This window comes from Hibiscus syriacus, unplaced genomic scaffold (genome assembly GCF_006381635.1).
Source record: "Hibiscus syriacus cultivar Baekdansim isolate YM2019G1 unplaced genomic scaffold, ASM638163v2 tig00110647_pilon, whole genome shotgun sequence".
Taxonomy (NCBI): Eukaryota; Viridiplantae; Streptophyta; class Magnoliopsida; order Malvales; family Malvaceae; genus Hibiscus; species Hibiscus syriacus.
Window position 1 is genome coordinate 292,363 of NW_024062811.1, and position 72,089 is coordinate 364,451.

The 72,089-nt window shown below is 34.8% G+C and overlaps 1 protein-coding gene, 1 long non-coding RNA gene and 3 pseudogenes across 2 annotated transcripts; 2 read left to right on the forward strand and 3 right to left on the reverse strand.

The window, feature by feature from the left end:
- Positions 1 to 3,537: 3,537 nt before the first annotated feature.
- On the reverse strand, positions 3,538 to 25,554 carry LOC120137038. The gene is made up of 3 exons (XR_005517404.1): positions 25,489 to 25,554; positions 21,686 to 21,695; positions 3,538 to 3,551 (listed from the first exon to the last, which is right to left on the reverse strand). It is a non-coding gene; the product is annotated as an uncharacterized LOC120137038 (long non-coding RNA).
- Positions 5,820 to 11,595, forward strand: LOC120137035 (annotated as a pseudogene).
- Positions 14,186 to 17,573, reverse strand: LOC120137037 (annotated as a pseudogene).
- On the forward strand, positions 23,642 to 25,486 carry LOC120137036 (annotated as a pseudogene).
- A 949-nt stretch (positions 25,555 to 26,503) lies between the features above and the next one.
- Positions 26,504 to 31,315, reverse strand: LOC120137041 (fumarylacetoacetase-like). Its single transcript, XM_039152910.1, has 15 exons — positions 31,241 to 31,315; positions 30,833 to 31,037; positions 30,490 to 30,568; positions 30,226 to 30,284; positions 30,010 to 30,134; positions 29,821 to 29,895; positions 29,590 to 29,665; positions 29,406 to 29,505; positions 29,257 to 29,316; positions 28,850 to 28,920; positions 28,675 to 28,737; positions 28,413 to 28,477; positions 28,066 to 28,162; positions 27,247 to 27,372; positions 26,504 to 26,834 (listed from the first exon to the last, which is right to left on the reverse strand). The coding sequence occupies exons 2-15, from the start codon at positions 31,034 to 31,036 to the stop codon at positions 26,772 to 26,774; spliced, it is 1,263 nt and encodes a 420-aa protein (XP_039008841.1). The 5' UTR covers position 31,037; positions 31,241 to 31,315; the 3' UTR covers positions 26,504 to 26,771.
- Positions 31,316 to 72,089: the final 40,774 nt, after the last annotated feature.

Consider the following 72,089-nt stretch of genomic DNA (forward strand, 5'->3'; position numbering starts at 1 on the left):
TTTTTTTCCAATCGATCCACCACAGCGGTTATTAGTTTTCACTACAAACTTCAGTCTCTCAAGAAAGGAAGTGATAGCATGCATGTGTATCACCCGCATCAAAGAAGTGTGTGATGCATTGGATTCGTGTGATAGTGCAATTCCTCAGGCTGAGCACGTTGCAAGCATATTGAAAGGTCTTCCCCAAGAGTACCAACCGTATATTGCATTCATAATTACCATGAAAGATGCTTTGTCGCTTGATAAGATATGCTCGATGCTTATCGATGTAAAAACTCAACTGGCTGGGTTTGACTCTCAAGAAGATTCCCTTCCAATGACTGCTCATATAGTTTAGTCAAATTCTGCTTTGAAACCTGTGGTTCATGGAGTTCATGATCGATCGTATGGACGATCAGGGTCTAGTGTTGGGGGTAGATTTGGAGGTCGTAGACGTGTTTGACCTCGTGTTCAGTGTCAATTGTGTGGGAGGAATGGACATTTGGTTGTTGACTACTGGTACAGGTTCGATCAAACATTCACTGGAAGATCCACTGATCGTGTTGTATCACGTGGTGACTCAGGATCTGTTAACTATTCTAGCTTGGAGTTTTCTTCGAGTGGTGTGGATGAATGTGCATGTTGTACAAAGGCTCTTATGCTATTCCTCACAACCACAGAACCATGTTGCCACCAGCACAAGGGATCACTGGGTGGTTGACTATGGGGCTATATATCATGTAACCTCTGATTCGACCAAGGTTCTTAATCAAAAGGACTTCTCAGGACCAAATAAACCTGTTGTTGGTAATGGAGGCTCACTTCCTATTCGAGCCATTGGTAACACTGTTTTTAGTTCTTCTTCTCAAGCATTGATATTGAATGATCTACTTCATGTCCCTAAGATAACTAAAAATCTTCTCTCGATCTTGAAGCTTGCTAGGGACAATAGGGTATATTTCGAGTTTCATGCCTCGTCTTGCTGTGTTCGTGATGAAGATACTGGTGAGGTGTTGCTGCAAGGACAAGAGAATGATGAGCTTCACTTGTTTCGAGTTGATTGTATTAATAATACAAGAGCTTGTTTTGAAGCTAATAATGGTGTTGCTTCACATAAGTTGTATGATCTGTGGCATAGACGCCTTGGGCATCCTGTACATGGAACCCTTGAGCAAATATGCAAGTTGATTGATGTAAATGTTGAACAAGAAGTTAATGGAATTTGTGTTGCTTGTCATATGGGAAAGAGTCATAAACTCCCCTTTTCTGACTCAGCTACAGTGTATGAATCACTTTTCCAGCTTATATTTACTGACTTATGGGGACCAGCTCCTGTTGCTTCAAATGGCTATAGGTATTATGTTAGCTTTTTAGATGCGTGTACTCGACATACATGGTTGTATCTCCTTAAAGATAAGTCTCAAGCTGCTCATGCATTTCAACTCTTCCAGCAGCTTGTGCTAACACAATTTGGGTTGAAAATTTTGGATGTTCAAAGCAATTGGGGAGGTGAGTATCGAAGGTTGTCTCGTTCACTTACTGAAGCTGGCATTGTGCATCGGGTTACATGTCCACACACGTCAAAACAAAACGGTGTTGTAGAGCGTAAACACCGACATGTAGTTGAACTTGTACTAGTTATTCTCGCGCAGGCCTCCATGCCTATTAGCTACTGGTCATACGCAATGGTTATGGCTGTACATTTGATTAATTGACTTCCCTCGAAAGTTTTAACTGACATGTCTCCTTTTGAGTGTATGTTCAGTAAAACACCTGATTATAGCTCACTCAAGGTGTTTGGTTGTCGGTGTTTTCCTCACTTGTGTCCTTTCAACAATCATAAGTTGAATTTTCAATTGCAGCCATGCACGTTCTTGGGTGTTAGTCCTCAGCACAAAGGGTTTCTTTGTTTAACACCTGATAAGCGGGTCATTGTCTCTCGCCATGTGAGGTTTGATGAGTGACATTTTCTTTTTGCTAGTGATAGACATGTTAGTCAGACAACAACTAGTTCGTAATTTAGTAGATCAATTAACATAGTTATGGATGTTTCCAAGCTGCGTACTGAGGATGTTCATGTGCCAAATGTTGTTGAGCTGCCGATTGGTTCTATTTTTTTTCTTGTTTCTCTTGCTCTTTGGGCTTTGTTGTCTTTTTTGGGTTATTTTTTAACTACATTGGTATTTATGTTTTAGCATATTTTCTATGTTTGGTGCTCGATGAAGTTCCCACAAAGATGAATTCCAAGCTTAGACGATTGATTTGAGCTTCAATATCTAATACCGCATGGATCAATTAATTGAAATTTTAATCTCGTGGCATTTTATTATTATGTTTATAATAATAATACAAACTGGAATCTATAAGATAATATGAAAGAATTATAGAGTGACATTAGAAACCAATCCATATTTATATAAATTAATTTTATATATAGTTTCTATAAATATTTGAATATATTTATAATAAAATTTTATAAAACATATTTTAAAATGAATTTATTTATTCATATATTTAATAAAAATGTTTAAACTAATTAAAAATAATTTTAATATTTTAATAAATTATTTTATTATTTAGTCTATATTTATTTTTATAATATATAAATTAAAGTACTTTTTTAAATATAATATAACAATGTGTGATAAATTTCTATAAATTAAAATGTATATTCCTATTTGGTTATTTCAGACAATATTTATTATCTATTTATTTTTAAATTTAATATAAAATAATTATAAAATATTATCTTGTTAAATATGGTTAATGAATATTATTAAGATATTAATTAAAGAAAATAGTGCCAAATTTAGGCGAAATTGGCCAAATAATCCAGGTGGATTATTTAGCCCAATAGGCCACCTAAACTTTTAATTTGGGATATACGGCAAATGTAACATTGCCCATGGAACTCGTCACGTCGGGGTGACGAGTTCCATGGGATATAATTTTTTAAAGGATCGTGTCAAATGGGTCCCGCAACCCGAATAATTTTAATATATCCTCCGAGATTCGTCATTTTCGCGTGACGAGTTCCAATAAAAAATATTTTTTAAATTTTTAAAAGAAAAGTAAAAAAAAAGTATATTTTAATGCGCATGGAAATCGTCATGCCGGTGTGACGAGTTCCAACGGGTATAAATTTGAATTTTTTGGTTGTTGTTCAATAATCAATTTTTTTTAAATTTCTATGGAACTCGTCACGCCGATGTGATGAGTTCCAACGGAAAAAAAATTGTCTTCTCTTTAAGTTGTGCACATAATCTTCAATCTCTTACATAACACACTCCTTTCATATCTTACACAACAAACTCTTTTCATCTAACCAAAAATATTTCAAACAATGAGCAACAAATTCTTCATAGTTGTTCATTATAATGGCGTAATTTTACAAACTGGTGTTGGTGTTGTGTTTAAGTCACACATGCCCATCAATATGATTTTCCCTGTAGATGTATCTCATCGCCAAATGAAGTAAAAAATTGAGATAAAACTTGGAGCTTATGTTTCATGTTTAAGTTATCGGCACCTGATCTCCTCAAATTCAATGACATATGAAAAAGTTCAGCTTGCTGATGATGATGATGTTGCTGTTATGGTTGGACTTCATCAATCATCAAATAATAATATGGTGGAGATTACGTCGAAACCAGTAATGCAATTGATATTCCAACGTCATCAGTACCAGATCGAAGAATAGAAGAAGCAGTACCCTCTGAACCACATGCAAGTTATGGAGATGATAACCTTGTTGGACAGTTCAGTGAAAGCCTTGTTGAATTTAGCGAGGATGATGAAGATATTGTTCAGTTGACAGACGATGACGACACACCATTAGTTGATGAGTCCGATTTTTTTGAGGCTACTTCAAAGGGACAAGGTTTGGGTGTTGAGGGTGATGTATAGGAGGCATCTTTTTCACGATGTCAAAGATTGCAGAATGCTCAAATGTTTGGGCAAGGACAAACCTCAACATGAAATATCTCACCATGATTTGCCTCGGTCATGCAGTTGCAATGCATGACATTAACTACGATACTATATGGAATCCTGAAATGTTTGATATGCCAGAGTTATGTGCTGCCCACTGGGGTTCTTCAGTCGAGCGATTATCTGAGTTGACTATTGGGTCTCAATTTGAAACAAAAAAAAAGAGGCACAACTAGTAATCAATGAGAACTACGTCAAAGCTCATCTTCAATTCTATGTCGCGGAGTCGGATCAAAAGACTTATTTCGTAAGGTGTATATACCATGACGTTGGCTGTAAATGGAGGATACGAGCATCATACTTACAACGGAAGATGTTGTGGGAAGTCACAAGGTTCAATGCAGAGCACGCATGTACAATGACCTCCTTGACACAAGACCACAAGCATTTAGATTCGGATGTCATATGCTCTTATGTGAAACTGTTGGTGGAAAAAAAATCCAAGAGTGCCCGCTTCTGTGTTAGTGGCATCTATTCGAAGTACATTTGGTTATATTCCAACTTATTACAAGGCATGGATGGCTAAACAGAAATCAATGACCTTGTTGTATGGTGATTGGGATCAGTCATATAATGAGCTACCACGTCTGCTGCAAGCAATGAAATTTTTCATCCTTGGAACCATTGTTACGTACTATACTTATCATGTAGTCACGCTTGAGGGAGACATTATCCCCGGGAAGAGAATTTTTGATGGCTTGTTCTGGGCGTTTAAGCAGCTATAGATTTTGCAAATTCAAGTCGGTGACACTTTTCTGTATGGGCTCTACAGACACGTCTTGATGATAGCCGTTGCACAAGATGGAGACAAAAATATTTTCCCCATTACCTTCATCGTTGTTAAAAATGAATCGGAGGACACTTGGAATTTCTTTCTCTCTAACTTGTGTTCCCATGTTGTCACTCGAGATTTGGTTTACATGATCTCAGATTGGTCACTTGGGTTGTTAAGCACAAATTTTTGACCCGAAAATAGATGGACGCCTCCACATGCATATCATGCATATTGTATACGTCATATCGCATCGAATGCAATGAAGAGGTTTAAGCAGAAAAATATCAAAAAAGAGATTATCAACATGGGTAAGTACCTTAGCATTTGTCATTAATTATTTTTTCTTCATTAATGTTTTTTTCAATAACATTTAATTTACTGCTTTTTAGGGTATGCTTTACTCCAACCAAACTTCCGTGCACGGCTTGAAATTTTGAGAAGATACGGAGATGATTTGTATGAGTTCGCAGTTGAAATCCCTAGGGATAGATGGTCACAAACATATGATGTTGAAGCTCGACGTTACGACCATATGACTACCAACCTTGCTGAATGTATCAACTCAGTGTTGAAAGGGACTCGACATCTCCTTATAGCAAGTATTGTTAAGGAGACTTACTTTACGTTGGGTAAAGTATGGACAGAAAAATGTACACAAATTGATGCCACGATCAGCGATGGGAGAAATATGAAAAAAATCAAACATATGTGACGTCAATGTTTGTCCACAATTTTGCCATACTTGATTATGATTTCGTCGTCACACTAGCGTGACAAGTTTCATTGAAATTTTTAAAAATGTTCGATCGTTGAATAATGGTCAATCTAATGATCAAAAAATTCAAATTTATATCCGTTAAAACTCGTCAATCACACCAGCGTGACGAGTTTCATGAGTCCCAAAGGGTATATTAAAATTATTCGAGATGCGAGATCCACCTGATACCGCTCATAAAAAAATTATAACCCATGAAACTCGTCATCACGGATTGACTGTATTTATCCCGCCTCAAATTTACAGTCATTGTTGCGCCTGGATTATTTGGCTCGCGCGAGTAGACAAATTGGATCTTTGCCCACAATTTCTTCTGTATTTTCTTAGGGGGTTTCATCTCTTTTCCTTTGAATGGGTTTTCCAAATTCAAGCGTTTGTTTTAATGTTTGTTGCAGCTTCTTGACCCTCTACTTCTCCCAACCCCACCGTCGCAGGCTGAGCTTACCACCCTTCAATGTCTCTCTTCCCGTCCCCCGCTGTTGATCAATTCCCCAACGGCTACGATCATTGCCTTTCCTCCAAGCATGCTCTTGCACTCGGCGACGAGCAAGACGACGAGGCTCCCTTAGTTCTCTTCAGAATGCGAAAAGACGATCCCCGCCATCATATCCACCACCCAATAACGGCTGTTCATCCCTCGTCCAAGGCGCCGGTTTTCTCCTTCCCCGCTTCCCAGGTTGATTCCCACCCTTCTTCTTCTGCCAGCTATTCATCCACTCGCCTCCAATTCTTCATCTGAATGTTCTCTGAGGGCAACACCATGGTGGTCACGGCTAGTCCGGAGGACACGGTTAAATCCCTTCACGAACGGATTTATGTGATTATGGGTGTCCCGGTCAAGGAACAACGGTTAATCTATCGCGGGAAACAGCTACAACTGGAGCAATCCTTAGCGGATTATGCCATCCAAAATGATGCCAGCCTCCAACTCGTAGGTCGTATGCGATCCACTGACTACCCTCAAACCTAGCAGGTCATGGACGACATGGTTTCTCTTATTTTTCGCCTTTGCCGAGGAGAAATGGTACATTCCCCATCCAAGAGGATCAAAGATTGCTTGAACAAATTCTTCACAATTACTCCAAAAGACAACAACGACGCCGCTCATTCTCACTTGCTGATTTTTATGGCATCTTCAGCTCATGCCGCTTTGGGAATGCTTTATATGTCTCCTGTTAGCGGTAATAAGTAGTGTACTGATAGTTCAATAAGACATTTCTGAACTTCATGTAGGAGTGCCTTATCAAAAGAGCTGCCTTGTTATTGTACACCATTAGTGTTAGAGTTTTGCAGTTTACTTCGAAATGTTGTTAATGAGGATAGTTTGTATGCTTCTTGCCGGAGTACAGTGGGCACGTTGCTTGAAAGTTTTAGCAGTTCTCTGGCTTTACTGCTGCCGAAGATTGAAGGATTGATTACCATGAAGGATGTTTTCCCCTTTATTAGTGAGTTGGCTGGTCATTTAATTGCGGAGTTGGATTCTAGTTTAGATTCTACCACTAGTGGTGGACCATTATCAAGTGATGTCCGGGATTTCTCAACATTCTTGAGCCCTTTGAGGTCCATTTTTGAACAATTGGGTTCCCAAATTCCAGTATCAGTTGATTGGAAAAAGAAGGATTACTGCCATCCTCAGGAGATAGAGTTTCTTCATGCTATATTTAATGATTTGTTGTTTAAAATGGAAAAATGCCTTATCAGAGTGGAGGAAAGATTTGCAGCAAGAGAAAGCGGTGAAGATGATTTTTTTTCATTTAGGGTGGTCTCAATATCTTGCCATTTTGAAGGAACTGAATGGCATCTCCAAACTTTATCAGGGTGCTGAAGAACAATTTGGATGGTTTTGAGGAACCGTAAGTCCTCATTGTGTGCCTTGATAATTAGATCCACCAGGCGAAATGATGATCATCAAAGGCTACTTGAGCACAAAGATGTCACTGATTTTTGAATCCAGGAGGCATTTAGCTATGATGATGTTTCCTGAGGTAAAAGAAGACTACGAGGACTTGCATGAGATGCTGATTGACAGGTCTCACTTATTGGCAGAATCATTTGAATAAATTTCTCATGTGGACCCTGAATCACTTCATGCTGGTCTATTCATGGAATTCAAAAATGATGAAGCCACTGGCCCTGGTGTACTGAGGGGGTGGTTTTTCTTGGTATGCCAGGCTATATTCAATCCAGAGAATGCCCTTTTTGTGCCGTGCACAAATGATCGTAGAAGATTTTTTCCTAATCCTGGTAAGCTTCCTCTAAAATTCTGAACCTACTTTCTGTTAGTGAAGACTTCTTGCTGCTCTCTTTTTTCTTTCATTTCTCTTTGTTGGTGTTCTCTTGTTTGTTTGTAAACATGGATTGAGGCAGTAAAAAGGTAGAATTCTTGATGCCTGCCTTTACAACTTGTACTGGTTATACTGTGTTATGTGCAACTCAGTCTATGTCAAATTTAAAGCAAAAGAACTGGCTCATGTCAATTGTCAAATAACATGTTTGAAAGAAAGAAATAGTGCATCAGGATTTGCTTAACAGAATGTGAAAACAAGTGTTTTATAGTTAATAGATTTATAGTGTACTTTGTCGATATCCTTGATGACATAAAGAGATATTCTCATAGTCCTATTAAGTGTTGAGTTCAAAGCATGCCTGATTTGTTCACCTATCCCCCCCCCCAAGAAAAAGAAAAGAAAAGAAATCTTCCTTTACTAACTTTTAGCAAGTGAGACCCATGATTTATTTCCGAACTTCATTGTTTCTCGTGTAGAGCTGGTTCTTCTGCTCTGACCCTCAAGTATAAAATTCCTTTGATCAGCCATTCAAGGGTTCTAGATCTATAGTTTTCATTGGTTTTGGGCTGCATTACAACTAGTTGTTTCATTTCCAACCCAAGGATGATATTCTATGTAAACAAAATGAGGTTTTTTATTTGACTTCACTGTTGTAAGTTTTTTGTTGTGCTGTTCCTCTAATATTGGTCTATCTCTGCGATTTTACCCCAAATGTTTAGTACGTGGTTATACAAGATGTGTGTGCCATATTGGATATGGTACCTCACATTTTACACCTTCTCATCCCACCCGAAGGCTATATTTCATTATATACTATGAAACAACGACAATAGCTAGTTAGTAGCTTGAGTATTGAGTTGAGAAAGAGGTAAAGGGCCAGTGAGAATAAGGGAGTCCAAAATGAAGAAAGAAGTAAGGTTTCGAATTCGGTGGTAAACAAGAATTGTAAGAGCACTAAAATTGAGAGAAAAATAATATTGGATTCTTTTTTTTTATAGGAAGAATATTGGTTTCTTATTGAGATTTATGTGGTTTTTGGCTAACCTCACATGATGAAACATGTTTGCTTCTTTGTTGGATGATTCTAGTGAGTAAGACTTGTTATGTATAGTCAATCGAAAGTCAGAAAGGAAAATGAAGAAATTGAATAAGAGACAGGGAGCAGCTCTAACCAAATAAGAAAAGAAAGTAAAACAGTAAATGATTCAGAAGGTGATCATATTTGAAGAGAATAGGGAAACATGGAAATTGGGGAAGCTGTTAGGGTGCCCCACTAATTACAATGATGAAACAATTATTAACATACTAATATTGACCGTCAAACGAAAATCATGAATTGATTGTGGTGATAATGTTTAGTGGTAGAAGTGTTGGTGTTTGTGGGATTGAGCTTCTTGTATTTGAGTGCTGTGTGACTGAGATTGTTGCTGTTGGGTTTAAGTGAGACTATGGCTCATAACGAGGAATTTACATTGTGTAGGCGCATCTTTGTTGTTATTGAGGTGGGTTGATTGTTTAGGTTGTTTTTATTGTATTGAAGCTTTAATTGTAACATATTCATTGTAGTAAAGGATGATGATCATGAGTTTTTATATTGTTTAGTGCTGACTAAATGACAATTGTTTGTTGAGATAATTGCTGTGGAATGGTAGTTTTGAAGGATCTTTCATAAAGCTGAATAGCAAGCCAGAGCTGAGCATAGTGGATTTTAAAATTTTGGTTTTATGAGCTCTACTTGAAGAAAGAAAGGATATTCTTTCATTAGCTGGATGTGTCGTGACCTTTTGTTTTTTGTTTTGAGGCGAGTTTGTTGATTAAATTGATGATGTCAAAATGGTGAACAATCTTATGCTGATTCCGTGGTTGCTCTTAGGAGGTGCAGCTTATTGATCAATCAACAAAAGTTATTGATTTCAAGGTATATTTCTGTTAAAGTGTGAGGAGGGATAACCAGTTAAAATCTGTTGAGAAGTGAATGGATGCTTGATGCACTTGCAAATACGAGATTTGATCAAAAGAAGCATTGTACTGCCTGCTGGTGTTTGTTCATGTAAGGGGTCTCTTTTTGTGTTTTTGTGGGCCTTGATGTTGAATGCTCTTTCCTGTTTATATTTTCTTGCTGGAACACTTTTGGTGTTGGAGATCACTCTTTTTTAACAACTTTTTATTAATAAAATGATTGAATTAGCAAAAAAATTAAACCATATTTTGCGAAAACCTAAATAAAATACTTCACAAGTTACATGGAGCTCCCATTACACTGGCTCAAGTATATGCTTACTTATGTATTTCTTTCTATATGCAGCATCTAGGGTGGATCCTTTGCACCTCAAGTATTTTAGTTTTGCTGGTTGTGTGATTGCATTAGTATTGATGCATAAAGTGCAAGTGGGTATTGTCTTTGATCGTGTATTTTTCTTACAATTGGCTGGAATGGATATGTCATTGAAAGATAATACAAGAGGCAGATCCGTGCTTGTATAGCAGCTGCAAGAAGATTTTGGAGATGGATGCTGAATTTATTGATTCTGATGCTTTGGGACTGACATTTGTTAGAGAAGTTGAGGAGTTAGGATCGAGGAGAGTTGTGGAACTATGCCCTGATGGAAAAAACATTGCTGTAAATAGCAGTAATAAGCAGGAATATGTTAACCTTCTTATTCGTGATCGTTTATAACATCTATTTCTGAACAGGTAGATTATTTTTCCCAGGGTTTCGGCCATATTCTTTCTAACTCAATGCTCCAGAAGTTCTTTTTCAAAGGTTTAGAGCTTGATTGGATGCTGTATGGAACTGAAAGTGCCATTTGTGTTGAAGACTGGAAAGCACATACGGAGTACAATGGCTACTGAGAAAGTGATCCTCAAATAACCTGGTTCTGGGAGGTATGGACTAACAGGAATGTGTTTTACTAATACCATGGTCTATGTATCTGTGTTTTCTTTAAATCGAATTCTATATTATTAATTTTCATGCTACATGTCACACATATTCAGTTTTATTTTGAAAACATGGACCTATGGAACATGGGATGGATATTATTAAATTGGTTAGCATTATGCTACAACTAATTAGAGAATTGGAACCATAGGCTTTACTTCTGTCCTGCCTCTTTTTGATGGCTTGATTTTGTTGCAAATCACTAATTGAGATAAAAGGAAAGTGATAACGTGGGACATCTGCAATAGCTATAATTGTCTTTGTTTTCTTGGATATTTATTAATAGGCTGTAGTTGTATATTACTTGCTGTGATGAAACCTATAAGTTTGTGCTATTTTTGCCCAATAATTTACTTGCTCAAATTAAAAAAATGGCAGATTGTTAAGGAAATGTCAGCAGAGCAAAGGAAGGAACTTTTCTTCTGGACCTCAGTGAAGTATCTTCCGGTAGAATGTATCCGTGGTTTAGCCTCGCGGCTTTGTATTTGTAAGTCGACAGAGCCGTGTGAGCATCTTCCTTCTTCTCATACCTGCTTTTACCGGATATGTTTCCCACCATATCCCTCCATGGGCGAAATGCGAAAACGTCTTAACTTTATTACTCAGGAACACGATGGGTGCAGCTTTGGTGCCTGGTAAAAAACACCAAGTTATTATTGCATTTTGGGGGCGGGTGTTAACAGAACACGGAAAAAAATTGTTCAGGAGATGGGATCAATATGATGTAGTTAATTGTATTTTCCTTTTCCCTTATAGAGATGTCATTGTTTTCCTTTTTGTCCCCTAATCAACTATTTATATGATGTATATAAGCAAAGGGTTTGGGCATTGGGCAAGACAGGCGAATTGATGTAATTACACAGTGGTGCAATGACATCTAGACTTACAGAAATCCTTTAAATTTATGTCTGTAGCTTAGTTCTTTTAGTGAGGTAATCTGTAGCTTTGTTTTCTTTCTCTTCATTTCTTTTTTCTTCAAATTGAGATAAAAATAATAATTTTTCAAAGAAAACAAGCAATATTCAATTTCCTCGTTTTATCTTATCCAAATATATATTTAAATAAAGAGAGAAGGACGTTTTCTCTTACTTTTATATCGCTTTCTCACATCCATGGATTTGAACCTAGGACGTCAATGAATAATAACAAGTTACCACTAAAATAGTTAAAATTGCTAGAATCAAGCCCTGAATATTACAACACATATATGATACTGTATAAAATATATATGCCGTAATACAAACTTAGTAGAGATCACATCACACCATATCAAACTCTTCAGGGAACCCAAACAATTCAAACCATACATCAATCACCATGGTATGTAACGTGCACGTGTTGATCCTTGACTCAATATATATATATCGAACCCCAAATAGAGCGAAAAGAAAGAAGAAAAACACCTCGTCACACATCCGTCTTCCATAGTTAAAGTAAACAAATAACACTCGCAATAGAAGAAACACAAGACTCTTTATCCCCTTCTCTACTCCGCAGCCTTTTCAACTGGAACTTTCTCAGAAATTCCCTCCTCTGCCGCAGCTTCCGTCTCTTCCTTCACTTCTTCTTCTGCAACTGTTTCGGCCTTCGCCTCTGTTGTATCTTCTTTCTCATCATCAGCGGCGGCTGCCTTCCCTTCCTCTTCAACTTTGGCTTCTTTGGTATCATCTTCCTCTTCAACAGGGGCTTCTGTTTTGCCTCCTCCTTTGGTGCACTCTCATCAACCAGGATTACCTCCGCTGTCTCCTTCTCCGGCAATGCCGTTGATGTTTGTTGAACCTGCAAGGGAAGGCCTGCATATCATTGAAAATAAATGACGGGTTAAGATATGCTGTTATAAATTAAACTTATATAATTCCAAGCAAATTTCATTACCTCAACACTGGCCATTTGGAATGATTAGGCAAAGCAAAGCAGAAGAAAATATTAAAGAAATGGAGAAGAGGAAGGTCTTAAAAGTGCTCTGAGGGAAGCGAATGGATGGAGAGGTATTTATAGGATGTAAATGGCTGATTTTAGTAATATAAAATAATTGGAGGATTACAAGTTGACACACTCTGGACATTACCATTGTTCATGTTCCTACTCTTCCCATCAATAAAGTATTCATTTGATAAGGTTTCTGATATAATTATATTCATGGAGGCCATTAATTACGTCTTTATCTATATATATGTATATATATTATGATATGAAATGAAGCATGCTGGGTAGGCTTTTGCAGAACCTAGAAGACATGACATGCAACATGCAAATAATCTCTCATAAATATGTCGATTATTTGTATTTATAAGTATATCAATTTGGCATTTTGAATGGCATCAAAAGCCAATCTCCTTCTATTTTTTTGTTCTGTTCCTCCAAGAAATAATTATTGTTAGTACATGTTTTAAACCAAATAATTTTAAAAAATAATAATTAGTTAAGCAATGAATGAATGGACCTTCCAAGAATTAATAAAATGAAATGTAGACAACAATGAACAAAGAGGGTAGGAGTGAAGGTCTCAAATTAATGTTGAGTTTGAGCTTGATTAAAATTAAGGTTACTTGATTGGTTTTGATTAGATGTATCCGTGATGTCTGTAAATAAGGAAATGGATCAATGGGCAAACAAAAGAAGGAAAGGGCAGGCAAGAGTATAGGACGGTGGCAAAGCAACCAAAAAGGTCCCACTCTCCCAACTCATATTGAAAATTTGCTGGTTTTTTCCATATGGTTTCCACTTTGGGAAGATGGGTCATGTGAATGATGCCTCTCTGCTTTTATCCCAGCCCTCCGATTTGCCACGCACCATCCCCACGTGATCCTGTCCTCATTAAAAGCCATTTCCACCCTTCCTTTTATTCCAAAACATCATTTCTTCAAATCTCCACAAACGTTTACTTTTAAGTTTACAGTGAATTCGTGTTCCTTTTACTACATCATGTTACATGTTTTTCTGTCCAACTTGTTCTAGGCACTAGGAACCTTTGAGTAACTCACTTGCTGAAAGTGGTTTCAAAATCTAGACCATATTGTGAAAATTATTTACAGCACAAATTAGTCTGAAATTCGAAAAAAGACGATTCGGTTACATCTTATTGATTTAATTATTGCCAAGACCAACGCTACTGACGTTCATGAAAACGTTCGGTGTTTGTGTGCCTCATGTGACACGGGGTAAGGAAACGAGTTATTCAGCTTTGACGAATAGTTGATGATGATATATCAACCGGTTTGATTTTATGGGTCGCGACCAGGCTCGTGAGTACCTTTTGAGCTTCTTTTTACGATTCAACAAGTTGTTCCTCTAAACATGCACATCCAGCTAGCATAGCAAGACCCTGTGGACCGATGCTCAGTGAAGGAATGAATAGTACAATCTATCTTAAAAAATTATCAATAATAATTTTAAAACCAATCTGCAGCTTTTGCTTGCTGCAAAGATATTATAAAGTTATGGGCCAACAAGATATTATAAAGTTTCGGATCACCATTATAAAGTCAGCCGAATGCAATACTAATGATTTGGGTCTTCAAATAATTCAGACAACATGATGACGGTTAGTAGAAACTGAGGGTACAAACATTAAGTCATCCCCCATGGTTGACAAAGAAGCTTCCCTATATCTATATATATTATCAAGACAAAAAAAAGTTATGAAGCAAGTCTTCTTGCTTCTAAAGCCTAAAGACATGGTTCCTCAGGTATTTCATCTATCAGGCAAACTTCACCTCAACCACCCTCTTCTGAGAGCTGGTTATATGTTCCAGTGGTGTTCACCTGATGAGCTTTTTCAACACTGCTTCAGCCCGAAGCTCAAATTTAGGGAGTGCCCCCTCATGTTGTACAATGTCAAGATCATCTTTCTCAGCACCCAGGCTCTAATAACAATGACAATCAACGGATTAAGGAATCAAGCAAAATCCTTTTTATTCTAAATTTCTTTACAGAATGCTTTATAAATTTAAACTATTCAACCAAATAAAAAAGGCAATGCCTTCCAGAATACATCTATTATCACAAAAAAGGGATATCGATTTCCTAAATTTAAACCAGATATCAACCACAAAAACAGTTTGGTTCATTGCACGTAGTTGTAATCATTTTCCTTGTTGATTTGATTACTTAGCAGAGTAAAAGGGTACAGGAACACAACCTGGGGATGCTGAGGAAGCACTGGCTGAAATTCCTACCACAAGGATTCTCAACAGGTAAATATCAAACCCCCAAAGCATGGGCGGTTCTAAATTTGGATCTTTACTAAAAAGTTGATCATTCATGATAATGCCTCAAAAAGACAGAGACAAACATTTTTTTATGAAGAGCCTGTCCCACATTTACATCAGGGCAAACCTATTTGAATCTGGCAGTCCAAGCTGCACAGAGATTAGAGGCACAAAAGATTGTGGTAGCACACTGATGGGGCAGTGTTGGTTCATCATCATGGGAATGGAATTCCAAATTCCCCGTCTAAACAATCTCCTAATTGAATTGCAAGTATTGCGGACAAGATCAATCATTAACAAACTGCCCAGCCCACAGCAACAGCAATCATTTTTCCCTTGGCTAAAAGGCTAACAGCCATGTGTAACCAACATTTAAGATCACACTAGTCATTCTCCTAAGAGATATAATAAAGAATACTTAGTCAATTAAAAAAAAAGATGGATACAATATCAAAAAACTTTGTGCCTCCACAAAAAAAGCTTGGGGATGAGTGCATAACTGTATGTATATAAGGAGGCAACCAGTGTTCCCTGTATGACCAATTAAATTATAAGCTCAAGGACTCTTTGGAAGAAAAATTGTACAAACTCTGAGGCTGAAACCCGTAATTTTTATTATTCTATGTTCCCTACTAAATACCATTTAAGGTGTCGTCCTAAGCTTATCTACGGAAACAACCCTGAGAAACTTGAGTATTTCAAAAGTATTTCAACTAACCTATGATCAAAGTGTTAATATCTTTGATAAAAATTCTATTTTGCTTCACATGCTACTTGTGGAAAATAATCTCCATTAGAAGACAAAAAATAACAGGGATTTGACTAATATAATACCTTTGATGGATCAAAACCAAATCCACTCATCTGCATCATTCGTTGTGTATCATACATTGCTGTTAAAAAAGAAAAAAAAATTACAACTTTCATTATAAAACTAAAATCCAAGAACTGAAGAAAGTGCTGATTGCTATCTAATATAAAATATAATAGAAAGTTTATGATCCAACACTAACCATTTTCCTCTCCTAGAATCAGACTAAATAAACCCCTCAAGCCAAACAAATTGAGGAAATACCTGGATATGAAAAAATTTGTCAATAATTGGTGTAATACTTAGTCAAGAAAGTATCTCAGAAAAGAAGAGATCATAGAGGGAAAAACACAATTAAAAGAAAATTTATAAAAAGCTTCTTGCATACAAAATAAGACCAGTACCATGAATGGCTACTAACATAGCTCACATCAACTGTGCTAAGGTCAATTCCATTCTGCAACATTGATCTAAACCTCTGAGTCAATGGGAAGGGTATTTTGGCTGCAAGAGAGAACAAATAGAAGAGGTAACCACATTATCATTAATAACAGCACAATAGTACCAATAAATAAAAATCATAATAACACTAACATGATCACTTAAGTTAGACTTTGATTGTCACACAACAAAAGATTGTGTCCATCACCATGCAGAAAGAATGAAAATGGAACAGATCCAATCAAATAGGGAAGGGGTTAACTTTGGAAAATTCAGTATATCAGATACATGAAATCAATTTTGTACACAGATCTGCAAATTCAATCTCAAATGTAGCATGAAAAAGGAAAATACTAGGAAATTTGGAACTAAAACAATAGTAAAGAGCCAGACCTGCAACAAATCCAGAGAAGAAGAAGTTGACCCATGCAAAAGTGAGAGTCTGACAACAGCAACAGGTTTATAAAAAACAGTAAGTTCTATAACATGAGCAATTACACCAAAGCATACGAACACCAAACGTGAAAGCACCACAAAAATACCTGAGGTATAATCATAGAGAGATTTTTCTTCGTCATATCCGTAGCCATGTTAGGGTCAGAGAACATTTGAGCTTGAGCATTTTGAGCCTACTCCTTGGGGACAAACAGTAATCCATTTTCCTACAAAGTGCCTTAAAATTAGCTTTAGTTTATTCCTCTCTGAGAAGGAAACGAACTTACAATTGGTGGATTCTTTTCATCAATTTGAACTGATTTTAACAAAGCTATCCATAGCCTATTGATTAGTAGCAATCCCAACAAAATAATAATTCATCTACGGCTAATGAGCAATCGGCTAACATCACAATAAGCTCTAAACAAAAGAAGAAGAAAAATAACAAAGTTAAAAAAAGGCAATTACTAGTAATAATTGTGGTCACAAGTGTTATAAAAGAAGAAGAAGAAGAAGGCAATCCTCATTGCTGAAATAAACCCTAAGTGAGCGGAAGAACTAGGGAGGGATAAAATTAGCAGCAGCTCCCAAATTCCGAGCCCGAACAATTACTTGCCTGGAAATATAAATTCGGGAATTGATGAACCTGAGACCTATTTATCTTTTCCGAATTTTCGTTATAAAAAAGAAAAAAAGAAGAAGAAGAGGTGGGAGAGAAATACCCCTCTTTGACGATCTTAGGATCAGGAAGTTGAGAGGAGCGCATAAGCTTAGAAACGAAATAGCGGAGGATGCCAATGAGAACCATCACCTCACCACCGATAGGGGTATCAGCACCCAATCTCTGATAGCCGTATCCAGCACCAGATCTTCCGCCATCACGACTACTTCCTCCTACGACGAGAACAAGAGTTCCACTTATTTTTGTCCCTGTGCTTCTTTACATGTATCCAATTGTTTGAACCTTCTATTAAAATAATATTTTTGTTTACAAGGGTAACATTATACAAAAGGTTACTAAAGTATTAGTAACTTTGAAAAACCGATATAGACTCGAGAGGTTTTTCTTTGAAAAGCGTTTCGAAATGTGAGGAGTCGCTACCAATCATTTAAGGTGTGATTGGAACACCATAAAAACTGGGTAATTTTCATAAAATATTTTATTTTTATCAAAATATCAAGTTTAAGGTCTAAGAAAATCCATAAATCATGTTCGGCAGTCAGTTACGCTTTGAGAATGATTAACACCCCTACAAGCACCTAAAAATTGGTACCTAGTTGATTACCCTATATTTAAAATTAAAAATTTTGAGTTCAATCTTTATTTAATTTAAAAAGCATTACAGATGCAAAAGTTGAAAAGGGTATTCATTTATTGAGACCGATAACATTCGCCCCCTAGCATAAACGCGGGAGATCAACTATTGTGTCTAATAACTGAATATTGTCTCGTTTTTAGAAAATCATGATACAATCTTGAAAAGGTATCGACTTATTTAGGGAATTACCTGTACTCACCCCCTGAGCATACTTACGGAAGATGTACAATTAATTCCCTAATAAGTGAACATTGTCTTAAGTTTAAAAATAATGCAATTAAACAAATTTTTATTTAATCCTAATTAAGCTAAGGTAAATTAAGGTTTTTTCTAACTTAAGATGTCAAATTATAAAATTAAAGGAACCTAGAAACTCAAACCTAAAAATATAGGCTCTAATATTAATCCTATTTGATTTTAATAAATTATCGAATCGAATAATCAAGATGGTCCCTCGAGCATTTAGGCGAGAGTTAACTCGAATTATTTCCTAAATTTAAAGGACTAGATTGAAATCTAACCTAAAGTAGAGGTTCTATTTAACCTATTTAATTATGTCAAAATTAAAGCACTAATCGAAGTTTGGGGACTAAAAAGTTAAAATCTAAAAATATCGATCTCTAAAAGATCTAAAAGCTTAGGCCCTAAATTAATAATTTCTAAAGTTGAAGACTAATTAAAAATCTAATTTTTATCTAAATTATTAAACCTAAAGTATTTTTAGAAAATATTAATTTTTAATAAATTTTAAAAGTCGAGCAATCGATTCGAGTAATCGGGTATCTTATGCAAAAACTCGACTCGAATTACTCCCTAATTAATAACTACAGTGTTGTCCTAATTTCTAAGCTTGATTCGAATATTAGTCTAATTTAAAACTAAGTTTAAGAATTAAATTATGAAATTAAATTAATAATAAAACTTAATTGAAATTAAAAAATAGCATAGAAATAAAAAACTGTATAAAAATAAAAACATAAAATAAACATAAATTAAAGGACCTAATTGCATAAATATAAAATAACAACGACTAAAATGCAAGAAAATAAAAGTTAATAACTAAATATGAAATAAATAGTGATTACAATGCAAAAAATAAAATAACAGTAGCTAAATCAGAATTAAAAGTGACTAACATGAATAAATTGAAAATATCACATCTAAATCATAATAAAATAAGAAGCAGAGTCCAAACTGTGGCTAAAATGACATAAAACAATAGTGACTAAATTATAATAAATCAGAATAATAATAGTGATTAAATTATAATAAATCAGAATAATAATAGTGATTAAATTAAAATAAAATAAAACATAATGACAAAAGTGCAATAAATTAGAAATAAAAGGTCCAGCGACTAAAATGCAACAAATAATAAAACAGAAGCTAAATTATAACGAAAATAATGATCAAATCGAAAGTTAATAAAATTAATATGCATATTCGAAATAAATAACAAAGTAAATGACCATAGTGCAAAAGAAGATAAACGACGGGGGGCTTAAAGATGATTTTACCCTGAAAGTGAGCAAAATGCAAGACTCGCTAAACTCGGGAGGACCTGAAATAAAATTTGACCCTAAAATTAGGTGGACAAAGCAAAAATTAGAATCTGGGGATCTGGTGCGTGATTTACCCTTTTTATAAAACAGAAAATTTTTCCCTCCCTTTTACGTAAACAGCCGATGAGCATCCTAAGCTTCCATAACTCACCTCGGCCACCGTTCACCGGCCCCCACACGCCGGCCACCGGGCCGGTGATCAACCTACACCCACCGGCGACCTTTACCACGACGGAGGAGGACCGGCCAAGCCCCTTGAACTGCCGGCAAACCTCCTCGTCATCTTCCTCTCTCACCCCATTCGGCGGCCTCAAAGTCGAGCCTCGACGACTGTCACCACCCCATGCTCCGACCGGCGACCGAGCCAGCCGAGGGAGGCTAAACGAAGGTCGAAATGGCCAAACTCTTCTCGCTCTCATTGCTCTCTTGACTAAAGCCCCCACCAAGGACTCCCACGAGCTCACTTCCGGCCACCTCAGCCGGCCAGCTAGGCCACGAACCGGCGTCTCTCACACGCCGGCCACCGCTCAATGGTGGCCACACCACCTGCAACCCATGAACCCACGAAAACCAAAAGCAAAAAGAATGAAAAAGGAAAGAAAAGAAAGCTAAAAATGCAGAGAAAAACAAAGTTCAAGAAATCTGTTTTCATTCCCAAATTTTTGGGGAAGAGGGGAAAAGGGGGTATTTTAGCTCGGTTGGTTTTGGGTCCGGGTTTCTATTGTTGGGACTGAGTTATTTGGGCATTTTGGGTCTGGTTTAAAAATGCTTACAGTATCATTTAGACATATCCATGTCATTAACTTTTCATTCTTAATCCAATTTGTATTAATGAGTAAGACGAGTATGTCACGTTCTACGATCACACCTGAACATTATTAACGATAATCACCGTTAAACATCATTAATTTAATTTATAAAAATTTAAAATGCTAAATGACTCGATGTATAATTTTAAATTAGTTAAAAATTTAAAGATAAATTATTTAAAATAAGATATTAATTATATTAGTTTTCATAATCATTTACTAACAATAAAAAAATTATAATTTACCTTTTAAAAATTATTTAAAAAGATTTAAAAATAATTAATATTTTTATTTTAAATTTTTATAAATTAAATTAATGATGTTTAACGGTGCTCGTAGAGTATTGTAAAAATTTTCTATAAAATATTTCTAATAATGTCTTTGAAATTAAAAAATAATTTTAAGGTTAAAATAAAATACAAATGCTAAAAGAAAGCAATATCAGTTATTCAAATATATGAGCAATTGGTTTATTGGGCAGTTATTAAAATTTCTTTGTTTCATGGTGGTGGTGACCACCACCCTGTCATTTTTTATCGTATTTTAATAATAATTTCCCTTGACTCTTGTTATAGTAAAGGATATTATGATTATTGGTGTTTTAACTCTTGGTGTAGATTTTTTATTGGTCATCTTCTCTGTTAAGGGGAGATCGTTTTTCCGTTGGTCATTTTGGTTTTTCTTTAAATTTCTCTCTTCCATGTTTTGATGCTCGAAGTTGTTAGTGTGTTCAATTTATGTACGACGTTGCTCCACTTGCTAATTATTTTGTTTATTATGCTATCACTAAGCAATCATTATTTTTGCTCCATTTGTTAATGATTTTGTTTATCAGACTATCACTAAGCGGTCATTGTTGTATTTTATTTTCGATAGTCTTGATTGTATTTGTTAAATCTATAATTGGCAAGACATTTGTTGATACAACTTTCGATAAATGAAATATCTTAGTTATTTTAATATATATATATATATATATATGATCAATTATTTAATGGACAACACCCTATAAAGTTCCTCCTAAAATAATCCAAAATTGATTTAACAATATTTTCAGGTGAAACAGCAAATAAATATAATGTTAAGAAAATATTATAAAAATTGATTCGACCTATTTAATAAATACTTGCACTCAACTCAAATAGCAGATGAGGACAGTGAATCCCAAAATTATGGCGCAATTTCTAAACCCAAACCATCACGGGTCATCGTTCTCGAGCCGAACCCATCACCTAACGGCCTCCCGCGATGAAATTGTTGATCTTATTGGAGCTCTCTGCCTCAGAATCTCGAATGCGATGCCAGATATTCTCATATGAACATGGAGAGGTAGCATCAGAATTCCACACTGTCATCAATCTATATCTTTCCCCCCCCCCCTTATTTTATTCCGGCCATTTCATGTTTGATTGCAAAGAATGGACTAAATCTTTTGGATAGGTTGGTTACAACTCACAAGTTTATGATTTTATAGCCGATTGTTTGTTATTAGAATTGGCATTGACAGCCCTAGATATTGAAAACAATCAACTAGTATGATTCAAAGAATTTGTCCATTTACTCTAATTCTTATTCACTGTTCAAGTACTTTGTACATATATTTTTACTGGTTCAAGATTTGGTCGGTCCAATATTTTCGAATTCTTCTTAACCTGTCAATAATATATACATTCTTTCTGTACATAATTGCTCAAATCATAAATCTTTAAAGAAATATTCCAAATCCATTCGATAAATTCTCTTATAATATATTAATATGTTAAAAAGGAAGAAGCATTTTGAGAAAAAAAGGGTGACAACGGCAGGTTTAAAAATTTAAAAATAGGGTCCAAATTTTTAATGATTTTTTTAAAAACAAAAATGGATATGCAAATCTTTTTATTTTTCTCTTTAATGATAATTGGGTTTCAGTAGTAGTACCCAGAAACACCTTTCTAATTTTGTGTAAATTAATGAATGAGTTAAAAGTTGATAGGTTATTAAGAAGTTTTGTTTCTTTTCTTTGTCACGGACTACTGGTAGATGAGGTATATTAATGTCTTCACCTGCTAAAGTTTCATCTTTAGGGAAGCAGGGAGTCAGCTGGAGAGCTCAAAAATCTGTTACTCATCGGGAAAATTGTCGTATCACATCTAAGTAAGTTAGTTGTTGATTATATGTATTATGAGGACAGAAAGAGATGGAAGCAACGTGCAGGAAGCATTTGTTTTGCTCACGTCCGGTTCCAGAGGTAGGCTTCTCAATCAATACAAACCAGCTAATCACTAATCAATTATAAAATTGAGTATTTTCTGTAACTATGCATAATTGATTCAACTGATGATGGTTTATCCACGAATCAGGCTATCATTATTATTAATATTATTTGCATAATAATCAGGCTATATTAAAATCACGACATGCAGGGATTTCTATTTTCGTGTAATCCTTCTGCGTGTCCTTCCAGTCAATATTGGAATTATTACATTTATCCACAAGTTGAAATGGAGATATGAGATTAAGACTTGACGATTGGAAGTACTAAAGTTTGAAAAAGAAGGATAAACTACATGGAGACCAATGCCTCCTTCCACAAAGGGTTCATAGCAGTCAGCATAGGCTATATGATAGACGTAAAACCCTGTCATTGCCAATTCTAATCGCATCTTTTCTAATCATTTACATGTCTCTGAGAAAAGGTCAAAAGCCATATATTATTAAACAAAGGGTCGACGCAATCTAGGCTGTAATGCTGTTATCTCTGCCATCTACTAACTTTGTCCGGTTAAATAATAAATTTTTAGAATCCAAAAACCCGTCCTCTAATCGTGGTCTTCGTGGAAGCTAACTGCAGGAGTGGCCTTCACGATCTGTCCACTTCTTTCTCTTTCTTTCTTTCATTTCATGAGTATGCATATTTTCGGATGGCTACACGACTCTTCCTCGAGTGTTTTGAACTTTCCCTCGACGAACCCCCCATATCTCTTCTCTTTTTCTTTTTTCTTGGCGTCTTTTCTTGTTTGAAGGGTTATCCCATTCTTTCCTTGGTATTTGGTTTTTGTTTACCTTTCTGGGATTCTTTGACCCATATTTTAATACTATAATTATAATTTTGTTTTGTTTTGAATTGGGGTTCCCTCATCTTTTGTTGTTTTCTTCTGAGATTCTTCCTAGACCCTAGTGTTTTTTTGGCTTTTCTGTTCTGTTCTTTTGCGCTTTGGGCAAACTCTGTTAGTTTTTGTACTAGTAGTGTTATATATATATATTCTTGGTGAGGGATTTTTTTTTGCACTCTTTTCTCTTTGTACCTGTTTGATGGGCAGTTGATGTCTTAGGCAGTTGGTGAGGATCCGAGTTCCAAGAGCATGGGGTTTGACAAAGACGGAGCTGTTGTTGACAGTGAAGCTTCAGAGACAAAAACAACATCAAAGATGCCTGCAAACGGTGAAGGACAACACCATGGATTCAGTATAAAAGCTAGCGAGACTTGCCTTTGTCCAACTGAAGGCGATGATGATGATGATGATGATGATGAAGATGAAGAGAGGGAGATTGAGTTGGGCCCTAAGTGCACCCTTAAAGAACAACTCGAAAAGGATAAGGTTGGCTTCCTTCATATTTCAGTTCCAATTCTTTTTCCCATCGTCTTTTAGTGCTTATTATCTTTCTTTTCTTTAAATTTGAGGGTTCAGGATGACGAGAGCTTAAGAAGGTGGAAGGAACAACTTCTTGGGCTGTTGATTTCGAGTCCGTTGGAGGTTTGATTTCTCTTACTACATCTCTCTCAGTAGTTTCCGTTTTCTGCTGTTTCTTTCTTGTTTCACCTCCCAAGCAATGTGTATGCATTTCTCCACCTGCAAACCCGTAGAAGTCTAGGAAAAAGAAAAGAAGGTTGCCCTTTCTTTGCGTCCTGACATTTGCTTCAATTGTTTATGATTGTACAGAAAAGCTGGAACCTGATGTTAAGATCCTGAGCCTTGCAATCAAATCGCCCGGTAGGCCTGATATGGTACTTACAATTCCGGAGAACGGTAAGCCTAAAGGTTCGTGGTTTACCTTAAAAGAAGGAAGCAAATACTGCCTGAAATTCACTTTCCAAGTGAGCAACAACATTGTATCTAGACTCAAGTACACTAACATGGTTTGGAAAACTAGTGTCAAGGGTAATTCCTTTTTTTTCTTTCTCGGTTATTCATATGAAAGAATTATATTATTTTCTATGAACTTTAGATTGATGTTCTTCTCCATGAATTATTGTACCAGTCGATAGCACGAAAGAGATGATAGGGACCTTCAGCCCCCAGACAGAGCCTTACACACATGAAATATCTGAAGAAACAACTCCATCTGGGATGTTTGCTAGAGGATCTTATTCAGCTAGAAGTAAGGTAAAATAAACAAAAATTCTTTTCTTTGTTATCTGTTATACACCATGATTGCACAAAATGGTTTAAGCTGCTGCTAGCATGAATCTTGTTTGCTGTTTTTTATTTTATTATCACAAGCTTGTGACTTTCTTGTCAGATGGGTGTCAAAATTGTGTAGGTCATGCACTCATCTGTTTGAAAACCAAAAATACCAAATCACTATTTTGAATTAAATTTTCACCAACAGGCAAGAACCCATATTGATAGTGTCACCATCCAGAGTAATGGACCTTAACAATGGTTTCAGTTCTTGAGCAATGCTATGTACAAGAATTAATACACTAATAAAGATCTCATTAATGAGTTGTCAGGATCCATGTGAAACAGGCTTTTAGGATTCAAATTTGTGGGTCATCTCATGTAGTAGACAATAGACATCAAACCACAGTTGAAATTTTGTACAATCTTGAGGCCTTACTGATTTTTGTTTTCATTACTCTTTTTTCTCTGCTTGCAGTTTGTTGACGACGACAACAAGTGCTACTTGAAGATCAACTACAGTTTCGACGTCCATAAAGAATGGCAATCGTAGACGACATACGAATGAATCATTTACAGTTAAATCGGTTTGCTCGTGTCCTTTGTTTGTCAAGTCTCCTTTAGATGTAACTATTTGCCACCCATATCATGTGTGAGTGAGAATAGGAATCATCACAATGAAAAAGAGTTAATCAAAAAGCTTCCTGTTTTACCTGAATCCGAGTTGTAGTTAGACAGTAATTTCTTTAGGAATGGATTAATAAAACCTTCCTTCATGTGATCCGCGATGCAAATCTTGCATTGTGATAAGCTTCATATATCTTCCATTTGGATATTTCAAACTTGAAAATAATGACGAAAAATTTCAGATATCTTTCAAATAAAGGGTCTTTCTTCTATCGTTGAGCAACAAACAAATAATGGCCTACTTCCAAAAAGGTTTGTCATTTGTACTGCTCTTCTTTGATGGAAAGAGTCTCCCAAATCAATTCTCTTTCCGATCATGGACACTTGCAGCAAACAAAAAAGATTCTTAGCACCCAATGTAATTGGTTCGGAATTTTTTAATGCTGAAAGCATAACAGAAACTAGAATTCTAAGGGCACGTATTAGAGGTAATCTTAGTAACTTGGATTTCACCTCCTTCCCACACCTTGCCTGTCTAAATCTATGTTCCAACATTCTCTCTGGTCCTATCCCACCCGTGCTGGACTCGCTTTCAAAGCTCACCCATCTCAATCTCTCCATTAACTATCTTTCTGGTTCTCTTCCTCTTTCATTAGCCAACCTCACTCGGATTTCACTGCTTTATGTGGACAATAACTTGATCAGGCTCAAATTACTTGAGCTCCATAACAACAATTTCACCTGTATGATTCCCCTCAGAGATTATCAACCTTGTTAATCTCGTGGAGCTAGTAATCATTTCCATGATTTGGTTCCATCAGATATAGGAACCATCAAAAACTTGGAAACTATCTGTCAGGTTCTACCCCTTCATCTCTTGGCAACCTGATCAAACTAACAATGTTTTATTTACACCAAAATGAATTTTCAGGAACCTTCCCGGTTCCCTCATGGTTAACTGTAGCTCGATTGCTTCTGCCGAAGAATCGGCGTTCGATGTCTTGTAACTCAAGGATTAGAAAACCTCACTTCTTTGAGAGAAGTGCATCAGAGTGAAAACAACTTATTACGCAATCCGGTGGTGGCAGAGTTAGCTTACACAGTGTAAGTGCAGTATCAGACCCTAGAGTAAGTGTAGTTCTCCTTCAAAAAGAATAAATAAAAGCTAATCTGCTAGCTGGATAAGTTAATTACTTATTAGGCAATCCTGGTTCCAGCAAACTATCAAGTGCTACAACTAAATTAACATTACGTATCCAGGAAAAAACTAAAATAACATTGTAGAAGCAAATCATAAATACATATAAACACAGAACTCGGACACCATTGCATCAGCTCTGTGAACTTCCAGCAAGATATCTTTTAAATTGACGACTGCCGAGTGGAACGTGCTCTTCTTTTATCTCCAAGCATAACAGTTTCCTCAATAGCGTGGTGGGACAACCTTACCAGCACAGGTTCCAAAACCAACATTGTAACCATCTCCCTGTATGCGATTTAAACAAAAATCAATTTTTCTGTTCCTGAGGTAAAAGATTATGGTAAACAATAAATGACCACGACATTATAAACTAGTGACGCCACATTCTATAAAGTAACTTTCCTTTTCCACATGGAATTGGAAAGAAATGATTTTAAATTGTCCTCATGGCTGGAACCTTGGATTCAAAGCCTGGCTCTACCATGCATCTGAATTCCCTAACTTTAAACCACATCACTGCTCAAACTTAAACAATAACACAGGACCACTAAAATATTATATGGTTCCATTCACCTGTTTAAGTTTCCTTTCAGGCCATCTTAAGCATATAAATTAATTGCACAATGAGGAGATAAATGAGTTACACAAATATGTTTGTAACTTTGGTCTTAAACCTCATGTCGAACGGATGCAGTACCTTGCAACAACCAGTGATGATTACTTCATCCCCATCTTCTAAGAATTTTCGAGTTGTCCCATTTAATTGCAATGGCTTTTGCCCATTCCATGTATGTTCCAGCATGCATCCAAAAGATTCAGGTTCCTGCTCAAAATACAAGAGGCTACGCTTTGAACAAACAATATCACTCATTGATAATTATCGCTTGAAGAACGAAAGAGTAAAATTTGATGCAGCATGACCAAATAATCAACCTATTGCAACTTGCATACCAGCAAAGATGATCAACACTATACCAGAAACCAGTCTCGATTATTTTTCACTTCATCCATGGCAATTCATAAATAAAAAAACTACTTGAATATTCAAGGAAAGATTCTATGTAGCACTCGAAATGACATGTTAACAGCATAATCATTCTATTCAGTGAAAACCCATTTCTTACTTCTCCGAAAACAAATCAATGTGATTCTTCCACCTCTGACTTCGCTTTAAAAGTAGTTGTAATATATAATTAAGACGATCGATTTAAATGAAGTTGTTGGCGATTGGCTAAAAAGAAAAGGTTCTCAGGGAAAGCACAAATGCAATATCCAAAGACCCACTTGGCTGTCTTCTTCAGTACATCAAACAGACACCAGAGGCTAGGGGTAGTAGACTAAGTTTGACAGATTTCTAATGCCTAAACTCAAACATGATTAGGGGTAGTAGACTAAGTTTGACAGATTTCTAATGCCTAAACTCAAACATGATTACTAGCACGTTATCGTGGGTGGATTGGTAGATAAATGCAAAGGGATAATGATATAAAAGTGAAAGGTAACGTGCTAAACATACAGGCCCACTAATGGTCCCAGTTCCAAGGAGATCGCCTGGCCTCAGGTTGCAACCGTTGATTGTATGGTGTGCTATTTGTTGACTTAATGTCCAATATCTGTTGAAAGAGTAAACAAAGCTCAGCAAATATTTGAAAAAGAAGCAAATTAGCATATTAAAGAAGTACAACAAGAGATTCAACATTTTCAAATTGCAGCAAAAATCAGTTTTTTCTATTGACATCAAACAAATATTGAATAGATGGGGGCAATTTGAATCTTAGATTCATATAGTTATATAGGAAAAACAGCAAGCATCTGAAAGGACTTTCAAAAGAAAAAGAGCACCAGTGAAGTGGAACTCCTTACAGGTTCTTGAAATTACTTCTTGTAACCACGCAAGAGTCCTTTTGTCCGGAAGGTTTAATTTGAACCTAGAAGCAAAAAACAAGTTCACCTTGGAAATTTTATAAAATTTAAGCATTTGTATTTCAATATCAGGAAAATAACTTTAAAGATGCATGGTACTGAAAACGCATTATATCAAACTTGGGAACATCCAAAAAAAATAACATAGAAGAAGAAAATCACTATTGAAGCATCAAAAATCCAGTGGTAAGATGGATGCTACCTCCAATTCAATATCATAGTTTTTGGATATCTTCTCAGCCAAATATGGCAATGGATGGGGATCCTGCAATGCAGAACATGCATTTTTAGTTGAACCACAACAGAAAGATAATTAGGGAAAAAAGATAGAAACGCAAATCGCTTTAAAATCTAAGACACCAAAGACAGAAACGTACCTGCTTAGGAGCATTACAAGCAAAAGGCTCAAGAGCATCTAATGTCACAATCCAAGGGGATATTGTAGTACCTAAAAGATGACAGTAATAGAGAAAATTCACGATTTAACAACCCGTGAAGAATCACTCAAGATAATATATGCCACATGCCCCATCATCATTAGCATACCTATTTTTTTAGCCCAGTGGAGCCCATGACTTCCCTGATCTATCTAATCAATTCTCACCAAAATTAAGATGGTTAAGAGATATCATTCCCTTACATTGGATTCTATTAGTTCCTAATTATCTTGTTCATTAATTTTGGCTATCCCTTTCAAAATAAGCTGTGGTTTTGTCACATGTGAGTTATCAGACATACTGGCTGAGCTTGAACTCAGAAGAAAAGCATGAATAAGATGTCTTACCAAAACTCTTTCCAAGAAAGGGTCCAAGAGGGACATATTCCCATGCTTGAATATCTCGAGCTTCCAAAACCAAAGGTATATTAAATAGGGAATTCAGAAAAAGAAGAAAATTGAGGATGATGACGCGAAGCAGCAATAGGCAATCATACCACTCCAGTCATTCATCAAGAGAAGTCCGAAGATATGATCTGCAGCCTCATTAACATCTATGGCTTTCCCTAATTCATTTCCCGGACCAACTACAGCAGCCTGAAGCATGGTAAGAACCTATGTCAGAGTATAATTTATGGCAAGGTAAAATGAGACAGAATGACAATAAACCAAAAGGCTGACCATTTCAAGTTCAAAATCTAGCTTCAATGAAGGTCCAAAATATGGTGGAGATTGACCAGTAGGAGGGCCTTGACCCCTATAAGAAAATAGAATTGAGCCAGTTAGCATCTACAGCCAAGTGGGCAGTTCTTTAAGTATCCCAGTGACTGATTTGCAAGCAACAACTAAACATTTTGACAGACCAAACACTTGAAGGTTAAAACATCTGGAACAAGTTATAGAACTTCTAACCTTGGTCTATTAATGTCCGTTCCAGAGATGACAATAGATGATGCTCGCCCATGATAGGCAATAGGAAGATGGAACCTGAATAGAGGCACAATAATCATGCTTCCAAGTAAAAGAAGGTATGATATACATTGCATTTCATTCAAACAAATTATCACTCTCCATTTGTTAAAACTTTCAAAACCAGCATACCAGTTTTGCGGAATAGCATTTTGAGGTCCGCGGAATATGGTCCCACAATTCTTTGCATGATGCATGGATGAAAAGAAGTCTGTATAGTCTCCAATTTCAATAGGAATGGTCAATTCTACCTGGCTCTAAAGATGCACAAATAAACTGAAACATTAAAAAATCTGAAAACAAACATCTTCCTTCAGATACCCTATAGAAATTCATGTTTATTCTTACCATCCGGACAAGTGACTTCTGCCTCAAGTTTGCATTATCACGCAAGGTTGGCTCTGTAGCTGCAAGTTCGGATAATTGTCAATTGTTCATTTCAGTTGAAAATTAATCGTGTTTTTGGACAACCAGAATACTGGAACTTAAATAGTATTTAGTATTGCTCATGCTATAGTTATAATCATCACCACTCCATCCTTGATTATGTACATGTTTAAACCCAAAAAAGAAAAAAAGGGAGAGGATAAAATCAACAAGTCATTAACATACATGACAACAGCTTTTGAAGAGTAGCACGAGCTTCCTTCCATGCAGGCCGTCCCAGCGCCAAAAACTTGTTCAGAGTAGGCTGGCACCACAATAACCAACCAAATTGAAACAAACTGATTTAGCTTAAAGTCCTTAAAATAAAACGAAACTTAATACAGAGATGAATTGTCTAGTAAACATTATCAACGATTCATAATCTTATTTCGCAACTAAATTAAGTGATTATAACGTAAATTAGGTTACAATGAAATTTTCAATTACCAAATTAATATAAGATACGTGTCTTCATAGAAAAAAAGTGAGATACGTGTCAAGGTGAAAGAAGTAGAAGCAATAAAAGAACCTGAAGGAAGCAGTCGGAAGCGGAGAGTACAGGGCCTTTGAAAAGACCGGATCTGGCGATCTCGGATAGATCCAACACATAGTCACCAATAGCGGTGGCAAGACGGGCTGGTGCAGTTGGTTGGGGCTTGAATGCTCCATACGGAAGATTTTGGATGGAGAAGTGGGAGTCTGGAAGGACTTGGATGAATGATTCCAGAGCCATGGATATGAAAAGAAACGGCGTGGGTCACCAATAGCGGTGGCAAGACGGGCTGGTGCAGTTGGTTGGGCTTGAATGCTCCATACGGAAGATTTTGGATGGAGAAGTGGGAGTCTGGAACTTGAATGCTCCATACGGAAGATTTTGGATGGAGAAGTGGGAGTCTGGAAGGACTTGGATGAATGATTCCAGAGCCATGGATATGAAAATGAAACGGCGTGGCAGAGAGGTGAGGCAAAGTGAAGCAGAAGCTGACTGGCAGAGACTGAGAGGAAAGGAGGACGAAGAGTATAAACAGGCTGAGCAGAAAATACCTTTCAAATCTCAGCGTTCGGTCCGGATAAATATAGCAAATAATTGCCACGTTCGATGATGTCAATGTATTTTAATTTTATTTAATTGATATATTTATTGATAATAAATTTAATATGAATAAAAAATTAATATAATATTATTTTAATTTTATTAAATTTTATGTTTAAATATTTAAATGGATAATTTTTTTTGGTACAGTATAAATGGATCATTTTAATATGATAAACAATTATTTTTTTAAAATTATTTTTGATACTATCATTAATAGTTAATAATATATTATAGATAATATTTTTAATATTATATTATTTTTATATTAATAGTTAATATGATAAACAATTATTTTTTTAATATTATTTTTGATACTATCATTAATAGTTAATAATATATCATAGACAATATTTTTAATATTGATTTAATAATATAATGAATAATAAAGGATATCTTTTACTACTCAATTTTTTTTGTTAGTTTCATAATTTAATCAATCTAAATTTCAAGATTTTGATAACCTAGATATGGACATTTCATATGCATGTTAACACACAATTAAATCCAATATAATTATCTTTTTAAAAATATTTTTTATAGAAATTTTTATTCAAGATTTTAATTTTAATCTTATTTTAAAATGAAAGTGTCCAATTACATAACAATAAATATTTAATATTTTTCATATCGATTAGGTTGTTAAGGATATACAAATCAAGTGACCTCTATGATGTTGTTATTCATTGAGGATCCAGGTTCGAGTACCATATATATTAGATATAACGGGTATGAGCGTTCAATATTAATAATTTACCATTATCTTTAAACAAATAATACTTTGTACGTATCCTAAATTAATAAAAAAATTTAAAGATTAAATATCTTTAACTAGGACATACATTTATCTATAATATAATTTTGAAAAGAATATCATCATATTCAGTTAATTCATTTTGAATTTAAGCGGAATTGTTCTTTCTCCTTTTTTTTTTGGTTTTTCCTTTTATTTTTTTAAATTGTTTGAGAAAATCTTTTAATGAAACTGTCAATTTATACTTTTTTGTAACTTTAAATCATTTTAAATTATAATAAAAAATTATTGTTAGTTTTTAAAATCACAAATTTAAAAATAAAAAATATTATGATTGTGAATATTTAATAATAAATGATTAAAAGTTTTTTTAATAAATTAATAAAAAATATTGTGTGTGGTTTATCTTAAACCACGCTTCCACGCTCTTATCATTTGGTCATCAGAAATGGAGTCGTTTTCTCAACCAAAACTAAAGACACAAGTATTCGACATACTGTATATAATAAAGGGTATAATTTATTATATTTGTAAAAAGATAACTTTACATCGTCAGCTATATGGTTTAATTGTTTTTAGCATGGTTATCAAAATTGGATTGGATCGGCCGGTTTAACTGTGAATTGGTGGCCTGTTCGGTCCGGTTACGTCACAAAATCGATCTGGCAATGAACCGACTGAAAATCGGGGTGAATCAACTGAAAACCGGCAAAATCGGTTTGAACCGCCGGTTCACTTTTTTTCTTTAAAAAAAATTAAACCAAACGACATCGTTTGTTCAACGAGTCAAGTCAAATTCGAGTATTGCTGAGCTCGACTCGAACTCGAAAACTTTAAAAGTAAGCTCAACTCGACTCAAAAACTCACGAGTTAAAAATTATCAAGTTCAACTCGAACTCGAAATATAATATTAAAATTTGAACTCGAAATGGCTCGAACTCAAAAAAAAATTAGCAGTTTGATTGAAGCCTAAAATTTAAGCTCAATTGAAGCGAAAGAATAGTTCACTCTATGCTCACCAAAAGGCTCCATGATTTTGAATGTCAAATTACCTCTATTATTTATAGAAGTAAGTTGAGATGCTCTTCTATGTTTCTTAGCCATGTGAGATTATTTTTTTTTAAAAATATTAAACCAAATGACATCATTTGTTATGAATTTTTTAAGCCCAAATTTTATTTTTTGATTATAGTTATATAATTATATTTATTATTTAATATGTTTTACCTTAAATATTATGTTGTAGTTGATTTGAACCATTTTGTTTTACTTGATTTTATGGTTTTTAATTTATATTTATGACTTATGATTTTTTATACCTTTTAATATTGTAAACTTAAAAAAATGTTACATATATATTAATATTACTTTGAATATTATGTAAAATTAAAAAAAATATTATTTTATATAAAATCCGGTTCAACCGCGGTTGAACTCGGTTGAACCAATGAACCAGTGAACCAGTACCTTTACCGTTTCAATGTTCGATCCGATTTTAAAAACATTAGTTTTTAGTACTTGTTTTTAGAGGTTTAATTTTTTAATATTTATTATTAGAAATTTATTCTTATAATTTATTTATTCTAATATTTTTATTAGTGTCCAAAATTTTGTCAATATTTTTTCTAATATTAGTTATTAAAAGTTTAATTTTTCAATACTTGTTATTATGGGTTGCATTTTTCAATATTTATTATTATGGATATATTGTTATGAGTTCATTTTTTCCTAATATTTATTTATTGCTACGAGTCCAATTTTTTTGTATTTTTTATTAGAGATCTAATTTTTTTAATATTTGTTATTATGAGAATACTCTTAAAATTTATTTATTTAATATTTGTTATTAGGGATTATTTTTTTCAACTTTTTATTATGGAGTTACCATTAAAATTATTTTTTTTAACATTTTCTATTACGTACAATTACTTAAATAATAATTTGTAACTGCAACAATGATTGTTATGCAATGGTAACGACATCGTCCAAAATTGTTATATCCACAATCGTTATATCCACAATAGTATATGTTATTAAAAAACCACAATCACAATATTTGCAATGATTGCAATATCATCTATTATGTTCATAATAGTGACAAACGTAACGAGATTGAACACAAAATGCAAATTATAATTTAAATATCTAATTAGGGCTTAATTTTTTTATGGTTCGCTCAGGGCCACCAAAATCTCATAAACGGACCTATATATGTTTATAGGAATATTAGTACCTGTTGTAACCGGTTTTCGCCCGGGCGTAAGTCAAATACCTAAAAACAATATTTTAAAATAGTTTTTTTTAAAAAAAAACATAATTTAAAAGATAAAATTGATTTGCGTATAACCAAAAGTTTTAGTAAAATAGGATTCGTGGTCGATTACGTTTAGGGAAGGATTAGCACCCATATAACGCCCAAAATTTGGTACTCATTAATTATAAATTGTCTCTATTATTAGAATTTTAATTATTCAAAAATATATTTAATTTATAATTTTGTCATTTCAAATTTATTATTTTATAAAAATATGTTAATTTAAATATAAATAAGATATTTATTTATTTAGAAATATCAGAAAAAGGCTTCTAAGTGCTTTAAGAAAACTCTTTTCTTCTATATTAAAAAATAAATAAATATTAATAAAATATTTCTTTAAAAATTAATATATTTTATAGGATAAAAAAATCAGAAAATGAACTTCTAGGTGTTTTAAGACAATCATTTTCACTAATATTATTAAAATAGGATTATTATTATTTTTTATAAAAATAATTTATAAAATATAAATAAATATATTTACTATATACATATATTAATAATAAATATATGCAAATAAAATTAAATCAAATACTAAAATAAATGAAATTATATATTTAAAACATAAAAGCAATAAAACTTGTAATAAATGAAAAATAATTAATGACTAAATTATAACATACTAAAATTAAATACCTAATTCATAATTAATTATTTAAAATTAAAGTGACTAAACATGCTATTTTCCTTATTTATTAAATTTAGTGACTAAATTAAAATTATATCAAATTAAAAGAAATCAAAACATGTTATTCGGGGTTTAAAATATTAATTAATAAAATTATGAGGGCTAAATCGATTATTTGCCTAAAATATATATATTATGCTAATTACTAAATTATGATTTAAATAAAATTAATAGAAAAAATTAAAAAGATCATAAATTTGATTCCAGTGACTATAATATAAAATTACAAAATTACTGGACTGCGTACGGGGTTTAACTTTTAATAAATTACAAATAGACCCCTCCCCAAAACGACGTCGTTCGGGGAGGGGTATTTAAGCCCCAAATCATACGACTTTAAGGTCAAAAATTCATTTCTCTTCTCTTTCCTTCTCTATCTTTCTGAGAGAGTTTTAAGCTCTCTCGCCTCTCTCTAGCTTCCATCACCGGAGGGAAGCTGGTCACCGGCCGGCAACCGTCTGCCACTGCCTTCCTCGGTGCCGGCCACCGATAACGGTGGTCAAAAAATTCTAAAATCTCTCAAAACATAGATCGGGATGATCTAAAATCGAATCCGACCCCCCTTTCCCACAAAACATCTCCTATTTACATAGATCTAAAAAAAATACCTTCGGCATTTTGCTTCTACGGCGGCCTATGAACTCCAGTGGCATTGCAGCTTCTTCGGTAAGGCTTCTCTCAATTTTTGTTTTGATTTTTTGATGGTTTGGTTGCTGTGTTCTCTGGCTTTTTTTTCTGTGCTCTCTGTTCTTTCTCTTGTTTGCAGGTGGTCGGCTTTTATAAGCCTCGCCGGTATCTTCTTCGGACTGGGTAAAAGATTGAAGCTTGGTGAGTCACCGAACTTCTAGTGGTGACTCACTGTTGAGGGCGACGTGCGCGGCTATGGCTAGGCCTTCTGGATCCTTCGGTTGGCGTCGTGGCAGAGTGGTAGCAGAGGTTGACGAACGACAGCCGCGTGGTCCCTAGGGTATCATCACCCTAGGGTTTGTTCTGGATGCGTGTGGGCCGTTGGATCTCTCAGATCCAACGGCTGTGATGTTGAGGCGGCTAGGGTATTGAAATGGAAACCTTAATTTGGTTTTAGGGTTAGCTGGGCCATCTGGATCTGGGTTACTGTTGGGCATGATGTATCTGGGTGGGGCTCGTAATGTATTTGGGCCTGTAATAATATTTATTAATAATAAAAATAATAATAATAATAATAATAATAATAATAATAATAATATAAATAATATTCAAATAAAAAAAATGAGTATCTTCAGCTGCCCCTCTTTGCTTATTCTTGTGTTAACAAGAATAGAGCAAAGACAAAAAGATAATAAGTTTTTTTTTTCATTTGACTTCACTTGATTATGATGGAAATGTTGAACTAATTCTTCTTTGGGATTAGTTCTTCTCATTATGAACTTTTCCACTGGGGATGACAAATCATCTCCTTTTGTGATGTAATCTAGAAAAGGTTGAACAAGCTCTTCTCATTGTGAACTTCTTCTTCTTCAGATGAATTCTTCTCATTATGAACTCCTTCTGGAAATGATGATGATGATATATCTCCTTCTGTGATAGAGTCATGCAAAAGGTCGAACAAACTCTTCTCATTATGAACTTCTTCTTCCTTCTTCAGATGAGTTCTTCTCATTATGAACTTTCTCTGGAAAAGTTGATCCATCAAGTGATGAATTTAAGCAAAAGGTTGAACAAATTCTTCTCATTATGAATTTCTTCTTTCTTCTTCAGATGAGTTCTTCTCATTATGAACTCTAACTGGCACTGCTGATCCACCGAGTGATGAATTCGAGCAAAAGGTTGAACAAGTTCTTCTTATTATGAACTTCTTCTTCCTTCTTCAGATGAGTTCTTCTCATTATGAACCCTTCTGGAAATGTTTTAAGAAAAAAACATTCTGTACTGTAGGGCTTACAGCTGACCCGAAGGTTTTGAAAACATCAAAAAACTCCCAAAGGCTTTTTGGAAACATCATGCACTGTAGGACTTACAGATGTGAGAAATAGTTTACTAAGTAAGAAACTATGAAAATTGTTTTCTTACTATTCAACAATTTCATTTTTAGAAAAGATTGAATGAGAAATTATGAAAATCGTCTTGTCATTATTTTTCAAAATAACATGTTGATTGTGTAACATGCCCCAATCTCAAGATAATGCTCATTCTTGTGGGTTGCGTCCATCTCTCCTTCAGATGTTTGCATGATTCCTGCATTTGAGGTTTTGAATTCTATCTTCTTCTTGTAAGGTATTTTCCATCATGAATCTTATTTTTCATACGAAAATCTGAAAAAACCTTATGTTTGAATGCAATCAAATGTATCAATGTAATGCATTGTCTATTGTGCAAATGATGTTCTTATGAATGGATGAATGTTGATGGAATCTTCATTTGACTTTTAAAGTGGTAAACTCAGTCTTCCTTCACCTCATCATTTATTTCCAGGGTTACCTCTGGAGTGTAGCAACTTATGCTATCAAGCTTTCATTTTTGAAGAATCATCTGATCAATCTGTATATTTGTATCTTCGTGTCTTCTTTGCTTCATGAAAGTCTCAGAAGAAATGTTTCATTTATGGAACTCTTGCCGTAGTAAGAATTATGACTTTGATGCCCCATTTTGTCTTGGATAAAACCAATTCTTTGCTTGGACTTGTGCAAAATCCGATAAAGCTTTCATATTTAAAAAGAGAATCTATCATCTTTAAAAAGAGAATCTATCATCTTTGAAGAGAGAATCTATCATCTTTGAAAAGAGAATCTATCATCTTTAAAAAGAGAATCTATCATCTTTGAAGAATGTAGATGTAGATATGTCTGACTCACAGAGATTAATTAGGATAGTAGAGTCTGTTCTGATTTGACTCTTGAAATAGATCATAAGGAAGATTTATCCTAATTCCTTTCATGTCTCCACATCTAATTGGATCTCGAACAAAGCAACCAAACCATATCATGTAGAGATGTTTAACAACAACCTATTGTTTGATCTTAGTTGGCTCCAATAGTTTCTTGTTGTTAAAATTTCAGCTCTCCTTCTGTGGAAAGAAATCTTCATCATATCTCACTTCTAATCTTAGGGTTGAAGAAGACATACTTCATCTTAGATCAATAAATGGAAACCGTATGATCGCAACATTGGTTCAGCACCATAATCGTGGTTCATAAAACATTTGATAACACATTCATCCTTTCCTGTGGCTTCTGCCCGAATTTCTGGTCAATGAAGCTCTTTGCATAGTGTTCAAATTTTTTTTGTATGACGTTACAAGACCACTTGAGAACAAAACTCAATGGGAATACAAGTGAGATGCTGGTGTGTTTCCTAACCAAAAAATTGGTCAAATTCACAAAATATGCTAGTGCCGAATTGAATAGGAGATACCAACTGATCTTGATATCATTTTGAGTAAGGGCAAGTGTGATACCGATCACGTTTTCTTTTATAACTGAGCGTTGTAGGAAGTAAAAACTCATCAACTATAGGAGCCATGTACGGAAGGGAGTTCATGGAATTCTTGCTGTTGGGGATGAATTGCACGTGATAAAACCAAAATAGATGAAAACTTCAGTTCAACCTGGCTGGCAATGATAACCCCAGTAACATCGGGAAAGAGCAATATACATAAGTCGAGCCTCTTTATTCAATGTCATCAAGTAAACAAAAACTGATGTAAAAAAAACAGCTTCATAACCTCAATAGTATGGTTGAAACTAACTTCCAGGAATCTCAAAGAAATATTTTCAATCATCATTGATACAGAGAATACAAAATTCAAAGCCGAGATTTTGAAGAACTGAACCTTGGATCGAACGGTCTACATGGGGACCATCTTTATACATGCAACCATGGTGTAGCTTAATAAAGAACACACTGTCATGTGACACATGGTTAAGAAGATTGGGTATTTGAAACCATACTTGCTGAGTAGATATTTGTTCAATAACAGGACCCTAATGCAACTGCCTGATGAACAAAACAATTATGTATAGTCAGCTCGAATGTTACTGTTTCACTATTTTCATTCTTCATATCTTTATGTCTCATTGGAAATATTCGTTCAAGTCAATGATCTTGACACAGGATGATATGGGCCTTCAGCATGCCCCAACAATTGCTGATACGAACGTTCAAAATACATCAACATTCTTGATTCTGATTGAAATATGCTTTCAGCATGCCCCATCAATTGCTGATACGAAAGTTCAAAATACATCAACATTCTTCATTCTAATTAAAAGGGGCTTTCAGCATGCCCTAACATTTTGCTGATATAAACATTCATGATACATCAACATTCCTCATTCTGATTGAAATGGGTTTTCAGCATGTCCCAGCATTTTACTGATATAAACATTCATGATACATCAACATTCCTGATTCTGATTGAAAAGGGTTTTCAGCATGCCCCAATATTTGCTTCTTGTTAATCTGAGCCTTCAAAATGCTCCACATGGATCTGTCTGAAGGAACCTTTAAAATGCCCCAACATTTGCTGATACAGATGTTAAAAGTGTGCTCAACATTACTTCTTGTTGAGATGAGCCTTCAAAAATGCCCAAATATTCATACTGACGCGAGCCTTCAAAATGCCCCAATATTCTATTTCTGGTTGAAATGGGCTTTCAAGATGCCTCAATATTCTGCTTCTGATTCACTCTCAATGTCGGTTTGACTGGAATATCATGATCCGAACGAGGTCCAATTTTGACAATGCACTATTGTATGTACTTGTAGCTTTATTCATGCCCCGAATCTGTTTATCTTGAATACTCTCATTTTGGTGTCACTAAACAACTGTGTTGTCAAGTAACTGGAGGAATTCTCTCTTCATGTTGTCACAAACTTATGAAGTGCTCAATCATTCTGAATGAGGTGCCCATTTTCTGGATTTGGAGGGATATTCGTCGGACAAAGTGGTATAAATCACTTGGTAATTCATTTCAGGCTAACATAGTGAACCTTGTTTTCAGTAAAGGCTAGTTCTGTAATATACTTTTCTCTGATTATGAAGCGATCTTTCAGGACGATTTCACATGTATTAATAGTTCTTCTGATACCGAGGAAATCCTGAATTCTGATTCTAATGAGGAGAATAAACTGTTGGTACTCGATGAAAATGGGGTACTCAGAAGCTGAGGCTTCAATAGCCATGAAGAGATGTGGTCTGAATTCATCAATTGCAGAGTTGACAGATTTTATATGTGCTGCTCAAATATCAAAGGTTGCTGACGCACTTCTTCTGGTAGAAGATATGAATCCATATGCAATGATCCTAATTACAAGAAAAAAACTAAACTTGAGCTATGATTTTTGGGAAGGAAGCAGAAGAAGCTTGAAGAAGCTTCTTAATGAAGACGACCATGTAGTTCATCTTTTAATTCCAATGATTGGTTCTGGGGTTCCTACCGAACCAGATCAGATAACTCAAAGAACCCTCCCAGAAAATGCTATTGGGCCTCCTTATTTCTACTACGAGAACATAAAACTTGCTCCAATTGGTGTTTGGACCGAAATGTCACGGTACTTATACGATGTAGAGCCAGAATTTATAGATTCAAAGTATTTTCATGCTGTTACACAGAAAAGGGGCTATGTTCATAATCTGCCAATTGAGAATAAATTTCCTTTTATTCTGCTTCCTCCTTGCGCCATACATGATGCTTTTTCATTGACACAAAATAGTGGCCTTTATGGGCTCCCAGAACAAAGTTGAACTGTTTACAAATATATACAGGAAGTGCCAAATTTACAGAAAGATCTGTAAGGCTCTTGAAGCTTATGACGATGAGTCACCTTCGAGTGTCCAAAAGTATGTTCTTGATGAGTGTCAAAAATGGAATCTGGTATGGGTTAGAAGGAATAAAGTTGTTCCACTTAAAACTGATGAAGTGGAAATGCTTCTAAGTTTCATTGTCCTGTCTCTTTTCTCTGGGATCAATGATACAGAGGTTGCCTTCTACTGGCTTGGAATACCTTTGAAAAAAGATGCGCAGGAAATGAATATTGATTAGTTGGAGCAATTGATGAATAGATTTCACGAATTCGACCTTGTTGTCAGTGACATCCAATGTAACAACCTTACTAGGACAAACAAATATCATCGGGATGACTAGAAGACTTTTATTGGTGCCTTTTCTTGCAATGACTATTATAGTGACTCCCTCTTCTGTTGCTTCAAGATACCATTGCCATATTCTACTTTTCTCGAATCATGAAAAGGTTTAGTAGACGGTAAGACTGGTTATCTCCACGTTTGGAATCCTGTAACCAATGTTACCCCGTATGAAATGCTTATAAGTGTAGAATCTGTTTCAATGTCCTATTATGTGCCATATGTTCTCAATTTCAAGTTCAACAATCTTCTGAAAGACATAATAGATATAATCTTGTCAAGGAAATTGATCAGCATGGAAGAGGCAACAATGATGTATCAAGACTTGAGCTCGTATCACGGTATAACCAGAGTGCAAGTAGTGACTTGTTCATTCTCATAATACACCTTAATGGGACTTATATCTCTGTGATGTAATCTGCCAGAAACATGGATTGATGGCTGAGGAAAATAATTTGTCTGGTGATGCTTATCACCCTCAGCATGAAATAAGCGATAATCTTTCCTGATGGATTGCTAGTGATGTCACCGGAGAGCGCCACAAGTTCAATTCTCCAGACTTTCTGGCTTCTTGGACCACTTGCCTTCAAAAATATGAAGTGCTTCATTATTCTGGCCTCATTCATTCTTTTCTACAACAGAGGTAATAAGCAACAATTGCTTCAGGACCTTCCTCATTGAGACTGCCCTGTTTGAAAATGTTTTTCTCATTTCTTTATCGAAGAATGAAAGAATTTTGCAAAGTAATGCACTTTCAAGTTCACAATAGAATCAAATAATAAACAATGAGTTTAATGAATATCAAATAAAACTACACTTTTAAATCATTCAAAATCATAGTCCTATAGCAAGTGTAAAAATATTGACTGATTTAAGGTGTAGGTTAGTTCTAGTAAAGTAAGGTCTCTCAGGTTAATTCAGCATATATGTCTCTTTGGGCTTCCATTAACTTGAAGAAATGGTTGTTATGCTCATCTCGTAGAGATACTTCTTGATTACAGAATATCAGGAACGTCTTTGGGATGTGCGGTGCTCATTAAGAGCTTAAGATCGTCTCTTATGTCGTTGTTGCACCATTCAATATTCGAGCCGCCTTTTCAGGTTTTCAACTCGAATCCTCCTTTGGTTCTAAGATGTTATTTAAAAATTTAAATCTTGAACCCCCCTTTTATTATATTTCATATCATGCATTAAATATTTTAAAAACCAATTTTTGCAAATAAAAATCAATCTTGAGAGGCGGAATGAATTCTAAAGATATCTCTTTTACTTAGAAATCCATTATGATTAAAATGGACTTTTCAGGTACGTAACGTAGGCCAGGCTTATGGTTACGAAAGAAAGGATAAAAAGGCCCCAAAAAGTGTTAAGGGTAATCAAACTAAGGATCATTCATTCTGATGCCATCAATCTTGCCTGATTAACTTGGATCTGCTTTGTTGGGGATTTTCCATCATCTGGATCCCTCTAGACTGCCAAATTTTGGATTCATTTCCATTCATATCTTCAGTATTTCTTGTTCTTGTTGTACTTGATCAACCTTGTAACTGAGGCTCAATAAGTCACCCATCTTGATTCAATTTCCTTTTCCTTTTTTTCCTTTTTTTTACATAATGAGTATAGGACTTCAATTGCTTCGAGCACCTCCTTTCCTCTGCATTTTGGAAATTTTCCATTATTCTTGATTGGGAAATCTTTATTCTTGTGAGCCAATATCCTTTACCTTGCCCCCCCAATGTGGAGGGTGATCCTTGGTTAGGGTTGAATCAGAAGAAAAATTATTCAGGCTCAAGTGGGGAAAACAAAGGATATATATATATATATTTAAAAGGATAAATGAAACAATGTCGTTCGTCATCTCATACACAGAAACCTTTGTAAAAAGAGGTATCTCCAAGGGGGATGAATATTCAAGATTAACTTTATTTACATGAAAACAATGTAATTAATGCATGATATATTTATTTCAATCAATCACCTCTTCTTTGAGTATGTCCCAATCACTTGAAATCATCTTCATAAGTTGGTCCATGATGCTCATCTCATCTCTTCTTGCAGGAAAATTCACAGATAACTGAAAGTTTGGTTCTTTTGAGGTTTTTTTTTGATGGCATTGTATTTGGAAGGTCAAATGTGTGACTTTTGAGGTCATATATATGGTGGAAGGGTAATATCATAAACCAACCAACTCTATCCGAGAAGGTAAACATCTAGAGTTGGTGTCTCAAAAATAGGTAGAGATATTTCTTCAGAGTCTCAGATAAATGTACGGTCAAAATTTGGTTTTAGTAAGGATCAAGTAATTGGCATTGGATGAAAGGTATAATTTTATCACTTGCCAAAGATATATAATTCTTGAAAATTAAAAGAATATTTAATCTACTTGATACTCAATAATCTCAAGATTAAAAATTGATTCCTTGCTCATAACCATAAAAACAACACACATTTATTTATTGCACAAAAGCGGAGAAAAGAAACAAAAAACAAGTTCAAACAAGATGCTGAAAATAGAAAGTACTACAGTGGTAGATAACACTTCCACTTGTTATGCATCATTACTCCTCTAATGTTGGGTGTGTACTTGGCCCAGGATTTTTATCCTTATTTGCCCCCCATTTCTTGATCATTTCTTGTGTCAAGACTCCCTTGTCGACGAGCGTCTCTATTTCCTTTAACAGTGACCAACAATTCCCTGTTGAATGTCCAGATACCCCCAAGTGAAAATTACAGAAGCTATTTTGATCATAGCAATGGGCATAAGCCTTTGGTGACACCTTCACCAATCTTGGTGTAATATATTGACCTTTAACCAAATGAGGGTACAGGTCTGAGATAGATTCTTGAAACACCTTCAAAGTTTTTCTCGCTCGCGAGGCTATCACCTTCTTTGATCGTTCTGAACGACTGAATGCTCTCATGTTATCGAGGGGTTATGGGTGCTCATTTCAGCTATAATTGGGGTAGTGTTCACCAGACTCCTTAGATTGCCCCTTGGGACAAAATCTCGAATTTGTCTTGAATTACCATGCTCTCTAATAGGTTCTTGATCATCATACACTATCACATCGAATTCATCATTATCATTCAGAACCTTATTCACAGCTTTCATAGCAAGATCCTTTAAGGGTTTCTCTCCATAGAGTACAACATTTATCAGGTCCATCAGTTTTTTCATTTGCTCTTTTGAATCATTATGGGATTTTTTTACTTGATCAATCATCTCTTGTTGAGTCTTGATAAGTTGCTCTTGTAGTTTCTCAATTCTACTAACCCTTGCTAAAATCTCATTCATGGTTCTTATCCTTGTTTAGGAAGACCAAGTTAGCTCCACTTTGATTTCAGAAATTCTGTCATGGAATCTTCCACGAATTACTCTCATTTTTCATGTTTAAATGTATATAAAATAGTTTAAAACCAAATGTAATTATGTAAAAATGAAAATGTAAATACAAACGTAAAAAATGTAAATGTAAATGCAAATGTAAATATGTGAATGTAACAATAAAAATGCAAATTGTATAGTACAAAACCAAATATAAAAGTATAAATGCACAATGAAAAATGCAAATATGCAAAATGAAAATGCATGTATGAAAAGGTGTTTACTCAAGAGTGATCATCTTAGAACAGATTTCATTGAACACAAAAGTTTCGGTACATCAAACAAAACTTTACATATAAGGATATCTTTCACTCCTAACTTCTCCAAAGCCCAGTTAGTTTCCATTATGCTCAAAAGTTGAGTCTTCAGTCTGCTTCATCTCCTTGTAAAATCAGTAAATCTACCTCAAGAACCATATTATTTGTCTGACTGCAACTTCTTCCATGACATTCTCTTTCATCTTCTGTGTCATTTCTCGGAGTTGCTCATTTTCCCTTGTAAGAGAACTTTCTGTCCAAGAAGTTCTTGAACAAGATCTTCATATATGTTGCAGTTCTTTTTCAGCTTGGTGACCCCTGTGATCCACTCTTCTGGGGTGTTTCCTATGCCAACATTTCGAAAGGCTTGACTGATCTTCTGGAAATCTTCATGCATGGCTTCCATTTTGTGCTCAATTTCTTGTTTTGATCCTTTAAACAACATGCTTGAGCTTCATAAAAACCTCCTCTATTCTGCGTGTCCCGACTGATACTCTTACTGTAGACTGCTTTTGGTATCAATCTGGCAGGATCTTTGTGGAGTACTTTTGGTATTAATATAACAGGATCTCTATGTGCATTGCTTGCTTCTATCCTCAGAGTTTCCTCAGGATGTCTTTCCTTGGCCGCATCATATTTTGTTTGATCATAAAACTTTTTGTCCATTTATATTTCTTTCCAATTTGATGATCAGTCTTTCAAGTAAACACCTTTTGGTTATGTCATGATCATGCAATTCGAACAAAACAAATTAATGCAAACAGGTTAGAGTAATGTAAAATAAAAATGAGAAAGGAAAAAAATAAACTGGTTAGTACCAATTAATAAAAAGAGGAAAAATCCTATCTATCATGTTATATAAATCCTAACCTCATGTTTTCTAGTTCCATGCTTTGTTTAGAAAAATTAACCTATCCACATGATTACCAATTCACATGCATTTATTCAGAAAAAAAAAATCAATAAAAAACAAAAGTTAAACTTATTTCTCCTTTGTGTATACCTATTTTGGACAAAATTTCGGCATGGTTTCTGATCGGGAGAGTTTCTAGGGTTTATTATATGCAAAGTTTCAGTTCTAGGAGTAAAGGTACTCGAACTGTCCTTTTTGATGCCCACTTGGGCTGCCAACCCTCAATCCTAGTCCACTACAGACTTTAAATGGATCGAGTTCAATTCGAGGGGACACATTTCTCTATGCCTAACATGGAGAATAAATTCTCACGAAGACATAGAGCATATGAACCCCGAAAGCTACTTGCTAGGTCTGACACGGAGAATAAATTCTCACGAATACGTCGCTTTCACTCCCACTGAAAAGGGGACAAGCTTGATTAGAAAGCTTATGTTACAATGCAAGTGTGTGTGAGGAGAAATGTTCAAACCTCTGACAAACAAATAAATAAAATTTAATACTTGAAAATAAAATAATATACATATAAATATTATGAAAATAATAAGTATATATAAAAATTTTGAAAAGAAAGAATTATAAATTAAATATATGAATTTTTTTTCTAATTAATAGAGATAATTTATAATTAATTTCAAAGCATGACCAGTCCCCAGCCGAGTCGCCAAGCTGTCGTAACCAGTTTTCGCCCGGGCACGAAATTTTTTTTACTTGGCGAAAAAAAAATAATGTGGATAAAAATGATTTTGATTTAAAAAATATTTTGGGAGTCGCCATTGACCTTTTTGGGTTAGGTAGGTCAAATACCTAAAAACGATCTTTTAAAATAGTTAAAAAAATAATTTAAAAGATAAAATTGATCTGCGTATAACCAAAAATTTTAGTAAAATAGGATTCGTGGTCGATTACGTTTAGGGAAGGATTAACACCCCTATAACACCTAAAATTTGGTACTCATTAATTATAAATTGTCTCTATTATTAGAATTTTAATTATACAAAAATATATTTAATCTATAATTTTCATTTCAAATTTATTATTTTATAAAAATATGTTAATTTAAATATAAATAAGATATTTATTTATTTAGAAATATCAGAAAATGGCTTCTAGGTGCTTTAAGACATCTATTTTCTTCTATATTAAAAAATAAATAAATATTAATAAAATATTTTTTAAAAAATTAATATATTTTATAGGATAAAAAAATCAGAAAACGAACTTCTGGGTGTTTTAAGACAGTCATTTTCACTAATATTATTATAATAATAATATTATTATTTTTTATAAAAATAATTTATAAAATATAAATAAATATTATTTACTATATACATATATTAATAATATATATTGCAAATAAAATTAAATCAACTACTAAAATAAATGAAATTATATATTTAAAACATAAAATCAATAAAACTTGTAATAAATGAAAAATAATTAATGACTAATTATAACATACTGAAATTAAATACCTAATTCATAATCAACTATTTAAAATTAAAGTGACTAAACATGCTATTTTCCTTATTTATTAAATTTAGTGACAAAATTAAAATTATATCAAATTCTTATATCAAATTAAAAGAAATCAAAACATGTTATTCGGGGTTTAAAATATTTTAAAATTATGAGGGCTAAATCGTTATTTGCCTAAAATATATATATTATGCTAATGACTAAATTATGATTTAAATAAAATTAATAGAACAAATTAAAAAGATCATAAATTTGATTCAGTGACTATAATATAAAATTACAAAATTACTGGATTGCGTACGGGGTTTAACTTTTAATAAATTACAAACAGACTCCTCCCCAAAACGGCGTCGCTCGGGGAGAGGTATTTAAGCCCTAAATCAGACGGCCTTAAGGCCAAAAATTCATTTCTTTCTCTTTCTTTCTCTCTCTTTCTGAGAGAGTTTTAAACTCTCTCGCCTCTCTCTAGCTTCCCTCACCGGAGGGAAGCCGGTCACCGGTCGGCAGCTGTCTGTCGCCGCCTTCCTCGGCGCCAGCCACCAATAACGGTGGTCAGAAAATTCTAAAATCTCTCAAAACATAATCGGGATGATCTAAAATCGAATCCGACCCCCCTTTCCCACAAAACATCTCCTATTTTACATAGATCTACAAAAAATACCTTCAGTATTTTGCTTCTATGGCGGCCTATGAACTTCGGTGGCGTCGCAGCTTCTTCGGTAAGGCTTCTCTCAATTTTTATTTCGATTTTTTGATGGTTTGGTTGCTGTGTTCTCTGGCTTTTTTTTCTGTGCTCTCTGTTCTTTCTCTTGTTTGCAGGTGGTTGGTTTTTATAAGCCTCGCCGGTATCTTCTTCGGACTAGGTAAAAGATTGAAGCTTGGTGAGTCACCGAACTTCCAGTGGTGACTCACCGTTGAGGGCGACGTGTGCGGCTATGGCTAGGCCTTCTGGATCCTTCGGTTGGCGTCGTGGTAGTAGAGGTTGACGAACGGCGGCCGCGTGGTCCCTAGGGTATCATCACCCTAGGGTTTGTTCTGGATGCGTGTGGGCCGTTGGATCTCTCAGATCCTACGGCTGTGATACTGAGGCGGCTAGGGTATTGAAATGGAAACCTTAATCTGGTTTAAGGGTTAGTTGGGCCATCTGGATCTGGGTTACTGTTGGGCCTGATGTATCTGGGTTGGGCTCGTAATGTATTTGGGCCTGTAATAATATTTATTAATAATAAAATAAAAATAATAATTATTATAATAATAATAATAATATAAATAATATTCAAATGAAAAAAATGAGTATCTTCGGTACCTATATGTATATACATCATAGGTTACTTTATAATGATGAAATATGTATGACACTTACCGTAGTCTTTTCTACAGTGATCGAAGCATAGGAAGAGCGTGAAGTGTAGTCATGAGCAGCCTTATTTCTAGCCTTGTTTGGTTTTAACTGGATTTGATGCATTCCTGCATCTCGGGTAAATTGCCATAGAGAAGCGGAGGTGGTGGTCCGGTGATGCCTTGCATACCTTCTTTCTAAGCCTTTAAATTTGAGCCAGTTGGTGATATAGTAATGGAAGAGGTGGCAAACGGCTGCTGCAAGGGCTAACGAGAAAAGGGTTTTTAATGTGACGATAAAGAATTCCATCGAGTTTTTCAGGTACTCAAGGAACCAAGCCAACCTTAATATATATAGAATGAATGTTTTTCAGGTACTGACGGATAACTCTAGGTAAGCAAAGAAAAAAAATAAGGAGAAATCATGTTAACACAGATTATCAACCCAATAATAAAGGCATTACAAGGAAACTTGAACGTGAGAGCGGACAAAGCAGGTACTTACGGGTGCATATGCAGACGTCCAGACAAATGAGAGTCAACACGGTGCATATGCATACGTGCAGACAAATCTATCATGCGGATTACAAGCAAGGACGGAGGTATATTGTACCTTGGGGGCTACTCTCCCTCCCCCTCTTCCCCTCTCTCTCCAAATTTTTTTATCATTAAACTTTTTGGGAAAATTACCTATTTAGGACAAATCTATCATGCGATTACAAGCAGGGACGGAGGTATATTGTACCTTGGGGGCTACTCGCCCCCCCTCTTCCCCTCTCTCCAAATTTTTTATCACTTAACTTTTTGGGAAAATTCTATCAGGACCTATCATGCGGATCAAGCTGTAAAAAATTTTTATCACTATTTTGATTTTGGACTTTAAAAAATAATGATTTTACTCATTTTCTATTATTAATTATACTTTACCTTGAACTAAAATGACTCCGTCTCATATTACAAACTAGATATGTGTGTACGCAGTGGATGCTTCTTGCTTTCTTCTGCACAAGTTCATGTAACAATATCCTATACTTGTTAAGCATGTGACAACGATCAGAATCTTCCACTTCCTGACAAACATCCATCACGGATGAAACATGTAATTGCTGCTTCGCAGGCATGACTTGACATGGTCGAACCTGATCTGAGGTTTGTAAGCTGCGCAATCTCGTCATCTATTTTATGCAATGGTTTGTTGGGCCTATTGCTACTGCCAGCTTCGGAAATGACATTAGCACCCTCAAACAAAACAGATTCTGTATCCAGCCTACTCATGGCATACCCCATTTCATCAACGGCAACTCCACCGGCTGTAACAAACATTCTTTAAACTACCAATATTTTCTTATGAACAACGCATCCGCATATCTTCATCTCTTCATATCAAAGTACATTTTTGGGGTTCTTAACAGGTCGAGCCTAAAAAACAATAGAAACATGGGATTGAACGAGCGTGCAAGCCACGTGAGACCACTCAACTCTTCCACGCTCCGAGCAGCAACATTCTCACCGAAATTTTCTCAACAAACATATCCTAAAAAACCGCCAAATCCAAAAATACAGAAATTTCGGGATTGAACGAGACTCAAAAATCTCTTTGATTAATTGTAAAATGGAAATGTATCATGTATAAATGATGGGGGGTCGAATGAAAAAAGGACAGTGGGAATCAACGCCAATGTACATTCAAAACAAAAAGTTTTATAAATTTTTTTTTCCAGAAGTTCCTGCTACTATATTTGCTTATTTTCATTTTTTACTATTTGATTAACCGGCAACAAAATAAATATAGAGTGAGGGAAGTAAATAAAAAAAAACAAAGAGAAATGGAGAGAGGTCTTCCCATTCGCCGGCGACGTTTCAGGTGTTCGGGAGCTTCATTCGACAATCCGACCAGAAAATTAGGAGAAGAGGGACCGACGAGCAACATATTTTGAAACAGGAACAATCCAAAGGCAGCAGATAGAGAGAGGAAAATTGAACGGTTTTTGCCTATTTCACGACAACCGGAGCATGTTCTGGAGAAACGATCCCGGATTCGAGTTCCAGGGGTCGAGACGAGCATCCCTATATAATTTGGGCTCCAACGCCAGGCGACCGACCGATGACTATTAACGGCGCCGTGGCCGATGACCGTGGACGACGGAACCGACGACTTAAGTAGAGAAACGAGCAACATATTTTGAAACAGGAACAATCCAAAGGCAGCAGATAGAGAGAGGAAAATTGAACGGTTTTTGCCTATTTCACGACAACCGGAGCATGTTCTGGAGAAACGAGTCCCGGATTCGAGTTCCAGGGGTCGAGACGAGCATCCCTATATAATTTGGGCTCCAACTGCCAGGCGACCGACCGATGACTATTAACGGCGCCGTGGCCGATGACCGTGGACGACGGAACCGACGACTTAAGTAGAGAAAAGAGAGAGCTTATCTATCTAAAAAGAGAGCAACGAGAAAATAAGAAGGAAAAAAAGTCAAAATAGGCTATTAATACCTTCACCAAAAAGACATTTTGAGGGATTACTCAGAGTTCTTTTTTTGAATGGATAAACTCTTTTTCGTGGTCCTCCTGATTTTGACCTTTCATTCAATTTAGCCCTTAATCTTACAATTTCATATTATTTTAAATGCTTAATTCTCAACTTTTTTCAATTTAATCCTCAATTCATTTCTATTTATGATTTTCAGGTTACATAATTTTATTTTTTATTTATTTCAATATTTCATTCATTTCGCTGATTTGCATTTTAATTTTGCTAATTTTTGTTTTCTTTTTCAGGTTTCTTCAACATTATTTTTTCATTTAATTTTATGTATATTATTTTATTTACTCTATCTCTATCTTTTTTATTTCATGTTCAATCCATCACTATAAAATATTTACTTTTTATTATTTTATACTAATATTTTATTCTTTTAATTTCAAGATTCTCTGGTCAGGTTTTCTTCTACTAAATTTTTATTAATATATTTTAATTTAGTTTTATTTTATTTGACCTTTTATTTGTACCATTTACTGATTCTATTCTTTTACATCAATTTTATAATTTCAATCTATCCTGATATTCATTTATGATTGATTGTTTTTATTTATTTTAGTTTTGGTTGCGCGACTCCATCTTTTTTGTTTAAGATTTTAACTTAACTTTCCTTAATTTGTTTTGGTCAATGAGTAAATTACGTTGTATAATTTAATATGTCTTACCTAATTTTTTTATTATCAAAATACTAATTTAATTTTCTCTATCCTTTTCGGCATTTGTGTTTCTTTTTAATTCTTTTATTTATTCAAACTTTTATCATTAATTTAATTACTTATATTTATGTTCTATTAAGTTTACCTTTCTTTTGTATACTTACTAACTAATTTTACTTTTAGGTATAAACTAAAATTTATTTTGTAAAAGTGATCTTAAATTTAATTAATAATTTGATTTTTTATTTATTTTCAAGCAACACTATAATCGACCAAAAGAGTATTATGGGGGTGTTAATCATTCCACACATGTAATTGACTTTTAAATCAATTTTTTGGTAAGCATAACGACATTTGTTATTTTATTTGTTAAACTAACATGCTTTATGGTGATCCAATCATACCCTAAAAAAGATTGGTGTCGACTCCCTCGAACCATTATTCAATAACCATATGAAGCGATACTTTAAAGAGGGTCTACCTCCCATGGCCTTAAAGATGTTTCGATAGCTTGGCGACTCTGCTGGGGATATTATAAAGTCAGGCCATGTTCAATTAGTTGTTGTCTTTTAAAAAAATTCTTATTTATTTTTGATCCCATTTGGTTCATATTTATTTTTACATGTAAATAGTTGTATTAATGTGTGCTTTCAGTATTTTCATATTTTTCCAAAATTCATTTCTTAAGCTCTATACCCGAGCTTTCAGTGTTTTCATATTTAATTTCTTAAGCTCTATACTCGAGCTATAACATTTTAAGTTGGGTGAAAGCGTCGTTTTTTTGAGAAATTATTCTCTACATAAGTCTTGTCTTCGAGATTCATATATCTTATTTCTTCGTAGGAATTTATTCCTCGCATATACATAAAGGAATGTATCCTCTCGAGTTTAAATCAGTCCGTATAAGCTTGTGATTAGTTTAGGATCGAGGGTTTGATAGGTCCAATGGGGTACCGATAAGGAAAACTCAAGTTCATTTTTCTAGAACCAAACTTATTGCGACGCGAGATTAGAGCCCACCCCAAAGCCACATTTAAACCCTATGATACTTGTTTATTTTTCTATAGGTAATCATGCGGGATAGAAAATCATGATCAAGTAGGAACAACCCTAATTTAGTCCGACCCGAAGATCGATGGACTATGATTTCACACGGGACAAAAAAATGGTTAGCCCTCAATTTTTCTAAAACAATTGTAAAACATTATAAAATAACCATTTAAATGATATAAAATGAAAGCATAATAAATCTAAGTTTTACAACACTAGGGAGCTCCCAAATCATCAAAAAAATACATTAAGTTTAAAATAAAATAGAGTTACGACTGAATAATGATATGGTTTACAATAATATATGCCCTCTATTACATATCAAGACATACTCTAAAGTCTATTCTAAGCTGGAATATCCAGTGACAATAACTCCCACGGACAATCTCATAAGAACCTGCGTATGGAAACACATTCTGAACGCTGATCTTATGAGCTCAGTGCCACACTTATAACTATACTATACTACACGTATTTACTAAATGAGTATGCTACTGGCATATGTATGAAGACGTAAGGAAATGCTGGTATGACATGTTGAGGTGGGCATCATAGTGTGATTGAGGGTTCTATATTTGGTAGCTCACACACCCCTCTAACATTCTTAAAATACCTTTAGGTATCTGGGGTGAGATCTGAAATTTCATCACAAGTGTATACCTAACCAACTTACTCTATCGAGTCTTGAGACATCTGTACCCAGTTGGCAGCTGAAGTGCCTTTGCACTGACTGGGATATCCGACTACATGGTTGTTGTATACTAAAGTAACTTAGGCATCCTGACTATTTCTCAAGTATCAAACAATGTTAGTTTTATGTCATCATGGTTGTTATTGTTTCTAGTTGTTCAGAGTTTATTATTGTTATCACTTGTAGTTTTATTTCATGATGTTCTGGTATTATTGGGTCCCTCAAGTTTATTATTGGGTTTCTTACCCAAAATTGTTTGTGGGTACTGATACTAAGCCCCTTAGTATTGATATTGACCTCTGGGTATTGATACTAACCTCTTGGTATAGATACCACTGACTTATTGAAAACTAATACGAAAAAGCTAATATCAATACTTTAGTTTTGAGTATCGATACTCCTAGTCTGTGGTATCAATATTTTTCTAAGTATCAATATTGAATTTGGCTTCGATGTTTGTAAAATTTTCTGAGTATCGATACTGAATTTGGCTTCGATGTTTTGAAAATTGTCTAAGTATCAATACCCCTATTTGAGGGTATCGATACTCTACCATTGGTATCGGTACTCCCATGAGTATCGATCCAAAAATGGTTACTAGAATCTGCTAAGTGAACTTGGTGTCGATACCACCTGGCGAGTATCGATACCCATTGTATGAGTATTGATACTTCTAGTCCAAAATCACTTTGTTTTTAGCATATGAAGAATAATATCGGTATTGTTCTTCCAGTGCCGATACTCGTTCCTATAAATATCATGTTTTGGGCACAAAAATGCTTCTCCAATACTCCTAAACATCCTACCGAGTTTCTCAAATGTTATTAGAGTGTTATACATGATAATAGGGTCATAATAAGTCTGTAAACATGTTGAAAACACCTAAACACTAAAATATACCATTAGCATACTTCATGATTCATGCAAGCTAACAAAACTCACCTAGTGTCCTCATCAAAGGAAGATGGACTAACGCTTCCAATTGATCAACATGATCAAGCTTTGAAAAAGAATATCAGAACAGTAGCAAAATTGCGACGAATTTTTGAATAGGATCCATATGTTAATTGTCGACATGTCTTTTAGAGATATGACCAACGATTTTGAATCGCATCAATATAATATAAAAACTCAAGATATGTCCATTTTAATGAAGATAATGCATGTAGAATTTCCTATACGGGATTAATACAAGATTTTATAAATATTACGAATTTTTTAATATTTTTATTGATTATTTGTAATATAATTTAAAAATATGATGCATTATCTTTTAGGATTAGATTTATTATTTTTTAGGAAATAATATTAAATTAAAATATTATTCTTATTTTATTCTTATTTATTAGGAGTTAGAATTAAAACATGTTTAGTTTATTATTATTTTTATTCATTAGCTATTTAGGACTTTTAGAACTCTTTTCCTATATAAATGAGGCTTCATTCAACTTTGTAAACACATATTTTCTTAAATACAATACACTGAGAGTTTATCTTTGTAAGTTTTGATATTTTATGCCTTCAAAGCTTATTTTCATTAAGTTCTTTTCAAGTTCTTTGTGAGAGAGATCTTCACACTTCAGTTTGCCTCTTCATTACGATATAAAGGGCTGGTTAGAGCCATTTATCGAGTTTGCCTTTTCATTACGACTAGAAGGGTTCGATATGACATTTATTATTCTATCTTCATCTTCCACAAATCCATTATCATTTTCCTCCATTATTGCCACCCACTTCAATTGGCTAAATTTAATCTTTATATTATATACTTTATCTTTATTATTCTTTCAATTACCCTTGTTTATTCTTGTCTTTGTTTTATCTATCTCTTTCATTACCCTTATTTTCATTATTTTAATCTATGTTTATTGGTCTCAATTTCCTACAACCCTAATCCAAAACTAATATCCTTTGTCACCGCCTATAACATCTCATTCTTTCTTTCTTCTTCTTTGATCGAGTTAAGAGCTTTCTAGGTTTTATTCTTCAACAATAGAAATAATCCATCATACGTTGCCACATCTCTATTAGTAACCTTAATTTCCTAAGCTGCTGGAAGTGTCCAATGCTCAACCAAGAGTAACATTTTCTTTCCCTTGTTCTTGGAGCTTTTTTCAACTCCTCTCACTAGAAAAAAATCAAGCATATGGACTACTAGGGTTGTTGGGAAGCTTAGAAAAGAGTTTAAAACATTTTTTGAGGCTTGAATCTCTAAAAAATGAGCTAGTTTCACTTAGGTTTCTAAAGCCCCCACGAAATCCATAATTGGTTTCCATTGTTAAAACTTAACTTTGAGAGTTTGAATTGAAGCTTGGGATGAGAGAGTTATGATTCTTACCTTTATAATCTTAGAATAAACTTGTTACTTCACTAAGTTATCACCTTTTTCCACACCACTAGAAGGACTAATGAAGAGGAAAGATTAAGGCTTATAGGAAGTAAAATAAGAGACAAAAAAGAGTTGATAAAAAGATAGACATTGTCAGATATGACCTCATTCTCATTCATTGGAATCCAACTTTTCAAAAGTAAAATGGTATAATTATCTCCTTGGTCCTAACTTTAGTTAGAATTTAAAATGTCTCTTTTTAACATCTATTGGGTCCCAAACAAGCCCAAACCATTTAAACTTAGGTTATAACTATCTACAATGTGAATGGATTTATTCCAAGGCCCACTCAGGTTATCCTGAAACTACTAACCCAAGATTCACGGTGTTTCAACTCTCCCATCCTAGAAAGAAATTTTGTCCTCAAAATTTACTTAAATAGAAGAGGTGAGAAAACTGAAGCTTCATGTCCTCCTTGGTTTATCAAGTCGCTTTCTCAATGCCATGGTTCCTCCACAACAACTTCACTAAATGAATCCTTTTGTTCTTAAGCTCATTTACATATCTTGCTAAGATTTTAATATGTTCATCCTCATAGGTCGTGTCTAGGCTCACCTCGATCTGTTCTAGGGGCATGACGTGATAATGATCATAAAAGTATATCATAAGCATGGATACATAGAACACATTATGAATGTGCTCTAGCTTTGGTGGTAAGGCTAACTTTTAAACCACTGGTTTGTAGTACCTCTTAAGGTCCTATAAAGCATAGGTTCAACTTTCCCTTGCTCCCAAAACGAAGCATTTTTTCTATGGGAAAACCTTGAGGAACAATTTATCCCCCACTACAAACTCTATATCCTTGCATTTTAAGTTTGCATATGATATTTGTTTAACTTAGGTTTCTCTTAATTGACTTTGAATTAACCAAACATTTTCTTGGGTTTCTCTGATTAAGTCTAGACCCACTATCTTACCCTCACTGAACTCTGCCCAACATAGTGAAGTTCTACACTTGCATCCATAAAAGACATCATACGAAGCCATCTGAATGCTCGACTGAAAACTGGTGTTGTATGCAAATTTCACTAAAGGTAAATGGTCATCTCAACTACCCTCGAGATCTATAACGGTGCACCTAAACATATCCTATAAGATCTGAATGACACATCCTGACTGGTCTTTTGTTTGAGAGTGAAAAGTGGTATTGAAGTTTAGTTTGGCACCTAGGGATTCATGGAGGGCTTTCTAGTATTGGGAAGTGAATCGAGGATCTATGTCGGATATGATGGAAATCAGCACCCCGTACAACCTCACTATCTCACAGATGTACAACTAAGCTAGCCTCTATAAGGTATAATATATCCTAACCAGGAGAAAATAATCTAATTTTGTTAAACAATCAGCTATAACCCAAACTGCATCGTGTCTCTGTCTAGTCATGGGTAACCCGATTATAAAGTCCATGGTCACTCTATCTCATTTCCACTGAGGAATCTGAATAAATTGAAGTAATCCTGAAGGAACCTAGTGTTTCTCTTTGACATGCTAACATACTAAACATCTAGCTACAAACTCTGACACTTTTCTTTTAATGTCTGGCCATCAATACAACTATCAAAGCTCCCGGTACATCTTTTTACTACTTGGGTGAATTGAGAGTGGATTGTTATATGCCTCATAAAGGATCTTACTACATAATTGAGTTTCAGCCAATACACACAACCAGCCCCTGAAATACAATACACCCCCATCATACAACTCAAACTCGGTGTTTCACCTTGGTAAACTTGCTCAACCCAAGTTTTCAACCAATCATCTGAATACAACAATCTCTTGGTCTCGCCTACTAACTCAAGCTCAACTCGCAATTCAGCTAAAAAGCCATATTCACTAGACAAACACAATTATGCTAAAATAGCTCGTAACTCTGACATCGACTTTCTGCTCAAGGCGTCTTCCATAATATTTGCTTTAATCGGATGGTAGTCTATCACACAATCATTGTCCATAAGCAACATGACCTATCTACGCTCTTTCAAGTTTAACTCCTTTTGTGTGAGTATGTACTTAAGACTTTTGTGATCAATTAATATGTGACATTTCTCGCCAAAAAGGTAGTTTCGTCAAATCTTCAAGATAAACACCACTGCTGGTAGCTCAAGACCGTGGGTAGGATAATTATACTCATGAGGTTTAAGATGGCAAAAATCATAAGCTACGACATTGTCTTCTTGCATCAAGACGTATCCAAGACCATTCAATGAAGCGTCACTAAAAATTATGAAGTCTTTACCTAACTCCGATTGATTCAAAACTAGGGTCTGAGTTAAGATGGTCTTCAAATGCTCGAAGCTCTTCTATCACTTTTCATCCCACACAAAAAGGACTCCCTTCTGAAGTAATTTGGTTAGTGGGATAGCTATGATCAAGAAGCCCAAGATGAATCGACAATAGTACCCAGCTAAACCTAGAAAACTATATACCTCTAACATATTCTTATGTGGCTCCCACTAAACTATAGCTTGAATCTTCTGAGGGTCAACTCAGATGTCTTCTGCTGACATGACCCAAAAATGAAACCTTTGGTAACCAAAACTCGCACTACCCAAACTTGGCATACAACTGAAGGTCTCAAAATGTTTGAATAATGATGCAAAGACGCTAACCATGTTCTTCTTCTGACTGAGAGTACATAAGGATGTCATTTATAAACACCACCACGAACTGATCTAAGTAGGGGTGAAAGACTCAATTCATCATGTCTATAAATATCATCTGTGCGTCGGTGAGTTCAAATGTAATTACTAGGAACTCATAATAATATGACCGCAAGTCGATCTTGGAGAACACACATGCTCCCCTAAGCTAGTCAAAGATGTCATCTATTATTGGAAGTGAGTACCGGTTCTTGAGGGTTAACTTGTTCAACTGTATGTAGTTTATGCACAACCTCATCGACCCATCATTCTTTTTAACAAAAAATGAGCGCTCACTAAGGAAAAATGCTCGGTTGGATGAAACCTTTATCTAAAAACTCCTGAATTTAAACCTTTAACTTTTTCAACTCTGTCGATGTCATGCAATATGGAGCAATAGACACCGGAGCTGAACCCGACATTACATCGATGCAAAATTCCAATTCACGGTCGGGTGATATAACCAATAATTATTTTAGGATCACATTGGGGAAATCTATTATTGTCCGTATATCCTCAAATGTTAGAACTAAAATTTGGGTATCGACCACATGAGTCAAGAAGGCCTCACATCGACGGTCGATTATCCGTTGAACTTTTATAGCTAACACAATCCTCACTCAGCCTGACTTATCATTGGTCATCACTAACTTGGTTTCATCGACTACTATAAACTTAAGCTTCCAGCTTTACACTTCAAACTGGCATCATGCTCGGATAATCAATCCATGCCCAAAATCATGTCAAACTCATGAAAAGGTAACTCCACTAAGTCCGCTATAATGGTTTGACCCTAGATTTCTACTAAGCATCTCCGATGAATATTGTCTACTAGAATGTCTGGACCTAGAGGGTTCAATACTCGAAATCTTAACTCTAAGTCTTCAGTTGAGGTTTTTATATCTTGAGCTAGGTCAAAGTATATGTAGAAGTAGGTGGAACTGAGATATATCAATGTGGTAACTGGAATGGAAAAAATATGAAAGTACCTAAGATCACATCTATTGTATCGTACTCCTCTCAAACTTTCACTATATACTGTCTAGAGGCTACCCTCGACTCTACATCAACCACTGACCTGGCTATCTCTCTACTCTACTGTCTAGATATAGTACTACCATCTGATGCTGGTCTTCAACCTCTCTATGTAGACGACGTTGATCTTTGGGTCGACACTGGAGTCACTTCTTGAACCCCCAAACAATCTCTAACAAAGTGTTCTAAGGAGATGCAGTTGAATTAACCCCTAAATCCCTTCTAAAATGTTTCTAGATGCCTTTTTTTGCATTAAGCTTAGATCAGATAAGTAAAGACTTTTATGAATCACTATCGCTTACTCTATAAACCAACGGCAAGGGTCTCCTCCTTAACTCAAACCTACCTCCATGGTCTGAGCTCTGACCCACTCTCCTCGACTGTACTATTGGAGGTCTCCACAAACCCTTACTATCTTTGGCCTTATCGACTACCTTCGCCTGACGAGATAACTCGATAAAGACCTTGAGAAGGGGTCGACTACAAGGTGCAACAGAATGTTAGCGTGTAGGCCTTATCTAAACCTACGATAGCAGTGCTCCTCTCTAGAGACCAACTTTGATGAGTCCCTACTCAACCTGATAAACTCCATCTCATACTCCTTCACGGTACGATCCTCCTAAGTTAGGTGTAGGGATGGAAAAAATCATTGGTGTGAGAATCTCTGATGTATTTTTTGTATGAATTTAGATAAGAATATCCTCATAACTACCTCTCTAGCTCTAGTGTTAGCTTTATCGTCTCCTACCAGTCAATGACATCACCTTTGAACAGGGCAATCATGCACTCAAGCTTACCTTCTAGGATAAGGTGCAAATTGTTTATGGGTACAAAGAGTCTTTTTAAGCCATTGGTATACTGCTATGGGGTTGTTATTCCCTGAACCATAGAAATTAGTGGTCTTGTATCTATGGAGCCTCTTTATTGGGGACTCCTAGGGTGTTATTGTAGATTGGGCTTGAGGTGTTGGTGGGGGAGGTAGTGCAGTTAAGGTGCTAGGTATGACTCTAACTATCTGCCTAAGTACTGAGGTGAGGTCCCTAAAAAGACCACCTTATTGACCCCCGCATCTACAGGTACCTCTCGCTGGTCCGTATTTGGGACATATTCATCACTGGTGTCGGCTACTAGGGATGTATGACTCTCATCCCTACCGTCCTTACTGTTAGTTGGATCATCTATCATATGTTTTCTATGAAATTATAAAGAATTGGAGGTTATTATCATGATTCCAGTCTTTATAGTACTCTTAACTCTCTAGAGGCATGTACATGTATAGACGCTGACTAACTATAACCTGCGGGTCCTAAGAACTAATAAACTTGACACTCTAATACAACTAAATGTAACACCCTAATCCAGTCTGACATGAAGATCGATAGATTATGATGTCACACGGGACCATTAAAGTGGCTAACCCAAATTTTTTCTTTTAAAACAACATTAAAACATTAAAAATTAACCATTTAAGTAATATAAAATAAAAACATAATAATTCTGAGTTTTACAATGCTGGGAAGCTCCCAAATCATCCTAAATAATACACTAAGTTTAAAACAAAATTGAGTTATGATTGAATAATGGTAGGGTCTACAATAGTACATGCCCTCTAATACATATCAAGACGTACTCTAAAGTCTCTGATAAGCTAGAATATCTAGTGACGATAACTCCTCATGGACAAATTTTTAGAAACCTGCGTGAGGAAACACATTTTGAACGCTAAGCTTACGAGCTCAATGCCATACTAAAAATTGTAATACCCCAAATATCAAGTCAGTGACTTTATTGAAAATATTAAAAATTGGAGGACTAATTTGAATAAATGATAAAGGATAAGAAATGATTTGGAAATAGTGTTTAAGACCAATTAGTAACAATGGATGAATAAAGAGGGCATTTTGGTCCTTTAAGGGGAAATGACTTTAAAATTCATTTTTATTAGGGATTTAAGAAAGGGAAAAGGGAAGATAAAACAAAACAAAGTCATCTATTCTTCTTCTTCCTGTGTTCACGTGCTCTCCCCATAGCCATGGTAAGTTTTCTTTGAGTTAGTTTATTCTTTAGTTTATGGACAAGTTTTGAAACCTTAAGTAATATAGAGGCTTAAGGAAAGTTCAAGGATGTTTAAAACTAAGTTCAAGGATGTTCAAAACTAAGTAATTAGTGAAATATTTGAGATTGAAGGAAATATGTTTTTGAATGATATGTTAGAATATGAGTTTTTATTGATGTTTACTAGTATATTTGACTTTTCAAATAAGTAAATAAGAGATTAAAAGCCTTGGACGTGATTAAAAACGTGTTAGAAAAAGTGGTATGATTCTTGGTTTGAGATGTTCTTTTGAGATTTTAGATGTTATAATAAGCTAAATAAAGGAAAGTTAGTTGGGATAAGTAAATAAGAGTTTAATAGTATTGGTGGAGGTAAAATAAAGGAATTTGACCAAATTTGGGTAAAATTCGAGCTGAAAAATGGAAAATTTGGTAAGGGTATCGGTACTGAAAGAACAATACCGATACTATAGGTTTAAATTTGGGAAAATAGGATGAACAATATCGATATTGATGCAATTAGTATCGATACTGATGTGGTTATCGATACTATGAGTAAGGTATCGATACAATGGATTCCAGAATGCAGAAATGGTATCGATACTAAAGGGAGTATCGGTATCATAATATATAAGTATCGATACCATGGTAGGGGTATCGATAATATTGAGTCTGGAAAATTAAAATAGGGCAAATTTTGATAGAAATTGAATATAATAGTACTTTTAAGTATTATTAAAAGTATAAATGTTAGAGAGTATACTAACATTTGTATGGTATGTGTACTTAATGGATGCTTGTGTAGATCATAACCAAGCTCCCGAGTCAAGCAAGGAAAAGGGTAAAGATAAAGTTGCCGAATAGTTGGACATCCTTAAAGCATACTAGCGAGGCATACCAGGTGAGTGCATTTATTATGTAAATTAAGGGTAATAGACGCATGTTATTAAAGACATATGTTGAATTTATATATCAGTACTATGTGTACTATCGACACTAGGTATGCAGCCCACAAAATTCATCATATGTTGATGAACAATCGTATCGGCACTAAGTATGCAACCCACGAAATTCATTATATGTTGATGAACAACTATATCGACACTAAGTGTGCAACCCACAGAATTCATCATAAGTTATTGAACAACCATATCGGCACTAAGTGTGGAACCCACAGAATTCATCATATGTTGATGAACAACTGTATCGACACTAAGTGTGCAACCCACATAATTTATCATATGTTGATGAACAACTGTATCGACACTAAGTGTGCAACCCACAAAATTCATCATATATTGATGAACGATCGTATTGGCACCAAGTGTGCAACCCAAGAAATTCATAATGTGTTTATGAACGACCGTATCGGTATTACGTGTGCATTTCAAAGAAATTATAATGAATTGGAAATAATGAATTTGCATTTGATAGATATGATATAACGATGTATTGATCTCACCTCACTAGTATTCTTGCCTCACTAAGTAAATACTTAACGTGTGTTTATTTCACGCATAGGTTTTATCAAGTCGAGTAAGGAGTGCATCTGACATCGCAAATCCAGAATCGCCTCATCAGTAACTATACGACAACTATGTCTATTTTGATATTATTAGTTGACATGTAATAGAATTATTATAACGCTCTGAAAAGCCTTTGACTTATAATGATGTAGAAAGGATAAAATGTTTGATCATTAAATTATTGTTTATATACTAAAGTTTAATGAACGTTTTAATTAGTATTAAATTAAAATGTTTTATGAAAAGAAACAATTTTTTACGGGTTTTTAAAGGAATTTTTTAGAAAGTGATGTGACATATGTATCTTATGTACAAAAAGGTATACAGGAAATGGGTGTTACATTTATTAGTATCAGAGCTACATGTTTAGCCAATTCTCAGCCGAAATCTATTGTATTTTAATGTAAAAAAGGTTTACATGCCAATAAGATGTCAAGGTTACTGGTAGGGTATAGCTAGAATATGATCGATGCCTCTCCTTACTAACTTAAGTATTATCCTTATGTATGTTATATTAGATGTCAGATTCTACAAATTCGATAAGAGCATCTGAACGAGAAAATAGAGATGGGTCGGGTACTAAAAACTATGAAGAGAATAGTGAGCATCCGATTCCATATGAGAACACTAGTGCACCGGTATATCAGGGTATGCACGTGCTGGAGTTTGGAGCTTTTATGCAACCTCTCGATGCCATCTTGAAACGGCTTCAACCTCTTTTGCCTCCCCTACTCCTCCAGCACCGCGGATGTTAATCCCAAAAGAGTTAAGCAGTTCGGGAGCTCCTGACTTTCGAGGAGAAGAGGGTGAAGGTCTGATGGACGCTGATTTATGGTTAAACGATGTTATGGTGATGTTGGAAAGTCTACAATGCTCAGATTCTGAAGAGCTCGGTGGAGATGTATCGTTACTCCAAGGATCGGCTCGGGTGTGGTGGTCAAATACTACAATGTTTGCATCACCTGAATAAGTGACTTGGCAATTCTTTCAAGAAGAGTTTAAGAACAGGTACATCAAGGAGTAATTTATATGGTCAACGTTGCTAAATTTTCTTAATTTGAAATAAGGCGAAAGAGCAGTGTATGAGTATGAGGTTGAATACAACAAGCTTAGTCACCATGCTACTGAGGTAGTTACTAATGATAAATCTTAATACGATTGGTTTATTGAGGGTCTGAGGCCCAAGTTGAAAGAGATGATGTTGGCTTTAAACTTGCCTAGCTTGCAAGAAGTTATAAACCGAGCTAAGGCTATTGAAAGAGCTCAAGAGGAGACTCTAGCAGTAGAGCAGAATATGCAGACGAAAAAAAAAGTTAGAATGTCTCCAACTTCCCATCATGCTAAAAGAGTCAAGGGCTCGAGTTCCTGGTATACCAACAGAGATAGTTTTGCTGCAGTTTCTCAGAAACTAAACAATTACAATATGTTATTGCTAGCTCGGGTAGAGCTTATGGAGAAAGAAGTAATTCATGTTATACAGGTGGCAGATTTCACCGGGGAGTGTGTAGATTTCTCTCTGGCGCTTGTTTTCATTGTGGAGAAATAGGTCACTATGCTCAGAATTGTCCATAGAGATCGGGAGATATATCACTGTAGACTGAGAGATCACTAGCAGCACCTAGTAGGAGGAGAGGAAAAGGAAGATCCGACGGTCAATCTAAGTCTAGCTAGTGACAAGAGACTCGAGGAGTGGCCCAAATTTATAACATTAAGACCAATGAGGATCGGGATGACCCGAAGATAATAACAGGTATATTCCATCTTTTTAATAAGACTGTATTCGTTTTAGTTGACTCTGGTTCTACACACTCTTATATTAGTACAAATTTGATTAGAGCTAGAGGAATTCCTTTAGAACCAATCTTTAGTGAGATGATAGCGGTAAACCCCATGGGTCATAGTGCGAGAGTAACTCGAGTATGTAGGAAATGCCCGATAAAAATTCAAGGGGTTGTGTTCCCGGTAAACTTGATGGAGTTTCCCTTCGATGAGATTGAAATAATTTTGGGCATGGATTAGTTGTCTCCAGATCATGGATAGGTTGATTGTCGCAAGAAGAGATTATTATTGAAAGATACAGAAGGCTCCGAAATAGTAGTGATCGGCGAAAAAGAGAAATCACTATCTAATGTGATATCAGCCATGAATGCAAAGAAAATGATGTCAAAGGGATGCATAACTTTTCTAGCTAATGTGATAGACACTTAAGTGCCAAAAGTGAAATTAAACGATCCCCAATAGTTAAGGAGTTTCCAAAGGTTTTTCCGGAGGAATTATCGGGTTTACCTCCAGATCGTGAGGTGAAATTTAGGATTGAGGTTTACCCGAGAACAGAACTTGTTTCTATGACTCCATATCGAATGGCTCAAACGGAGTTAAGAGAATTAAATGGCCAATTGTAAGAGCTCTTTGATAAGAGATTTATCAAACCCAGTATTTCTCCTTGGGGAGCACCTATGCTATTTGTGAAAAAGAATGACGAGTCTATGCGGTTATGTATTGACTATCTTCATTTAAATAAAGTAATTATAAAGAATAAGTATTCCTTTTCGATGATTGATGATATGTTTGATCAACTGAAAGACGCAGTGGTGTTCTCTAAGATAGACCTGAGGTTGGGGTACCACCAATTAAAGATCAAAGAGGATGATGTTTCAAAGACAGCTTTTCGAACTCGGCATGGACACTACTAATTCGTTGTAATGCCATTTGGATTGACTAATGCTCCTGCAACATTTATGGAATTGATGAACCGAGTATTCTAACCTTACTTGGATTAATTCTTGGATGTATTTATAGATGATATTTTGGTATATTCCAAGTCAAGAGAGGAACATGATGTTCATCTTTGAGTGGTTCTTCATATACTTTGAGAAAAGAAGTTGTTTGCCAAATTGTCAAAGTGTGAATTTTGGTTAGTTGAAATTGCTTTCCTTGGTCATATAGTCTCCATAGAAGGCATAAGAGTGGATCTTAAAAATATTCAAGCTATAGTGGATTGGCAACCCCCAAAGAATGTTTTTGAAGTTTGAAGTTTCTTGGGGCTTACTGGTTATTATAGACGGTTCGTGAAGAACTTCTCAATGTTAGCTTTGCCACTAACTAAGTTGCCACAAAATGATGTGCCTTTTGTTTGGATGGAGAAATGCCAAGAAAGTTTTGAAATGCTAAAGAGAATAATAACATTGGCCCCAGTGCCATTACAACCTGTGTCAGGTAAAGACTATGTCGTTTTCAGTGATGCATCCCATAATGGATTGGGATGTGTACTGATGCAAGAAGGGAAAGTTATGGCTTATACCTCAAGACAGCTGAAAAATCATGAGAGAAATTACTTGACACATGACTTGGAATTAGCGGCGGTCGTGTTTGCTTTGAAAATTTGGTGCCATTATTTGTACTGTGAGCGTTGCCATGTTTACACATATCACAAGAGTCTAAAGTACTTGCTGACTCAAAAAGAGCTGAATTTGAGACAGAGAAGATGGATTGAGATTTTAAAAGATTATGATTTGATCATCGATTGACATCCAAGAAAAGCTAATGTGGTAGCTGATGCACTCAGTCGAAAGACTTTTGCAGCTCTACGGGCTTTGGATGCGTGTATGTCTTTAATGGAAGATGGTGCCTTCATTGTTGAACTTAAGTTAAAGCCGATGCTTTTGGACCGGGTAAAATAGATGCAAGGTCAATATGAGAAATGCATAGCCAGAATGGCACAAATAGAAAAATAAGAGGTTAAAGATTTCGAAATGAGGGATGATGGATGTTTATATTATTGAGAAAGACTTCGTATTCCCGATAATGATGAATTGAAGAAATATATTCTTTATGAGGTACACTATAGTCCTTTGATGACGTATCCAGGCGGGAATAAGATGTATTAGGATTTAAAGAGTCGTTATGGTGGCCTGGTATGAAAAGAACTGTATCGAAGTTTGTTACAAAATGTTTGACATGTCAGCAAGTGAAAGCTGAACATCAAGTGTCTTCCGGATTGCTACAACTGATATACATTCCTGAGTGGAAGTGGGAGCGAGTTACAATGAATTTTGTTTCGGGGCTACCTTTGTCACCAGGTAAAAATGACTCGATATGTGTAATTGTGGACAGATTGACTAAGACGTCTCATTTTATCCCAGTTCGAGTAGATTACTCGATGGATGAGTATGTGGAATTGTATATAAATGAGATAGTTAGGTTACATGGAGTGCCTATATGGGTAGTGTTTGATCAAGACCCAAGGTTTACGTCAAGATTCTAGAAGTCTTTACATGAGGCATTGAGTACTCGATTGAACTTCAACACAACTTTTCATCCACAGACAGATGGGCAGTTAGAACATACTATTCAGATATTAGAGGATATGCTAAGGGTATGTGTGATTGAGTTTAAAGGATCTTGGTAAAGGTATTTTCCTTTAGCAGAATTTACTTATAACAACAGTTACCAATTGAGTATTAAGATGGCCCCGTATGAAGCTTTTTATGGGAGGAAGTGCTGAACACCATTAAATTGGTTTGAACTCAAATATAGGGATCTAGTTGGCCCAAATTTGATGAAAGAAATGGAGGAGAAAGTAAAAATTATCTAGGATAATCTGAAGATAACCTTCGATCGACATAAATCTTATGCTGATTTGAAAAGAAAAGAAATTGAATTTCAAGTGGGAGACAAAGTATTTATGAAGGTATCACTTTGGAAGAAAGTATTACGATTTGGGCGAAAAGGAAAGCTGAGTCCGAGATTCATTGGACCTTATGAGATTTTGAAAAAGGTCAGACCAATAGCATATCAATTAGCTTTGCTCTGGATATGGACAAGATCCACAATGTTTTTCACGTGTCGATGCTTAGAAAGTACAAATCAGATCAATCACATGTCATCACACCTGAAGAAAAAGAAATTCGACCAAATTTAACTTATGAGGAAGAACAAGTGCGGATCTTGGCTAGAGAAAACAAGAAATTGCGTAACAAGAAGATTTCTTTAGTTAAAATGCTTTGGCAGAACCATAAGGTAGAAGAAGCTACTTGGGAAAGAGAGAATGACATGAGGAAGAAGTTTCCACACCTCTTCATTTCAGGTACTTCTTTAAATTCGATGATGAATTTTCTTAAGGGAAGAATTGTAATACCCCAAATATCATGTCAACGACTTTATTGAAAAGATTTAAAATTGGAGGATTAATTTGAATAAATGATAAAGGATAATAAATGATTTGGAAATAGTGTTTAAGACCAATTAATAACAATGGATGAATAAAGATGACATTTTGGTCCTTTAAGGGGAAATGAATTTAAAATTCATTTTTATTAGGGATTTAAGAAGGGGAAAATGGGAAAGTTAAAACAAAACAAAGTCATATCTTCTTCTTCTTCTTCCCATGTTCACGTGCTCTCCCCATAACCAAGGTAAGTTTTCTTTGAGTTAGTTTATTCTTTAGTTTATGGACAAGTTTTGAAACCTTAAGTAATATAGAGGCTTAAGGAAAGTTCAAAGATGTTTAAAACTAAGTAATTATTGAAATATTTGAGATTGAAGGAAATGGGTTTTTGAATGTTGTGTTAGAATATGAGGTTTTATTGATGTTTACTAGTATATTTGACTTGTCAAAAAAGTAAATAAGAGATTAGAAGCCTTGGATGTGATAAACAACATGTTAGAAAAAGTGGAATAATTATTGGTTTGAGATGTTCTTTGGAGATTTTAGATGTTATAAGAAGCTAAATGAAGGAAAGTTAGTTGGGATAAGTAAATAAGAGTTTAATAGTATTGTTGGAGGTAAAAATAAGGGAGAAAATCCTGGTAAGGGTATCGGTACTAGAAGAACAATACTGATACTATAGGTTTAAATTTGGGAAAATAGGATGAACATTATCGATACTAAGTATGCAACCCACGAAATTCATTATATGTTGATGAACAATCGTATTGGCAATAAGTGTGCAACCCACAGAATTCATCACAAGTTGATGAACAACCGTATCGGCACTAAGTGTGGAACCCACAAAATTCATCATATGTTGATGAACAACAGTATCGGCACTAAGTGTGCAACCCAAAGAATTTATTATATGTTGATGAACAACCGTATCGACACTAAGTTTACAACACACAAAATTCATCATATGCTGATGAACGACCAAATTGGCACCAAGTGTGCAACCCACGAAATTCATAATGTGTTTATGAACGACCTTATCGGCATTACGTGTGCATTTCAAAGAAATTATAATGAATTGGAAATAATGAATTTGCATTTGATAGATATGATATAACGATGTATTGATCTCACCTCACTAGTATTCTTGCCTCACTAAGTAAATACTTAACGTGTGTTTATTTCACGCGTAGATTTTATCAAGTCGAGTAAGGAGTGTATCTAACCTCACAAATCTAGAATCGAATCATCAGTAACTGTACAACAGCTATGTCTATTTTGATATTATTAGTCGGCATGTAATAGAATTATGATAACGCTCTGAAAAGTCTTTGACTTATAATGATGTAGAAAGAATAAAATGTTTGAACAATAAATTGTTGTTTATATACTAAAGTTTAATGAACGTTTTAATTAGTATTGTAATACCCTAATTTTGTCCGGACGACTCAAATCCATTGAAGGTGGTTGAGTGGTAGTTTAAAGACTTTCACACTTGGTCATTAAATTAGTTCAAGTGGCTTGCCTGGGCGAAAAGAGTTGGGTTTCGAGAAATGTCGGACATTTATGCGGGTTCAGTAACCATGCAATTGAATTTTAAAGCCAAAAAATGGAAGATCCAAATTAAAGTCCAGAATTTCATTCGAGCCCATTACATCCTTCAACCCATTTACAAGCCTCACTAGTCACATGGAGATGATGTTTCCATATATCGTTCGATGAGCTTTATTTAAAGAGTATATGAGCTTTATGGCAAGAGTAATAATCTTTTGAAAAGAATATTATTATTTCCTAAAGTACAGTAGCTCCAAATCAATCTAAGAAGGGAAATAATATCTCTTTTATGATGAGAGATTTTCAAATCTCTTAATAAGGGAAAAAAGTCTTTTTGAAGAAGATAAATAGCCATTCATGCAAATCAAAAAGAGGACACGAAAAGGAAAATGGGGTACGATCCAAAGAAAACTCACAGACAGTAGCAGCAAAACTCACCGAGAGCAGCAACAAAACTCACCGAGGATAAAGGTTTGTCCCAAGAAGACTTGTGCCATTCGTCGCATCCTTACTAAACGCCAGGTTTAAACGCTGTTGTTTTGCATCTAGGGTAGGATTTTCTTTTTGTCAATGGGCTCTTTGCTTGAGAAGGGTTCCATCTTTTGTAATATTTTATTTTTATTTTCAACCATCGAATGAAGTTATTTTATCTGGATTTGAGCCTTGCATTTGATTCATGTTATATTTTCATCCTTTTTATTTGTTGAAGCATTTATGTTTGTATTTTTTTTATGTTGATAGCTTGCATTTATGCCGTTTTAGTCAAAAAAAATTAGTTTCGAGCCAGCCATTAACATATATCTATTTGCATTAATACCATGGCCTTACATTTGTTTCATGCTTGTATATATGTGAGTATTACCATGTTTTATCACTCAAATAGGTATTATATATACATTTGCAGTATGTTTTCATTTTCTTTCCTCGTGATTTGTGACTTATATATATATATATATATGTATGTATGTATGTATGTATGTATGTATGTATGTATGTATGTATGTATGTATGTATGTATTATACATTTTGTGCTATACATTCTATCATAAAGCGTGAATCATTTTTTTATTATTTAATATTTATGCATTATGTTTAATATATATTCCCTAACTGTTAATAGTGTAGATGCTCATTTTTAATACTCTGATATGTGTTTTTTTTATTTAGAATTACATTCCCTTTTTATAGAATTATACTATTTACTATTGTTAATTAATGGGCAGTCGTAAGGAAAAATTATGCTTTAGTTCCTTAATATTTCCTTTGTTTTTACATTCAAGCCACAAATGTATGTTTTAAATCTGTTTTAGTTTAACGCTTATTTTCTATTGTGGTTACCAATTAGTTTATTAAGATTTTATTCATGATTATTAATTTTAATTAAATTTGTGCTTTTGATTTCAGCGTATTTTGATTACTTTATATGCTAAATTTAGTCCTTACATTTTAATTTCTTTTAATTTAGTCCGTTGTTAGGATTGTTTACTTTAATTAGTTGTTTATATTTATTTTGTGCGTTGATATGTTTACATATGTATGAGTATGCGAATAATTCATTAGTAAATCACATGTCATCATTTTGTATGAGATGTATGATACCCTCATATGCATAACTGGACCCCTATTACATAATTGGATTAAGGGTAATACCCTTTTAATTTAAAATTGTTTTGAGGGGCTTGTCTTAACTTATTAGATAGTCTCTTTCGATGATTTAAAATTGAAAGTATATCCCAACAGTGAAACCATAAAAAATGTTTATTCACTTAAAATTTGGGAAGGAAAGAAAAGGAACTGTTCGGTTATTTAAATTTTTCGAGAAAACATTATTCGAACTTATCTAAGATATGGTCTCAATATTTTTAAATAATTGAATATTCTTTATCTTTCTAAAAAGGCTTGGTAATTTTATCTTTCTAAAAAGGCTTGGTAATTTTAATTTAATCTATTTTGGTGCCTTTGAATATTATAATTCATTTTAAAATTCACATTTTGTTATTTTGTGGGATCATAGATTAAATTAAACTCAAATTTATAAATTTCATTGAAAAGACATTAATTAATCAACTAGGTACCGATTTAGGGCGTTGTGGGGGTGCTAATTCTTCCCCACACGTAACCGACTCCCGAACTAATTTTG

What these genes read in the sequence shown, in the direction of transcription:
- LOC120137041 (XM_039152910.1), bottom strand. Translation starts at nt 31,036, where the DNA reads ATGGCTCTGGAATCATTCATCCAAGTCCTTCCAGACTCCCACTTCTCC. An exon ending in AGAAGTCACTTGTCCGGATG is followed by an intron (nt 30,135 to 30,225) that starts GTAAGAATAAAC and finishes GTGCATCTTTAG; the next exon opens with AGCCAGGTAGAATTGACCAT. An exon ending in ACTATGATATTGAATTGGAG is followed by an intron (nt 28,478 to 28,674) that starts GTAGCATCCATC and finishes TTTTGCTTCTAG; the next exon opens with GTTCAAATTAAACCTTCCGG.